This window comes from Coregonus lavaretus, assembly GCF_964263955.1.
Source record: "Coregonus lavaretus genome assembly, chromosome: 23".
Lineage (NCBI taxonomy): Eukaryota > Metazoa > Chordata > Actinopteri > Salmoniformes > Salmonidae > Coregonus > Coregonus lavaretus.
The window spans coordinates 2,441,939-2,514,027 of NC_140010.1; the positions used below are offsets into that span (position 1 = coordinate 2,441,939).

The window sequence follows — 72,089 nt, forward strand, 5'->3', positions numbered from 1 at the left end:
TTTTTTATTTTTAGAATAAAAAATTTTATTGAATTTTTTAATATTCATATTTTTGTTGATTGATTTAAAAAAATCAGGTTGTTTGGTTTATATTAATAATTAAAGGGGGGAAGCCATAGGCTATATAGTCTAAAATAAAATAATTCACAATAAAGGAATATAAAAGGGTTGCTACAATGGGGAGAAAGGACAGCAAGGCTATGAAGGTAATTACACCTGTTGATATAGTACAAAATAGTAATCCTTTAACTAAAGTATTGCTAGGTTATCTGGCAAATGAAACAAAAGTTGCCCTTCATTCTCAAACAAAAACTGATAAAAGATTCCAGCGATAAGATAAACAAAGGTATAGAGAAAAGGCTAAAGGAAGAGAAGGCGACAGAAAAACTAATGGCAGAAGTTAGTACACCTTTCTCACACACGGATTCAGCAAAAAGACACCCACCTTATGAGAAGGAAGTAGAGCTTAGGGATGTTTATCCTCAGCTTCCAGTGATCATCCAGGAGGGTGATTATTGCATCAGAGATGAAGATGAACGAATAATAGATAGAGGACAAGCAGAAATGACAATAAAAATGAATCCAAAACTCCAGAAGTAAGAAAAAACCGAGATGTCTGGAAACTAAGAGAAGAATGAGGTTCGGAAAGATGAGGATGAAGATACAGAAGAGAAGAAAAACTGCTGAGAAAAGAATCCCAAGAATTGGAGGAGAAGAATACAGTGAGGCCAAGGAAAAAGGCCACTACATTTACATTTACATTTTAGTCATTTAGCAGACGCTCTTATCCAGAGCGACTTACAGGAGCAATTAGGGTTAAGTGCCTTGCTCAAGGGCACATTTACGTCATTTAGCAGACGCTCTTATCCAGAGCGACTACAAATTGGTGCATTCACCCTATAGCCAGTGGGATAACCACTTTACAATTATACTTTTTTTTTTTTTTTTTTTTGGGGGGGGGTAGAAGGATTACTTTATCCTATCCCAGGTGTTCCTTAAAGAGGTGGGGTTTCAAATGTCTCCGGAAGGTGGTGAGTGACTCCGCTGTCCTGGCGTCGTGAGGGAGCTTGTTCCACCATTGGGGTGCCAGAGCAGCGAACAGCTTTGACTGGGCTGAGCGGGAACTATGCTTCCGCAGAGGAAGGGGAGCCAGCAGGCCAGAGGTGGATGAACGCAATGCCCTCGCCTGGGTGTAGGGACTGATCAGAGCCTGAAGGTACGGAGGTGCCGTTCCCCTCACTGCTCCATAGGCAAGCACCATGGTCTTGTAACGGATGCGAGCTTCAACTGGAAGCCAGTGGAGTGTGCGGAGGAGGGGGGTGACGTGAGAGAACTTGGGAAGGTTGAACACCAGACGGGCTGCGGCATTCTGGATGAGTTGTAGGGGTTTAATGGCACAGGCAGGGAGCCCAGCCAACAGCGAGTTGCAGTAATCCAGACGGGAGATGACAAGTGCCTGGATTAGGACCTGTGCCGCTTCCTGTGTAAGGCAGGGTCGTACTCTCCGAATGTTGTAGAGCATGAACCTGCAGGATCGGGTCACCGCCTTGATGTTGGCGGAGAACGACAGGGTGTTGTCCAGGGTCACGCCAAGGCTCTTCGCACTCCGGGAGGAGGACACAACGGAGTTGTCAACCGTGATGGCGAGATCATGGAACGGGCAGTCCTTCCCCGGGAGGAAGAGCAGCTCCGTCTTGCCAGGGTTCAGCTTGAGGTGGTGATCCGTCATCCATACTGATATGTCGGCCAGACATGCAGAGATGCGATTCGCCACCTGGTTATCAGAAGGGGGAAAGGAGAAGATTAGTTGTGTATCGTCAGCGTAGCAATGATAGGAGAGGCCATGTGAGGATATGACAGAGCCAAGTGACTTGGTGTATAGGGAGAAAAGGAGAGGGCCTAGAACTGAGCCCTGGGGGACACCAGTGGTGAGAGCACGTGGTGCGGAGACAGCTTCTCGCCACGCCACTTGGTAGGAGCGACCGGTCAGGTAGGACGCAATCCAGGAGTGAGCCGCGCCGGAGATGCCCAGCTCGGAGAGGGTGGAGAGGAGGATCTGATGGTTCACTGTATCAAAGGCAGCAGACAGGTCTAGAAGGACAAGAGCAGAGGAGAGAGAGTTGGCTTTAGCAGTGCGGAGAGCCTCCGTGACACAGAGAAGAGCAGTCTCAGTTGAATGACCAGTCCTGAAACCTGACTGGTTTGGATCAAGAAGGTCAGCCACCACTAGTAAGAAGATGATGGAAGATGATATTTCGAGGACAGAATTTAGGATATAAGCTGTTGAAGAATACTGATATGTTAACAACAAGAAGGAACAGGACCAAGAAACTCTCAGAAAACTCAATCATACAACTGGTGGAGAAGAGAAGCTTTGGTTATGAAGAATCAGAGTGAACCAAATCAACAATCACTGTTACAGCTTCAACAGGACCAGTTCCAACCGCAATTGTACCAGCCACCATTGGGGGTACCAGTTATCCATATCCACAGCCAGTTTCTGGGCAGACACAGAATTGGAGAGGAAGAGGACGAGAAGGCTTAGAAGGAGGAGGAAGATTTCAGCTACACTTCCAGCAACTTCCAGAAGACGGTTATAATTGTGGACAGGTTGGTTACTTTACCTGTGATTGCAATGGGCCAGGAGGAAACAACAGAGGAAATTTCTGAGGAAGATAAAGGAGCAAGTGAAGATCACCTGTTCTCTAGGTGAACCCTTCAAGGATTCTAGAGGTGCCTAGAAGATCCGAAAGGGGGGTGTCAGCTGATAGCACCGATTAGAGAAGAAGAGAAAATATCTAACAATTGAAGTAAAAACAAAGGACTAGGAGAGGTGAATAGTGGAAAAGCTTTTATCTGTGTTGAGCCTAAAGAGGTTAAACATCTCACTATGTAAAAATTAACTAATTGGGATAGGATTTGAGGGAGTAAAACAGCTAATTACTCTTAAGGAACCAATTGAGCTCTTCTATAAAAATCAAAGAGAAATTAAAATAGACATACTAATATTAGAACATATACCTATTGCATTGTTGGAAAGAGATGCATTGTGTAAATTGAACTGTACAATAAGATGTACACTAGACGACTGTCTGGTGGAGGATTTTTAAAAAAGTAGGGTTTTTGGGAATCATATTTGCTTAAAAAGATAATATCATAGGAAGGATGATAATCTATTAGACTGCCTATTAGACAATCTGTCTGAAAATAAAGTTAAAAGGGGTGACTGTTATTCTGGGTTACATTCCTACACCAAGAGATTTCAGGCTAGGCTAAAAGGTGTTTAGTCGTTTGCCAAGTCTGTGTGTAAAGAAGTCAGAAGCAGGTGGGGACTTCCCAATCACATATTCAAAAAATTTGGTGGTAAAGGATTTTGTGAATAAATCAGTGGAAAAGGTTTTTAAAAGTTAGGAGAAAAGATTAGATTTAAAAAAAGTTAGGAGAACTAGGGTTGAAGGAACTCTAAGACAGTAAGCTAAGTTTCAATGTTAGTTAGTAGTAAAAGAGAGAGAACAGTGGTGAAGGGCATTTTAGAGTTCAGTGGGAAGATAGATATGGTAGAAGTTTAGATCTGTTAGGAGCAGATGCATTGAGAAAGTATGCGTTGCTGAATGATAAGAGAAGATTGAAGGTGATTGAGTATCTATATTTACAATTCCCAGCAGGAAGATCAAGGTAATTGTAGGTGTATTTTTTATAATCAAAAGTTTGAAAGTGAGGGTTTAGAGTAGGAAGAGAGAGTGAATGTAAGTTACATTTACGTCATTTGACACTAGTGGTGATAGATGGAAGTACAAGCAAAGAGTTCAAAGCTTTGGGGAAACTAGATGAAGTAACAATAAGGACATTAACACGTCAGTCTATTAAAACAACAGTGAGAAGCAATTTAACTCTTTCAACATTGATAGTTATTAAAGCCATAAATATATCGCATTTGATTATAAGGGAACCAATAGCTCCAGCACCAATTTTAGAGGAAAAGACTGTTATTAGGGTTAGGATGAGTGATCCAGCTCATCTTCATTGTAGATGTGAGAGATGGAGTGGAGAGGGGACGTTCCTCCCACATGGAGAGATAATTATGGAGAAGAAGTATTGTTATCAGGACCAGAAGTAGAAGCTGTTGCACCTAGTCAAAGGAGGTATAGTTTGTACAACGATATGAAGTGGAAGAGGGTTATGAGTGATTGTTCATTTATTTTGCGTAATGTTACAGAGAAAGATCAGGGAGAATATATGTGTACTTATCTAGTGCAAGCATTAAAATTTGTTCCGGTTAAGAATTATTGGTTAAAAGGCTATGTAATTCGTAAAGTGACGCTTATAATGGAAGATTTGAAATCTGTTGAAGCTTCCACAGTCACCGAAGGAGTTCAGGAGAAGTAGATTACAGTAGTCACTCCAACAGTAAATAATACACAGAGGATATCGGTAGCTTTCCCACTAGAAGTAGTTAAAGGTGTTAATACATCAACTAAATCAACTACTTTAATGGTAACTTTGGAAGGGATTAATGATGCGACGGCAATAACAAATGTGGGAAGTATGACACCGACACCGACAACAACTTTTCTGAAATTAAAGGGGGTAGCAAGAAGGACTCAGGGGTTCATGGTACGGATAGAGAGTGCTGTCAATGATAGTAAGGATAGGGTTAAAATAGGAGAGCAGATAGTGGTAGAGAACAATATAGATTCATCTGAAATAGTGAAGGATACTATCATGGAGGTACAGGATGAGGTCTTTGATTTTAATGACAGACAAGGAGAGGTATCTGATCAGTACCGCTCGTTAGGGAAGAGAGAAACTAAATGGAAGGCATGTGGTTTGATTCTTCTGTTGTGAAAATTAAAGATGGATGGGCAGGTAGGAATCTTTGGTTCCTGTAAGATCAGTGAGGAATCTTGAGGGTCCATGTCTGTTGAGAATTCCAGCACCAAACATTTTAGACGGTCGCTCGACCTCTATCAAGTATGTGTCAATCTTATGCTTTGTCATGGCTGTTGTATCAGCAACAATCAGTAACAGATAAAATAATGTCGTTGTCAAAACATTTGTTTAAGCCTAGGTTTAAGTGTTCTTGGTTAAATGAATTACCCTATGGGAATTTGTTAGATGGGAAGGAAAATCAGGTAACAGCGAACCCTGAAGCATTGGAGGTGAAACCAGTGAGGGCTAAAAGTTGTTTTTGTTCTAATACAACATATGATGTAAGGGGTATGTTTATGGGAATATCAGATTGTGATGATTATATGATAACTTTGGGTATGCATGACCTTAAGGGTAGTAATGAGAAATATAATGTTACTTTTTATGTTCCAAATAGTAAGAACAGCAAGACTTTGATGGTGAAAGATTAGCTTTTGCCTGACAATGTGACTATGGGAATTTTAGAGATATTTGGAGGGTTTGTGGTGATGAAGCATATATATTCTTACCCTATGGATGGACAGGATGTTGTTAAATGTCAACGTTGAAGCTTCCATATGAGGTTTCTACCATTAAAAGAGGGGTAGCACCGGACACAGATAAATCTGAATCTAGGTTTGGAAGTAGGGTGGAAAGGGACATGGCGACATTTCATAGTCTGGGAAGCCTATCATTGGAGGATAAGGCTAAGAGAGAAGGGGGGACTTTTTTCCATGGTATGGTGTAACATTTTTGGCAGATCATATTGATAATATTAGCTATACTTTGATTCCAGATAGTTCAGATAGTATCACTATGCGTTGAAGAATATAAGGGATGCGTTTGGTAGATCTGAAGGAGCTGGATGGTCAGCAAAGACTTGGTTGCAAGATCAGTTAGGCCCAGTAGGAGCAGTGATGGATTAGATTTTAATGGCAGCTTTGATAGCACTGTGTGTGATGTTTGTGATTTGTTGCTGACCTTTGCGAAAGCTATGATATTGAGATAGGTTGGAGTTGTGATGCCTGGAGACAACGCTCAGATGCCGTTGTTGACTGTTCCTGATCTGGATGAAGAGGGACAAGTGGGACTGGATGGAGTATTGATGATAAATATCCTTTTTGATTTTTTGATCATTTTCCAAAAAAAATTCAATATTAGTGTGATTTTAGTATGATGTTATGAATCAAAGGGGGGAAGTGTATGAATGAATTGTATGAATGAATCGTATTATCCTAGTTCATTATTCTATCATTTATAGTGATTCATACATCATTTATATATAATTTTTATATTCTTAGTTGATATTGATGTTTAATTTGAAAGTGTTGTTTTGCAAAAGATACTGTTTGGTCTTTTCTTTTCTTCCAGAAGCATTTGGGGGAATATGTGGAGATTGAAATACTCAAACAAGGACAATATGAAGGGACAATATGAAAGGACAATGACTGGAGGAGATGGAACAAGGAAGGTGTGGAAAGATTCCGATTCCATCATCAACAATGCATTGGAAGAGGAGACTACGGAGGAGATGAAGTGTAGTGGACTACATTCCAGTGTCTGCAATGAAATATAGACATATTTGCATGTGTAATACATAATTTGTGTCATATTCTTAGGTATAAATTTTTGTAGAATGATATTTGATGTTATTGGATACATGTGGGGATCTTAGGTGTTTTTGTTTATTTCGTGAATGCTTAGGGACAGGGAGTCTAGGCAGGGATAGAGGTCCACTATAGGGTCCGATGGGTTGACCAGCCTTGGTGTGGACATTTTGGATAGTATTTTGTTTGCAGGGACTTACATGTGTATTTAATTGCATCATAGTTTCAAATGCATTGATAAGGATTTATGAATTCACCGGGATTACCTAGGTGGTTGCCTGGGGCAGAGGGACCGTGAGAGAATTTTACTGTCTTGATTGATGGATGGATTTGGAACGAAGGTTGCCAGACAGTTTTTCGCTCTCACACTCCATAAAGATTTGTTCATATTTCATAGTAATGTATTCACACTTCATAAACATTTATTCATATTTCATGGAAAGGTATTTACACTCTAGAGAAGAATGTTTTTTGGTTTAATGTTAAAGATACTCAATAAGATAAATTGTTACTTGTCATAATCCTATTCTGTTTGTTTTCGAGACTTTTAGTTCGTCTCGAAGGGGGGATATGTAGTGTATTAAGATTATGACTTTCTTAATGGAACCAGAGGGGATGTTTATCTTAGTTCAAAAGTAGCCATTTGTAGGGTGACGCCCCAGGGGAGACAGGTGATTGGACAGCAGAGGGAGCAACCCATATTTTTGCATTGTTTATAAGTATATGCTGGACGAAGAAGAGGTTAGAGCAGCCATTGCAATCTGGGACGTTGCTCTCCGGGTGATCTTGACACCTGTAACTCATGCTGAAAGCTTGTGATATGAATAAACTTATGATCAAGGTTCAGTATGAGCGGACTCCTTTGTTACAGCAATGACCAGCAACATTTGACTTCCGACACAACATTTCTAATACCAAAGGTAACTGAACTAAATGACTATCGCCCCGTAGCACTCACCTCTGTCATCATGAAGTGCTTTGAGAGGCTAGTTAAGGATCATATCACCTCTACCTTACCTGACACCCTAGACCCACTTCAATTTGCTTACCACCCCCAATAGATCCACAGACGATGCAATCGCCATCACACTGCACACTGCCCTATCCCATCTGGACAAGAGGAATACCTATGTAAGAATGCTGTTCATTGACTATAGCTCAGCATTCAACACCATAGTACCCTCCAAGCTCATCATTAAGCTCGAGGCCCTGGGTCTGAACCCCGCCCTGTGCAACTGGGTCCTGGACTTCCTGACGGGCCGCCCCCAGGTGGTGAAGGTAGGAAACAACATATCCACTTCGCTGATCCTCAACACTGGGGCCCCACAAGGGTGGGTGCTCAGCCCCCTTCTGTACTCCCTGTTCACCCGTGACTGCGTGGCCAAGCACGCCTCCAACTCAATCATCAAGTTTGCAGACAACACAACAGTAGTAGGCTTGATTACCAACAATGACTAGACAGCCTACAGGGAGGAGGTGAGGGCTCTGGGAGTGTGGTGCCAGGAAAATAACCTCTCACTCAATGTCAACAAAACAAAGGAGATGATCGTGGACTTCAGGAAACAGCAGAGGGAGCACGCCCCTATCCACATCGACGGGACCGCTGTGGAGAAGGTGGAAAGCTTCAAGTTCCTTGGCATACACATCCCTGACAAACTGAAATGGTCCACCCACGCAGACTGTGGTGAAGAAGGCACAACAGAGCCTTGGCTTGGCACCTAAAACCCTCAAACTTTTACAGATGCACAATTGAGAGCATCCTGTCGGGCTGTATCACCGCCTGGTACGGCAACTGCACCGCTTGCAACCGCAGGGCTCTCCAGAGGGTGGTGCGGTCTGCCGAACGCATTACCGGGGGCAAACTACCCGCCCTCCAGGACACCTACAGCACCCGATGTCACAGGAAGGCCAAAAAGATCATCATTGACATCAACCACCCGATCCACTGCCTGTTCACCCCGCTATCATCCAGAAGGCGAGGTCAGTACAGGTGCATCAAAGCTGGGACCGAGAGAATGAAAAACAGCTTCTATCTCAAGGCCATCAGACTGTTAAATAGCCATCACTAGCACATTAGAGGCTGCTGCTGCCTATTAAAATCACTGGCCACTTTAAGAAATGGAACACTAGTCACTTTAATAATGTTTACATATCTTGCACTACTCATCTCATATGTACAGTGGGGCAAAAAAGTATTTAGTCAGCCACCAATTGTGCAAGTTCTCCCACTTAAAAAGATGAGAGAGGCCTGTAATTTTCATCATAGGTACACGTCAACTATGACAGACAAATTGAGAAAAAAAAATCCAGAAAATCCCATTGTAGGATTTTTAATGAATTTATTTGCAAATTATGGTGGAAAATAAGTATTTGGTCACCTACAAACAAGCAAGATTTCTGGCTCTCACAGACCTGTAACTTCTTCTTTAAGAGGCTCCTCTGTCCTCCACTCGTTACCTGTATTAATGGCACCTGTTTGAACTTGTTATCAGTATAAAAGACACCTGTCCACAACCTCAAACAGTCACACTCCAAACTTCACAATGGCCAAGACCAAAGAGCTGTCAAAGGACACCAAAAACAAAATTGTAGACCTGCACCAGGCTGGGAAGACTGAATCTGCAACAGGTAAGCAGCTTGGTTTGAAGAAATCAACTGTGGGAGCAATTATTAGGAAATGGAAGACATACAAGACCACTGATAATCTCCCTCGATCTGGGGCTCCATGCAAGATCTCACCCCGTGGGGTCAAAATGATCACAAGAACGGTGAGCAAAAATCCCAGAACCACACGGGGGGACCTAGTGAATGACCTGCTGAGAGCTGGGACCAAAGTAACAAAGCCAACCATCAGTAACACAGTACGCCGCCAGGGACTCAAATCCTGCAGTGCGAGACGTGTCCCCCTGCTTAAGCCAGTACATGTCCAGGCCCGTCTGAAGTGCATTTGGATGATCCAGAAGAGGATTGGGAGAATGTCATATGGTCAGATGAAACCAAAATAGAACTTTTTGGTAAAAACTCAACTCGTCATGTTTGGAGGACAAAGAATGCTGAGTTGCATCCAAAGAACACCATACCTACTTGGGGTTGGAAACATCATGCTTTGGGGCTGTTTTTCTGCAAAGGGACCAGGACGACTGATCCGTGTAAAGGAAAGAATGAATGGGGCCATGTATCGTGAAATTTTGAGTGAAACCCTCCTTCCATCAGCAAGGGCATTGAAGATGAAACGTGGCTGGGTCTTTCAGCATGACAATGATCCCAAACACACCGCCCGGGCAACGAAGGAGTGGCTTCGTAAGAAGCATTTCAAGGTCCTGGAGTGGCCTAGCCAGTCTCCAGATCTCAACCCCATAGAAAATATTTGGAGGGAGTTGAAAGTCTGTGTTGCCCAGCGACAGCCCCAAAACATCACTGCTCTAGAGGAGATCTGCATGGAGGAATGGGCCAAAATACCAGCAACAGTGTGTGAAAACCTTGTGAAGACTTACAGAAAACGTTTGACCTGTGTCATTGCCAACAAAGGGTATATAACAAAGTATTGAGAAACTTTTGTTATTGACCAAATACTTATTTTCCACCATCATATGCCAATAAATTCATTAAAAATCCTACAATGTGATTTTCTGGAATTTTTTTTCTATTTTTGTCTGTCATAGTTGACGTGTACCTATGATGAAAATTACAGGCCTCTCTCATCTTTTTAAGTGGGAGAACTTGCACAATTGGTGGCTGACTAAATACTTTTTTTCCCCACTGTATATACTGCATTCTATTCTATAATATTCTACTGTATCTTAGTCCATGCCGCTCTGTCATTGCTTGTCCATATATGTATATATTCTTAAATTCCATTCCTTACTTACAGTTGTGTGTATTGGGTATATGTTGTGAAATTGTTAGATATTACTATTTTTTTAATTTATTTTTTAATGTAGGGGGTAGATCAGCTTTAATATTGCAGATAGATTGTAACTTCCATCAATGTAATTGTCTGCATCACTTCCAATCCCCCATATGTTTTTTTTCTCGCATATATACACATACATACATACATACATACATACATACATACATAAACTGTATATGTATGTAAGTCGGAAGTTTACATACACCTAAATACATTTAAATTCAGTTTTTCACAATTCCTGACATTTAATTCTAGTTCCCTGTCTTAGGTCAGTTAGGATCACCACTTTATTTTAAGGATGTGAAATGTCAGAATAATAGTAGAGAGAATTATATATTTCAGCTTTTATTTCTTTCATCACATTCCCAGTGGGTCAGAAGTTTACATACACTCAATTAGTATTTGGTAGCATTGCCTTTAAATTGTTTAAGTTGGGTCAAACGTTTCGGGTAGCCTTCCACAAGCTTCCCACAATAAGTTGGGTGAATTTTCCTTCCTCATAATGCCATCTATTTTGTGAAGTGCACCAGTCCCTCCTGCAGCAAAGCACCCCCACAGCATGATGCTGCCACCCCCGTGCTTCACGGTTGGGATGGTGTTCTTCGGCTTGCAAGCACCCCCTTTTTCCTCCAAACATAACGATGGTCATTATGGCCAAACAGTTCTATTTTTGTTTCATCAGACCAGAGGACATTTCTCCAAAAAGTACGATCTTTGTCTCCATGTGCAGTTGCAAACCGTAGTCTGGCTTTTTTATGGCGGTTTTGGAGCAGTGGCTTCTTCCTTGCCGAGCGGCCTTTCAGGTTGTGTCGATTTATATGACTTGTTTTACTGTGGATATATATACTTTTGTTTCTTCCAGCATCTTCACAAGGTCCTTTGCTGTTGTTCTGGAATTGATTTGCACTTTTCGCACCAAAGTACATTCATCTCTAGGAGACAGAAAGTGTCTCCATCCTGAGCGGTATGACGGCTGCGTGGTCCCATGGTGTTTATACTTGCGTACTATTGTTTGTACAGATGAACGTGGTACCTTCAGGTATTTGGAAATTGCTCCCAAGGATGAACCAGACTTGTGGAGGTCTGCCATTTTTTTCTGAGGTCTTGGCTGATTTCTTTTGATTTTCCCATGATGTCAAGCAAAGAGGCACTGAGTTTGAAGGTAGGCCTTGAAATACATCCACAGGTACACCTCCAACTGACTCAAATGATGTCAATTAGCCTATCAGAAGCTTCTAAAGCCATGACATCATTTTCTGGAATTTTCCAAGCTGTTTAAAGGCACAGTCAACTTAGTGTATGTAAACTTCTAACCCACTGGAATTGTGATACAGTGAATTATAAGTGAAATAATCTGTCTGTAAACAATTGTTGGAAAAATTACTTGTGTCATGCACAAAGTAGATGTCCTAATCGACTTGCCAAAACTATAGTTTGTTAACAAGAGATTTGTGGAGTGGTTGAAAAACAAGTTTTAATGACTCCAACCTAAGTGTATGTAAACTTCCGACTTCAACTGTATTTACATAACTTTAAAAAAATATATATTTCCCTTTATTACTTTCCAACCCCAACACCCCTTCCCTAATTGGAGTAAACTAGTGAACAACAACGCTTAGGCCTCATACTTCCAGCTTATACAGTGGGGAGAACAAGTATTTGATACACTGTCGATTTTGCAGGTTTTCCTACTTACAAAGCATGTAGAGGTCTGTAATTTTTATCATAGGTACACTTCAACTGTGAGCGACGGAATCTAAAACAGAAATCCAGAAAATCACATTGTATGATTTTTAAGTAATTAATTTGCATTTTATTGCATGACATAAGTATTTGATACATCAGAAAAGCAGAACTTAATATTTGGTACAGAAACCTTTGTTTGCAATTACAGAGATCATTCGTTTCCTGTATGTCTTGACCAGGTTTGCACACACTAAAGCAGGGATTTTGGCCCACTCCTCCATACAGACCTTCTCCAGATCCTTCAGGTTTCGGGGCTGTCGCTGGGCAATACAGACTTTCAGCTCCCTCCAAAGATGTTCTATTGGGTTCAGGTCTGGAGACTGGCTAGGCCACTCCAGGACCTTGAGATGCTTCTTACGGAGCCACTCCTTAGTTGCCCTGGCTGTGTGTTTCGGGTCGTTGTCATGCTGGAAGACCCAGCCATGACCCATCTTCAATGCTCTTACTGAGGGAAGGAGGTTGTTGGCCAAGATCTCGCGATACATGGCCCCATCCATCCTCCCCTCAATACGGTGCAGTCGTCCTGTCCCCTTTGCAGAAAAGCATCCCCAAAGAATGATGTTTCCACCTCCATGCTTCACGGTTGGGATGGTGTTCTTGGGGTTGTACTCATCTTTCTTCTTCCTCCAAACACGGCGAGTGGAGTTTAGACCAAAAAGCTCTATTTTTGTCTCATCAGACCACATGACCTTCTCCCATTCCTCCTCTGGATCATCCAGAAGGTCATTGGCAAACTTCAGACGGGCCTGGACATGCGCTGGCTTGAGCAGGGGGACCTTGCGTGCGCTGCAGGATTTTAATCCATGACGGCGTAGTGTGTTACTAATGGTTTTCTTTGAGACTGTGGTCCCAGCTCTCTTCAGGTCATTGACCAGGTCCTGCCGTGTAGTTCTTGGCTGATCCCTCACCTTCCTCATGATCATTGATGCCCCACGAGGTGAGATCTTGCATGGAGCCCCAGACCGAGGGTGATTTGACCGTCATCTTGAACTTCTTCCATTTTCTAATAATTGCGCCAACAGTTGTTGCCTTCTCACCAAGCTGCTTGCCTATTGTCCTGTAGCCCATCCCAGCCTTGTGCAGGTCTACAATTGTATCCCTGATGTCCTTAAACAGCTCTCTGGTCTCGGCCATTGTGGAGAGGTTGGAGTCTGTTTGATTGAGTGTGTGGACAGGTGTCTTTTATACAGGTAACGAGTTCAAACAGGTGCAGTTAATACAGGTAATGAGTGGAGAACAGGAGGGCTTCTTAAAGAAAAACTAACAGGTCTGTGAGAGCTGGAATTCTTACTGGTTGGTAGGTAATCAAATACTTATGTCATGCAATAAAATGCAAATTAATTACTTAAAAGTCATACAATGTGATTTTCTGGATTTTTGTTTTAGATTCCGTCTCTCACAGTTGAAGTGTACCTATGATCAAAATTACAGACCTCTACATGCTTTGTAAGTAGGAAAACCTGCAAAATTGGCAGTGTATCAAATACTTGTTCTCCCCACTGTACATACTATATACATTTTATGGACACAGTCAATTTTACAAAAATTCAGTTTTGTTGGTTTTTACTCATGAACTTCCTCTACCCTCAACCTCTCCGATCATTTTCATGATGTTCATGATGTTTGCTTCTATATGCTATATCTTTCTAACTGTGCTCTTTCACAAAAGCTCTCAACCTATAACCTATATACAGTGAGGGAAAAAAGTATTTGATCCCCTGCTGATTTTGTACGTTTTCCCACTGACAAAGACATGATCAGTCTATAATTTTAATGGTAGGTTTATTTGAACAGTGACAGACAGAATAACAACAACAAAATCCAGAAAAACAAATGTCAAAAATGTTATAAATTGATTTGCATTTTAATGAGGGAAATAAGTATTTGACCCCTTCTCAATCAGAAAGATTTCTGGCTCCCAGGTGTCTTTTATACAGGTAACGAGCTGAGATTAGGAGTACACTCTTAAAAGGGAGTGCTCCTAATCTCAGCTTGTTACCTGTATAAAAGACACCTGTCCACAAAAGAAATCAATCAATCAGATTCCAAACTCTCCACCATGGCCAAGACCAAAGAGCTCTCCAAGGATGTCAGGGACAAGATTGTAGACCTACACAAGGCTGGAATGGGCTACAAGACCATCGCCAAGCAGCTTGGTGAGAAGGTGACAACAGTTGGTGCGATTATTCGCAAATGGAAGAAACACAAAAGAACTTGTGTTTTTTAGTGATCCAATACGTAATATAGTACATTTGTCATAATTTGGTTTTAATCCAGAGAGGTTAGAAAATGTATCTAGATCCTCTATGAGGCTGTGGAGGGATTCTAGTTGTGGATCTAAAAGAAAACATGAATCATCTGTGTACAATGACACCTTTGTTTTTAAGCCCTGTATTTCTAATCCTCTGATATTATTATTGGATCTGATTTTAATAGCTAACATCTCGATGGCCACAATAAATAGATATGCCGATAGTGGACAACCTTGTTTCACTCCTCTTGACAGTTTAAAACTTTCTGAGAAATAGCCATTATTTACTATTTTACACCTAGGGTTACTATACATGATTTTGACCCATTTTATAAGAGAATCTCCAACATTTGTATATAAACCCCAGTCCTACTTTATCAAATTCCTTTTCAAAGTCTGCTATGAATAGCAGGCCTGGTTTCCCAGATTTTTCATAGTGTTCTATTGTTTCCAGTACTTGCCTTATATTATCTCCAATGTATTGTCCATGTACAAAACCTGTCTGATTAGAAAGAATAATGTCCGACAATACCTTTTTTAATTATATGCACTATACATTTTGCTAGAATTTTTGCATCACAACACTGAAGTGTAAGGGGCCTCCAATTTTTGTAATGGACTGGATCTTTATATTTTCCACTTGTATCCTGTTTCAGTAATAATGAAATCAGACCTTCTTCTTGAGTGTCTGATAATCTACCATTTACATAGGAGTGGTTAAAACATGCTAATAGCGGTCCTCTTAGTATATCAAAAAAGGTTTGGTATACCTCGACGGGTATGCCATCCAACCCTGGAGTTTTCCCGGACTTAATATCTTTAATTGCATCCAGAAGTTTCTCCTCTGTAATTTCACCTTCACATGAGTCTTTCTGTATGGCTGTTAATTTTACATTATCAATATACATTTTTTTCTAAAATTAGCTTCAGTTAGAGAAGATGGAGGCGACTGAAACGAAAACATATGCTTAAAGTACTTTGTTTCCTCCTTCAAAATATAATTTGGTGAATCATGGGTGACTCTGTCATTTGTAACCAGTTTCAGTCAATTCTTTTTGGTACCTTTTCTATGTAGAAGATAAAAAAATTATTCAAAAAAATCATATTCCATCCAGTTTGCTTTATTTTTATAATATATTACACTTGATCTTTCTTGAATAAGTTTCTCAATTTCTTTTTGTTTTTCCTCTAATTTATTCTGAGCCTCTATGTTACAGTTTTTATTGCTGTCTATCTGTTCTGTTAGACCTATTTCCTTTGTTAGGATGGACTATTTTGACCTAAATTGCTTTTGTTTTCGAGATGAGTACTGAATTGCATGGCCTCTAAAGGCACATTTAAAAGTGTCCCATACAATAAGGGGATTTGCTGTACCTATGTTATGTCGGAAAATATCAGTTATAAATTCCTCTGTCCTAGTTTAAAAAAAGTTATCATCCAATAGGCTTTGATTACATTTCCAATATCCTCGCCCACGTGGAAATTCAGTAAGAGTAATGTACAGTGGCTTCCATTTTTCCTATTTTGTTGCCTTACAACCTGGAATTAAAACAGATTTTTTTTAGATTTGTATCATTTGATTTACACAACATGCCTACCACTTTGAAGATGCAAAATATTTTTTGGGGTGAAAAAAACAAGAAATAAGACAAGAAAACCGAAAACTTGAGCGTGCATAACTATTCAGCCCCCCAATGTCAATGCTTTGTAGAGCCACCATTTGCAGCAATTACAGCTGCAAGTCTCTTGAGGTACAGTGGGGAAAAAAAGTATTTAGTCAGCCACCAATTGTACAAGTTCTCCCACTTAAAAAGATGAGAGAGGCCTGTAATTTTCATCATAGGTACACGTCAACTATGACAGCCAAATTTAGAAAAAAAATCCAGAAAATCACATTGTAGGATTTTTAATGAATTTATTTGCAAATTATGGTGGAAAATAAGTATTTGGTCACCTACAAACAAGCAAGATTTATGGCTTTCACAGACCTGTAACTTCTTCTTTAAGAGGCTCCTCTGTCCTCCACTCGTTACCTGTATTAATGGCACCTGTTTGAACTTGTTATCAGTATAAAAGACACCTGTCCACAACCTCAAACAGTCACACTCCAAACTCCACTATGGCCAAGACCAAAGAGCTGTCAAAGGACACCAGAAACAAAATTGTAGACCTGCACCAGGCTGGGAAGACTGAATCTGCAATATGTAAGCAGCTTGGTTTGAAGAAATCAACTGTGGGAGCAATTATTAGGAAATGGAAGACATACAAGACCACTGATAATCTCCCTCGATCTGGGGCTCCACGCAAGATCTCACCCCGTGGGGTCAAAATGATCACAAGAACGGTGAGCAAAAATCCCAGAACCACACGGGGGGACCTAGTGAATGACCTGCAGAGAGCTGGGACCAAAGTAACAAAGCCGACCATCAGTAACACACTACGCCGCCAGGGACTCAAATCCTGCAGTGCCAGACGTGTCCCCCTGCTTAAGCCAGTACATGTCCAGGCCCGTCTGAAGTTTGCTAGAGTGCATTTGGATGATCCAGAAGAGGATTGGGAGAATGTCATATGGTCAGATGAAACCAAAATATAACTTTTTGGTAAAAACTCAACTCGTCGTGTTTGGAGGACAAAGAATGCTGAGTTGCATCCAAAGAACACCATACCTACTGTGAAGCATGGGGGTGGAAACATCATGCTTTGGGGCTGTTTTTCTGCAAAGGGACCAGGACGACTGATCCGTGTAAAGGAAAGAATGAATGGGGCCATGTATCGTGAGATTTTGAGTGAAAACCTCCTTCCATCAGCAAGGGCATTGAAGATGAAACGTGGCTGGGTCTTTCAGCATGACAATGATCCCAAACACACCGCCCGGGCAACGAAGGAGTGGCTTCGTAAGAAGCATTTCAAGGTCCTGGAGTGGCCTAGCCAGTCTCCAGATCTCAACCCCATAGAAAATCTTTGGAGGGAGTTGAAAGTCCGTGTTGCCCAGCGACAGCCCCAAAACATCACTGCTCTAGAGGAGATCTGCATGGAGGAATGGGCCAAAATACCAGCAACAGTGTGTGAAAACCTTGTGAAGACTTACAGAAAACGTTTGACCTGTGTCATTGCCAACAAAGGGTATATAACAAAGTATTGAGAAACTTTTGTTATTGACCAAATACTTATTTTCCACCATAATTTGCAAATAAATTCATTAAAAATCCTACAATGTGATTTTCTGGATTTTTTCTTCTCATTTTGTCTGTCATAGTTGACGTGTACCTATGATGAAAATTACAGGCCTCTCTCATCTTTTTAAGTGGGAGAACTTGCACAATTGGTGGCTGACTAAATACTTTTCCCCCCACTGTATATGTTTGTATATTTACCAATAAAAAATACCATAGTGATTGAGTGTCCATATAGCTGTACCATGATATTTGCATTGCTACTAAGTAACCCTCCAATTGTTCTCCCCACCCCAAGTTGGGCCGTCATCCCAGTGATCAACATACTCCACCCCGTCCCCCCGGATCACCACCCCCGTAGAGGCCAGGACCCATCCATCGAAAACAGCACATAGTGCCACCCACAAAACAGAAGCAGGTCAACCGCCAAAAGCATTTCCAATACTCTCACCTGAATGAATATATATATATATATATATATATATATATATATATATATATATTCAAATATCTTGCATATCTTAATTTGCATCATTATCAATTAATATGCGTAATAATGTTGTCAGTTCATGCGTTAGATTGTTACCTATAACCCGGATTGCCATTGTATTACATGACATTTTTGTCAAGCAATTATTATTTTAGCAAACAATTATTGTGGTTCATCCTATATTCTCCCTAACATCCTTACAACCCCTTGCAACAGATGTGGGATAAACACACACACACACACACAGACACACACAGACACACGCACATACTCTAACACACTCAACCCCTTTCCTCCACAATCAACCATAAGATCAGATGCTCAACGGTTATTACATCCCAGAGCCCAACTCAAGAAAGGACCTGATTTACGAATGCATATACAGTTACAGCTAAAAAAAAAATTTATTTTCTTTTTGGGATCCTTATCCACTTGTACAGTAGGTGGCGGAATGCACATATAATTGTTGCGAACACCATTATACCAAAGAAGAAGAACACATGGAATGATCATATTCTTTCCGAAGTTTTCTGAGAGGGGTTTGCTGGTTTCATTTGATGTTATTCTGCCCAGGTCATCAACACAGCGCTGGTTAATAGTTTATGCTGCTCATGGTTTGCGTGGACTGTCTTGTCGTTTAGGAAGAACTATCCTCGTAAGTAGCCCGCTGTTATCATCTCTGAGTGAAACATTGTGAAATATGTTAGGTTTTAGGTCAAGACTGTCATGAAATGCGTGAATCCAGAAATATGAATTACAATAAAGAAAGCGGTATGTTTATACATGAATACATATGTCAAGTATGCACAGAGTGACTGTAAAGAAGGCACTCGTTGATCTTGTTGATCGACCACTTTTGATCTCAGGTGATCTCCCTCTTATTTTGGCGCCATCTTCTAGGTGTAGGATACAGGAGCCTGATATGCTATTTTCTTCTCACAGTGACAGAATACTGGATGGAAATGTAGCCTATTTCTTAAACTTTGGTATCCTAAAACATATGATACGATTTTTTTATGAGGTAAGAAATGTATTAATGTTGATTGATTCATGCAAAGCGTAGTTTAACCAAATGTTCAACAACAAAAAAATCCGGATTGTGGCCTAGTTTTTTTAAGGGTGTCGTCACATAATTTGGCGCTATAGTTCCAATCAGAGTTCGACTATTTGTTACACTGTATTTTTTTTTAAAAATTTGGTCCAGTTGGTTTCACATTGGTAAATGTCAAACGAACTCAATTTTCTAAACTAAACATTTACATTTACATTTTAGTCATTTAGCAGACGCTCTTATCCAGAGCGATTTACAGGTAGTGAGTGCATACATTTTAGTTTTTAATTTTTTCATACTGGCCCAAATGTCCATGAAAGTAATTTCTTTATTGGACAAAAATGCTCTAGTTAAATCCGTTTATGATGACCATGCAGCATCACTTGTGTGTCCCAATCTTCATATTACATTCGCTTTGGTCTTCCAACAACACCGGGAGGAAACAGCGCAATGGCCGCTCTAAATGCGACGTGAATAGGCTATATTCCGGTAGCCGACGGTATATCCCAGGTTTAGCCCTCGTCTCCCCTCATCTGGATCGGATGCGCTCATAAATGCGCTTCTACTCACAGAATGCTTCAGAGCTCTGAAGTTATGATGCTGCGTCAGTCCAACTACCAATAATAATGCGAGAGTCTGATTTATTTTCCCGTGTTTGGTCCGGATCAGACTGAGACCACGGCGGGTTGTTTAGTGCGGATAGTAGGCTGCGGTCCAAATGAACCGAACAGGCCAGTCCAAATGAACCGAACAGGTCGAACTAAGGCGGTCAACGCACCAGAGTTCGGAAAACCCCCACCAAACGAATTTGATGTGAAAGCCCCCTAAGATTCAAGAAGGGAATAACTTTCATGAATCATCACATTTTGTGTCATGTAGAATAATGTCAACCAGTGCTGTTGTTCGATTTATTTATTTATGTTTTACTGAAGAGTATTAGGGCCAAGTGAAGATTTTAAAAAATACAAAAAAACATTGCATGGAGAGTGCTTTAAAAACTCGAAATACTTAGCGATTAAATTCGAAATTTCGACAATAGTTGCAATTAATTTGAGAAAAAAGTTAGAAGGATTACTTTATCCTATCCCAGGTATTCCTTAAAGAGGTGGGGTTTCAAATGTCTCCGGAAGGTGGTGAGTGACTCCGCTGTCCTGGCGTCGTGAGGGAGCTTGTTCCACCATTGGGGTGCCAGAGCAGCGAACAGTTTTGACTGGGCTGAGCGGGAACTATGCTTCCGCAGAGGAAGGGGAGCCAGCAGGCCAGAGGTGGATGAACGCAATGCCCTCGTTTGGGTGTAGGGACTGATCAGAGCCTGAAGGTACAGAGGTGCCGATCCCCTCACAGCTCCATAGGCAAGCACCATGGTCTTGTAACAGATGCGAGCTTCAACTGGAAGCCAGTGGAGTGTGCGGAGGAGCGGGGTGACGTGAGAGAACTTGGGAAGGTTGAACACCAGACGGGCTGCGGCATTCTGGATGAGTTGTAGGGGTTTAATGGCACAGGCAGGGAGCCCAGCCAACAGCGAGTTGCAGTAATCCAGACGGGAGATGACAAGTGCCTGGATTAGGACCTGTGCCGCTTCCTGTGTAAGGCAGGGTCGTACTCTCCGAATGTTGTAGAGCATGAACCTGCAGGATCGGGTCACCGCCTTGATGTTAGCGGAGAACGACAGGGTGTTGTCCAGGGTCACACCAAGGCTCTTCGCACTCTGGGAGGAGGACACAACGGAGTTGTCAACCGTGATGGCGAGATCATGGAACGGGCAGTCCTTCCCCGGGAGGAAGAGCAGCTCCGTCTTGCCAAGGTTCAGCTTGAGGTGGTGATCCGTCATCCATACTGATATGTCTGCCAGACATGCAGAGATGCGATTCGCCACCTGGTTATCAGAAGGGGGAAAGGAGAAGATTAGTTGTGTATCGTCAGCGTAGCAATGATAGGAGAGGCCATGTGAGGATATGACAGAGCCAAGTGACTTGGTGTATAGGGAGAATAGGAGAGGGCCTAGAACTGAGCCCTCGGGGACACCAGTGGTGAGAGCACGTGGTGCGGAGACAGCTTCTCGCCACGCCACTTGGTAGGAGCGACCGGTCAGGTAGGACGCAATCCAGGAGTGAGCCGCGCCGGAGATGCCCAGCTCGGAGAGGGTGGAGTGGAGGATCTGATGGTTCACAGTATCAAAGGCAGCAGACAGGTCTAGAAGGACAAGAGCAGAGGAGAGAGAGTTAGCTTTAGCAGTGCGGAGAGCCTCCGTGACACAGAGAAGAGCAGTCTCAGTTGAATGACCAGTCCTGAAACCTGACTGGTTTGGATCAAGAAGGTCATTCTGAGAGAGATAGCAAGAGAGTTGGCTAAAGACGGCACGCTCAATAGTTTTGGAAAGAAAAGAAAGAAGGGATACTGGTCTGTAGTTGTTGACATCAGTGGGATCGAGTGTTGGTTTTTTGAGAAGGGGTGCAACTCTCGCTCTCTTGAAGACGGAAGGGACATAGCCAGCGGTCAAGGATGAGTTGATCAGCGAGCTGAGGTAGGGGAGAAGGTCACCGGAGATGGTCTGGAGAAGAGAGGAGGGGATGGGGTCAAGCGGGCAGGTTGTTGGGCGGCCCGCTTGACCCCATCCCCTCCTCTCTTCTCCAGACCATCTCCGGTGACCTTCTCCCCTACCTCAGAGAGAGGGGAGAAAGAAGTCAAAGCATAGGGTAGGGCAGTGTGAGCAGGACCAGCAGTGTCATTAGACTTAACAAACGAGGATCGGATGTCGTCAACCTTCTTTTCAAAGTGGTTGACGAAGTCATCCACAGAGAGAGAGGAGGGGGGGGGGGGAGGATTCAGCAGGGAGGAGAATGTGGCAAAGAGCTTCCTAGGGTTAGAGGCAGATGCTTGGAATTTAGAGTGGTAGAAAGTGGCCTTAGCAGCAGAAACAGATGAAGAAAATGTAGAGAGGAGGGAGTGAAAAGATGCCAGGTCGGCAGGGAGTTTAGTTTTCTTCCATTTCCGCTCCGCTGCCCGGAGCTCTGTTCTGTGAGCTCGCAATGAGTCATCAAGCCACGGAGCTGGAGGGGAGGACCGAGCCGGCCGGGAGGATAGGGGACACAGAGAGTCAATGGATGCAGAAAGGGAGGAGAGGAGGGTTGAGGAGGCAGAATCAGGAGATTGGAGGGAGAAGGATTGAGCAGAGGGAAGAGATGATAGGATGGAAGAGGAGAGAGTAGCGGGAGAGAGAGAGCGAAGGTTGCGTCGGCGCATTACCATCTGTGTAGGGGCAAAGTGAGTAGTGTTGGAGGAGAGCGAGAGAGAAAAGGATACAAAGTAGTGGTCGGAGACATGGAGGGGAGTTGCAGTGAGATTAGTAGAAGAGCAGCATCTAGTAAAGATGAGGTCAAGCGTATTGCCTGCCTTGTGAGTAGGGGGGGACGGTGAGAGGGTGAGGTCAAAAGAGGAGAGGAGTGGAAAGAAGGAGGCAGAGAGAAATGAGTCAAATGTAGACGTAGGGAGGTTGAAATCCCCCAAAACTGTGAGGGGTGAGCCAGCCTCAGGAAAGGAACTTATCAAGGCGTCAAGCTCATTGATGAACTCTCCAAGGGAACCTGGAGGGCGATAGATGACAAGGATATTAAGCTTAAATGGGCTAGTGACTGTGACAGCATGGAATTCAAATGAGGAGATAGACAGATGGGTTAGGGGAAAAATTGAGAATGTCCACTTGGGAGAGATGAGGATTCCTGTGCCACCACCCCTCTGACCAGATGCTCTTGGGGTATGCGAGAACACATGGTCAGACGAGGAGAGAGCAGTAGGAGTAGCAGTGTTTTCAGTGGTAATCCATGTTTCCGTCAGCGCCAGGAATTCGAGGGACTGGAGGTTAGCATAGGCTGGGATGAAGTCAGCCTTGTTGGCAGCAGAACGGCAGTTCCAGAGGCTGCCTGAGACCTGGAACTCCAGGTGTGGGGTGCGTGCAGGGACCACCAGGTTAGAGAGGCAGCAGCCACGCGGTGTGAGGCGTTTGTTTAGCCTGTGCGGAGAGGAGAGAACAGGGATAGGCAGAGGCATAGTTGACAGGCTGTAGCAAATGGCTACAATAATGCAGAGGAGATCGGAATGAAATGAACTAAACATCTGGGAAAGGAGAGAGTAGGGCCTCCCTCACCAAAACTCCCAAATATAACTCACCCAACTTCCACCTCAGAAACTATAATTGTTTCACTGAACCACCCTAATAAAAACTCTCCCAACTTCCACTTTAGAAATTAGAATTGTTGTGAACTACAGCGGTTCAATGTTTCAAGGAATAGACTCAACTTACTTTATTCAGCTAGCTAACTATGACGCCATAGCTAACTAGCATGCTAGCATCCAATAACACACAGTTTAGCACCAATACTTGGTTACAACAAACTACCAATAGTGTGTTAACACACTAAACAGATAATTTGTGTCCGTGTCTAGTTCCTTTCATAACGCAGCAATAATTAAACGTTGGCTAGCTAGCACAAATATATTGTATTTAGCTGCTACAGTACAGCTAGCTGGTCGTGTTGGCTAGCTAGCAATGGCTGCTGTGTTGACTTTGTTTGAAAAACGGCGGCGCTGCGAACAGGGAACTTGACTTGACTAGGGAAGGGGGGTAAGGTCTGAGGAGGAATGATGAAGTTCCTAATATGTATATCATACATTACAGTTGCTTTCACTTTAATATAATAATAATATAATATGCCATTTAGCAGACGCTTTTATCCAAAGCGACTTACAGTCATGCGTGCATACATTTTTGTGTATGGGTGGTCCCGGGGATCGAACCCACTACCTTGGCGTTACAAGCGCCGTGCTCTACCAGCTGAGCTACAGAGGACCACACTTTGCACCAAGGCCAATAGGCTACCTCCTCCTCCTGAAAAGACCCAATCTGCGGCACAACCTCTTCAAGGTCCTAATACTTATTGTAATATGGTTATTATGTGCTAAAAGAGCAACAATTTCCTTCTTACTAAAGCCAATTCTAAAGTATAGTTTCACCAGGTCATCGAACTAGGGCATTTCAATGGTGTCGCACAGCAACAGGGAGCCAGGGAGGCATGTCATTAATCAAATCCTCTACTTTCATCTTGAAATATAACTTCGACTATGTTATTGAAATGTACTATTCTTCAAATAAAATGTAGAGTTTATTCTTGAAATATTTCGACTTTATTCTCTAAGTTTAATTTAGAATATTCTCGAAATAATGCAACTTCATTCTCAACATTTCGAGATTTTGAAGTGTTATTCATGCACTATTTTTATTTTTTTAAGGTCAACTTTGGGCACAAAAAACGGCCTCCTACTCTGGTATCAAATACATGGCATTCCATTCGCTACGTTCTAGCAATTATTATGAGCCGTCCTCCCGTCAGCAGCCTCCACTGTCCTCCAGTATGTGTTGACCTCATTTCACAGGATTTGTTTTTGGACAGAAGCTGTAGAGATCGGTAAGAAAGGGCACTTCTGTATTCAAATATCTTATTCATCCATTTTTTTACATTTACATTTACGTCATTTAGCAGATGCTCTTATCCAAAGCGATTTACAAATTGGTGCATTCACCTTATAGCCAGTGGGACAACCACTTTACACTTTTTTTTTGGGGGGGGGGGGGTAAGGGGGGTTAGAAGGTTTACTTTATCCCACAAACACAAAGGGAAAACCAGACAGTTTAAATATGGCTCCCAATCAGAGACAACCAGCCACAGCTGACACTCGTTGCCTCTGATTGGGAGTCACTCAGGCCAACATAGAAATAAACAAACTAGAATTCCCAACATAGAAACAGAACACATAGAATGAACACACCCTGGCTCAACATATAGAGTCCCAGAGCCAGGGTGTGACACTGTAAGTGGCTCTGGATAAGAGCGTCTGCTAAATGACTAAAATGTAAATGTAAATGTTTATACATATCTCCGCTGTTGAAACCTAAATGTTAGTCTAAAAGAAATGGGAGATAATGTCTAGATGCTTTTTATAGTGGAGATCAAGTTTATAAACAGTCAGATGGAACAATGTAAATAAGCATTTTAACATCATAGATTTAGCCGGTGGTAACTTGTGGAATAGACACCGGCTGGAATGCAGATTTAACCATTCAGCGTTCAGGGTTAGACCCACCCGTTGTATATTTGCATATAGGCCTACTGCAGCTCTGATTGGTTATGCCGCACCGGTCTGTGCGGGCTGAGTCGTGCTCAGTAGAATCCTACTCAGAGCAAAAACCTCTTACATAGTTCGTTTTGTTTCAGTATGTTGCATTGAAAGTGGCTAATATTGCATTGATTCGATCACAATTGCCACAGTAAAGGGAAACGTTGATAGTGTTAACTAAAGGGGAAAACTCTGGAAAGTTGAGTGAAGTTCAATCTCGTGCTTCTCTCTGTGGGCTGATATTTCTTCTGCGAGGCAGGTGCAGGCGCACAGCTTAGAGGGAACATTGATTACTGAGTATTTTGTGTCGGTTGTTGACAAAAAATTACAATTAAATCCATTTCAATCCCACTTTGTAACACAATAAAATGTGAAGAAATCCAAGGGGTATGAACACTTTTGCAAGGCACTGTATTTGGTTAGTATCACATTTAATTTGTCACATGCTTTGTAAACAACAGGTGTAGACTAACAGTGAAATGCTTACTAACGGGTCCTTCCCAACAATGCACAGAGAAATAATAACACAATAAATAAATCCACAATGAGTAACGATAACTAGGCTATATACACGGGGTACCAGTACTGAGCCCATGTGCAGGGGTACGAGGTGATAACTAGGCTATATACACAGGGTACCAGTACTGAGCCGATGTGCAGGGGTACGAGGTGATAACTAGGCTATATACACAGGGTACCAGTACTGAGCCGATGTGCAGGGGTACGAGGTGATAACTAGGCTATATACACAGGGTACCAGTACTGAGCTGATGTGGTCGATGGGTATGAGGTAATTGAAGTAGATATGTGCATATAGGTAGAGATAAATTAATTATAAATTACTAGACTACAGGATAGATAAAAACATTGTATAATAAACATAGTATTTTTTCATTATTGGTCAAAAAAATTTTTTAAGCATATATATATATATTTTTCTCATAAATAACTTAGTGCCTTTTCTTGTTGGCACAATATCATTTTAATCAATGGCCAATTTTATCTTATTATTCAACTAATGATATTACAATGTGTTGAAATGCTGGCTTTTATTTTGAAGGTTTCCTCATTACCATACGAAAGTGGCATCATTGTTTGTGCTGGTGGCAGAATAGTACTGTGCTGTTGCCATGGGAGATAGAGCAAAGAAACAACATCTACTGGACCAATTTTTGAAGGTATTTTGAAAGGAGTTCTACCAAACCAACTGTCTACAACTTGAGTCACCGTTCATAACCTACAATATGTGATGGTGTTTTTCTATATTACAGAAGACTTCTCGTCCAAGTAACACTTCAAACAACCAACAAGAAACTCCTGGCCAATCTCCAGGAGCTGATGCCAAGGTGACACACACACTCTGTCATATTACTTTTAATCTTAGTTTTCTTTTATTAACGTGACTTGCTTCAGCAGTCACACTTTAAATATTGTACAACTTATTTCTGACTCTTTATTCTTTGGAACGCTATTTTCCGTACACTGTTCTGTTTACGCTAGATACGTGATTCAAACTTTAAAATGTGCAGACTAGTCTGGAATAATTGTATATTTACAACTTTTTGATATCATTTATACTTTTTCAATTATTCAGCTTTTGTCTTCCCTCCATCCACTTTCAATGTTCTAAAGCTCCCCTTGTTAACTCCCATTCTAAAGCTCCCCTTGTTAACTCCCATTCTAAAGCTCCCCTTGTTAACTCCCATTCTAAAGCTCCCCTTGTTAACTCCCATTCTAAAGCTCCCCTTGTTAACTCCCATTCTAAAGCTCCTCTTGTTAACTCCCATTCTAAAGCTCCCCTTGTTAACTCCCATTCTAAAGCTCCCATTCTAAAGCTCCTCTTGTTAACTCCAATTCTAAAGCTCCCATTCTAAAGCTCCTCTTGTTAACTCCCATTCTAAAGCTCCCCTTGTTAACTCCCATTCTAAAGCTCCTATTCTAAAGCTCCCCTTGTTAACTCCCATTCTAAAGCTCCTCTTGTTAACTCCCATTCTAAAGCTCCCATTCTAAAGCTCCTCTTGTTAACTCCCATTCTGAAGCTCCCATTCTAAAGCTCCTCTTGTTAACTCCCATTCTAAAGCTCCCATTCTAAAGCTTCCCTTGTTAACTCTCATTCTAAAGCTCCTCTTGTTAACTCCCATTCTAAAGCTCCCATTCTAAAGCTCCTCTTGTTATCTCCCATTCTAAAGCTCCTCTTGTTAACTCCCATTCTAAAGCTCCCCTTGTTAACTCCCATTCTAAAGCTCCCATTCTAAAGCTCCCCTTGTTAACTCACATTCTAAAGCTTCCCTTGTTAACTCCCATTCTAAAGCTCCCATTCTAAAGCTCCTCTTGTTAATTCCCATTCTAAAGCTCCCCTTGTTAACTCCCATTCTAAAGCTCCTATTCTAAAGCTCCCCTTGTTAACTCCCATTCTAAAGCTCCTCTTGTTAACTCCCATTCTAAAGCTCATCTTGTTAACTCCCATTCTAAAGCTCCCCTTGTTAACTCCCATTCTAAAGATCCCATTCTAAAGCTCCTCTTGTTAACTCCCATTCTAAAGCTCCCCTTGTTAACTCCCATTCTAAAGCTCCCCTTGTTAACTCCCATTCTAAAGCTCCTCTTGTTAACTCCCATTCTAAAGCTCCCATTCTAAAGCTCCTCTTGTTAACTCCCATTCTAAAGCTCCCCTTGTTAACTCCCATTCTAAAGCAACTATTCTAAAGCTCCCCTTGTTAACTCCCATTATAAAGCTCCCATTCTAAAGCTCCTCTTGTTAACTCCCATTCTAAAGCTCCCATTCTAAAGCTCCCCTTGTTAACTCCCATTCTAAAGCTCCTCTTGTTAACTCCCATTCTAAAGCTCCCATTCTAAAGCTCCTCTTGTTAACTCCCATTCTAAAGCTCCCCTTGTTAACTCCCATTCTAAAGCTCCTATTCTAAAGCTCCCCTTGTTAACTCCCATTCTAAAGCTCCTCTTGTTAACTCCCATTCTAAAGCTCCCATTCTAAAGCTCCTCTTGTTAACTCCCATTCTAAAGCTCCCATTCTAAAGCTCCTCTTGTTAACTCCCATTCTAAAGCTCCCCGTGTTAACTCCCATTCTAAAGCTCATCTTGTTAACTCCCATTCTAAAGCTCCCATTCTAAAGCTCCTCTTGTTAACTCCCATTCTAAAGCTCCTCTTGTTAACTCCCATTCTAAAGCTCCCATTCTAAAGCTCCTCTTGTTAACTCCCATTCTAAAGCTCCCATTCTAAAGCTCCTCTTGTTAACTCCCATTCTAAAGATCCCATTCTAAAGCTCCTCTTGTTAACTCCCATTCTAAAGATCCCATTCTAAAGCTCCTCTTGTTAACTCCCATTCTAAAGCTCCCCTTGTTAACTCCCATTCTAAAGCTCCCCTTGTTAACTCCCATTCTAAAGCTCCCATTCTAAAGCTCCTCTTGTTAACTCCCATTCTAAAGCTCCTCTTGTTAACTCCCATTCTAAAGCTCCTATTTTAAAGCTCCTCTTGTTAACTCCCATTCTAAAGCTCCTCTTGTTAACTCCCATTTTAAAGCTCCCATTCTAAAGCTCCTCTTGTTAACTCCCATTCTAAAGCTCCCATTCTAAAGCTCCCCTTGTTAACTCCCATTCTAAATCTCCTCTTGTTAACTCCCATTCTAAAGCTCCTATTTTAAAGCTCCTCTTGTTAACTCCCATTCTAAAGCTCCTCTTGTTAACTCCCATTTTAAAGCTCCCATTCTAAAGCTCCTCTTGTTAACTCCCATTCTAAAGCTCCCATTCTAAAGCTCCCCTTGTTAACTCCCATTCTAAAGCTCCTATTTTAAAGCTCCTCTTGTTAACTCCCATTCTAAAGCTCCTCTTGTTAACTCCCATTCTAAAGCTCATATTCTAAAGCTCCCCTTGTTAACTCCCATTCTAAAGCTCCCCTTGTTAACTCCCATTCTAAAGCTCCCCTTGTTAACTCCCATTCTAAAGCTCCCCTTGTTAACTCCCATTCTAAAGCTCCTCTTGTTTACTCCCATTCTAAAGCTCCCATTCTAAAGCTCCTCTTGTTAACTCCCATTCTAAAGCTCCCATTCTAAAGCTCCCCTTGTTAACTCCCATTCTAAAGCTCTCCTTGTTAACTCCCTTTCTAAAGCTCCCATTCTAAAGCTCCTCTTGTTAACTCCCATTCTAAAGCTCCCATTGTTAACTCCCATTCTAAAGCTCCCATTCTAAAGCTCCTCTTGTTAACTCCCATTTGAATGCTATGAAATCCAAAATGTACTGTACAAATCAGCTATTTTGACCACTTTCCCAACAAGTTAGATTAAAACTTGCAGCGTAGGAAATCTTTGTCTGTTTCTCTGCAAATCTCAGGGTGTGGGCACGCCAATCAGAGTGCTGAATTTGCCATCATGGTGAAAGAGCCTGCGTACTGGCCGCTCTGATGAACTCTCATTCATTACTAAGAAGTGTTATTTGCATGTGAAAATGTCATGGGATGCATTTGCTCCATTGTCAACATTTATGTTGGTGGCTCAGTCTTTGAGGGTATTCACAAATGTAAGGAGTGCGCCTTTTTTAAAGTATCCTCATCCAAGCTCCCAAAACCCCGCTAGTTTACCAACTTCAACGCTGGTTTACCAACTTCAACGCTGGTTTACCAACTTCAACGCTGGTTTACCAACTTCAACGCTGGTTTACCAACTTCAACGCTGGTTTACCAACTTCAACGCTGGTTTACCAACTTCAACGCTGGTTTACCAACTTCAACGCTGGTTTACCAACTTCAACGCTGGTTTACCAACTTCAACGCTGGTTTACCAACTCCAACGCTGGTTTACCAACTCCAACGCTGGTTTACCAACTTCAACGCTGGTTTACCAACTTCAACGCTGGTTTACCAACTTCAACGCTGGTTTACCAACTTCAACGCTGGTTTACCAACTTCAACGCTGGTTTCAACCACATTGAATGCAGCCTAGCAGATGTTGGTGTGGGAATCTCCCTCTCTCTTGTTATTAACCCTTTTGTTTCCTCGTGTCTCTCAGAACAAAGTCTTTAAAGACTAAACTGAAACATTGTGGGGCTCTGGACCCCGGAATGCTGATGCAGCTTTAATTAGGGGTCTTAGCACCGGTCCTACCACACTTTACATAACGGTATGTTGTAAATAGTCTGTTGTATGCTTACTACACAGTATGTAGTTTTAATAAGGAGTAGGAATTACAGATTTCGGACAAGGCCTCTGTACTACCCACTGGGCACAAGCTGGTTGAATCAACGTTGTTAAAACATAATTTGTCAATGTATTGTGATGTGGAATCTACGTGGTAAATACATTGGATTTGGAAAAAAAGTCATCAACATAAACTGTTTTGAGGGTGAAATTTCAACCACAAGATTATGTCATCATGGTAACCAAATTTCAACAGACAAAACTTGTATAAAATATGTTGAAATTATACCTACGGAGGAGCGGCTTCTATGGAGTAACTTTGAATGTCTTTGAACTTCCGAGTTGGTTTAACGTTGGACCAGAGTAAACGTTAGCTAGCTAGCTAACAAGCTTACGTGTGCAGAGCAGCACTATAATGAAAAACCCTTTTTACCTTTTTGTAGTTAATAAATCCAATGTGAAACGTCATAACTATAGTATCCTTAACTAGCATTGAAAAAGTCAATCCATTCTTCTCTAATAAACATCGCTCCCTAATTTCTGAATTACGCTTGTAACGTCATCAGTAGGCTACAGTAACCTAGGCAACAGTAACCTAGGCTACAGTAACCTAGGCAACAGTAACCTAGGCAGCGGTAACCTAGGCAACAGTAACCTGGGCAACAGTAACCTAGGCTACAGTAACCTAGGCTACAGTAACCTATGCTTCAGAGGGGAGTGGCAGGTAGCCTAAACGCACACCCACTGGCAGAGATTTCCAGCTGGCAGGCAGATGCTTGAATACGTTTGAGTGACAGAGTGAGGAATTTGCATAGGCGCTTTGTTGTGATTTTTGTGGGACGGGAAAAAAAATGTCTGGGACGTAAAAGAGCGTTATTAACCAGTTCCCATGCTTTTAAAAGAACGGTTGTGTTCCAGAAGAGTATAGATCACTTTGTTTTCGGTTCAGGTTCTGTTCCTCAAATAATTTCGTTATTTTCCGGTTTTCGGTTTTGTTCCCTGAACAGGTTCCAACCCTGGTTATAGACCCTTAAAATAAAGTGTTACCCTAAGATGTTGCTGGACCCAGTACAGGCAGTGTGGTCCCCTGGTCTTCTGGTCCCAGTGATGCGAGGCCTAGCAGCAAAGACAGCTCAGACGCTGCAGCAGAGTCCAGTGGAGTGGCGGTAGGAAGACCACCACCCAGAGAGACAGACTGGCCAACAGATATAACAATATATATAGAATAGAGTGACAGACAGAGGAGAACAAGGAGAAGCACAGACCGAGCCAGAGTGACAGCAGAGAAGATGCAGAGACAGACTAGGCAACAGAGGCCCAGTTATAGTGGTGAGTTGTGTCACCAGACAGAGGAACAGTTATAGTGGTGAGTTGTATCTCCAGACAGAGGAACAGTTATAGTGGTGAGTTGTGTCTCCAGACAGAGGAACAGTTATAGTGGTGAGTTGTATCTCCAGACAGAGGAACAGTTATAGTGGTGAGTTGTATCTCCAGACAGAGGAACAGTTATAGTGGTGAGTTGTATCTCCAGACAGAGGAACAGTTATAGTGGTGAGTTGTATCTCCAGACAGAGGTACAGTTATAGTGGTGAGTTGTATCTCCAGACAGAGGAACAGTTATAGTGGTGAGTTGTATCTCCAGACAGAGGAACAATTATATTGGTGAGTTGTATCTCCAGACAGAGGAACAGTTATAGTGGTGAGTTGTATCTCCAGACAGAGGAACAGTTATAGTGGTGAGTTGTGTCTCCAGGCAGAGGAACAGTTATAGTGGTGAGTTGTATCTCCAGACAGAGGAACAGTTATAGTGGTGAGTTGTATCTCCAGACAGAGGAACAGTTATAGTGGTGAGTTGTATCTCCAGACAGAGGAACAGTTATGTTGTGTACAGGGTACTAGTTATCGTCTGTGACACCAGACTATCACCTAGTGGCCATCTGACCACTTCCGTATTGAGCGAGTCACTGGTAGTTCCCGAGACAGAAGAGTCATTTTCCTGTGCGTTTTTGCTGCCAACTTTTACTTTATTTTCCTTTTTTCCATCGCAACTTTTTTCCCTCATTCAACTTTTTCACTCCGGACGCTTTATCTGGACATGGTTCGTCAACATCTTCAACAGCCGAAGCTAAGTAGTAACATTAACATGATGTCTTCTAATTGCAGTCGCTGTACTCATAATATACAGGAGAACGATCGCCTTACGGCGAAAATAGCTGTGCTACAAGCCCAGCTCCAGACGCAATCGTTAGGCAAGGGTAATCTCAGTGTAGGAAAGGAAGAAACAGCGTCTGTGCCACCAGTAAGTACAGATAGTAACGTTAGTATAAATCCCCCCGCACAGTCCCCGCAGCCGGACAACTTTCTCATGGCTTCTGGAGGGAAATACTGTTGGAATGCTCAACCGGTGTCGCTCATTCAGCCGACAGAAACTTTCAACCGGTTTTCCCCATTATGTAGCGAGTCGGAGTCTGAGTCTGAGTCTTCTCTTGTCTCTACTCCTCCCGTTACGGGGTCTGAGACGCCGAAGGCTCCCACCATTAGCTCTGACAAATTGAAAACCCTAGTCATTGGCGACTCCATTACCCGCAGTATTAGACTTAAAACGAATCACCCAGCGATCATACACTGTTTACCAGGGGGCAGGGCTACCGACGTTAAGGCTAATCTAAAGATGGTGCTGGCTAAAGCTAAAACTGGCGAGTGTAGAGAGTATAGAGATATTGTTATCCACGTCGGCACCAACGATGTTAGGATGAAACAGTCAGAGGTCACCAAGTGCAACATAGCTTCAGCGTGTAAATCAGCTAGAAAGATGTGTCGGCATCGAGTAATTGTCTCTGGCCCCCTCCCAGTTAGGGGGAGTGACGAGCTCTACAGCAGAGTCTCAGCACTCAATCGCTGGTTGAAAACTGTTTTCTGCCCCTCCCAAAAGATAGAATTTGTAGATAATTGGCCCTCTTTCTGGGACTCACCCACAAACAGGACCAAGCCTGACCTGCTGAGGAGTGACGGACTCCATCCTAGCTGGAGGGGTGCTCTCATCTTATCTACCAACATAGATAGGGCTCTAACTCCTCTAGCCCCACAGTGAAATAGGGTGCAGGCCAGGCAGCAGGCTGTTAGCCAACCTGCCAGCTTAGTGGAGTCTGCCAATAGCACAGTCAGTGTAGTCAGCTCAGCCATACCCATTGAGACTGTGTCTGTGCCTCGACCTAGGTTGGGCAAAACTAAACATGGCGGTGTTCGCCTTAGCAATCTTATTAGGATAAAGACCTCCTCCATTCCTGCCATTATTGAAAGAGATCGTGATACCTCACATCTCAAAATAGGGTTACTTAATGTTAGATCCCTCACTTCAAAGGCAGTCATAGTCAATGAACTAATCACTGATCATAATCTTGATGTGATTGGCCTGACTGAAACATGGCTTAAGCCTGATGAATTTGCTGTGTTAAATGAGGCCTCACCTCCTGGTTACACTAGTGACCATATTCCCCGTGCATCCCGCAAAGGCGGAGGTGTTGCTAACATTTACGATAGCAAATTTCAATTTACAAAAAAAAAAATGGCGTTTTCGTCTTTTGAGCTTCTAGTCATGAAATCTATGCAGCCTACTCAATCACTTTTTATAGCTACTGTTTACAGGCCTCCTGGGCCATATACAGCGTTCCTCTCTGAGTTTCCTGAATTCCTATCAGACCTTGTAGTCATAGCAGATCATATTCTAATTTTTGGTGATTTTAATATTCACATGGAGAAGTCCACAGACCCACTCCAAAAGTCTTTCGGAGCCATCATCGACTCAGTGGGTTTTGTCCAACATGTCTCTGGACCTACTCACTGCCACAGTCATACTCTGGACCTAGTTTTGTCCCATGGAATAAATGTTGTAGATCTTAATGTTTTTCCACAAAATCCTGGACTATCGGACCACCATTTTATTACGTTTGCAATCGCAACAAATAATCTGCTCAGACCCCAACCAAGGAGCATCAAAAGTCGTGCTATAAATTCTCAGACAACACAAAAATTCCTTGATGCCCTTCCAGACTCCTTCTGCCTACCCAAGGACGTCAGAGGACAAAAATCAGTTAACCACTTAACTGAGGAACTCAATTTAACCTTGCGCAATACCCTAGATGCAGTTGCACCCCTAAAAACGAAAAACATTTGTCATAAGAAACTAGCTCCCTGGTATACAGAAAATACCCGAGCTTTGAAGCAAGCTTCCAGGAAATTGGAACGGAAATGGCGCCACACCAAACTGGAAGTCTTCCGACTAGCTTGGAAAGACAGTACCGTGCAGTACCGAAGAGCCCTCACTGCTGCTCGATCATCCTACTTTTCCAACTTAATCGAGGAAAATAAGAACAATCCAAAATTTCTTTTTGTCATAAGAAACTAGCTCCCTGGTATACAGAAAATACCCGAGCTTTGAAGCAAGCTTCCAGGAAATTGGAACGGAAATGGCGCCACACCAAACTGGAAGTCTTCCGACTAGCTTGGAAAGACAGTACCGTGCAGTACCGAAGAGCCCTCACTGCTGCTCGATCATCCTACTTTTCCAACTTAATCGAGGAAAATAAGAACAATCCAAAATTTCTTTTTGATACTGTTGCAAAGCTAACTAAAAAGCAGCATTCCCCAAGAGAGGATGGCTTTCACTTCAGCAGTAATAAATTCATGAACTTCTTTGAGGAAAAGATCATGACCATTAGAAAGCAAATTACGGACTCCTCTTTGAATCTGCGTATTCCTCCAGGGCTTAGCTGTCCTGGATCTGCACAGCTCTGCGAGGGCCTGGGATCGGGAGAGACACTTAAGTGTTTTAGTACTATATCTCTTGACACAATGATGAAAATAATCATGGCCTCTAAACCTTCAAGCTGCATACTGGATCCTATTCCTACTAAACTGCTGAAGGAGCTGCTTCCTGTGCTTGGCCCTCCTATGTTGAACATAATAAACAGCTCTCTATCCACCGGATGTGTACCAAACTCACTAAAAGTGGCAGTGATAAAGCCTCTCTTGAAAAAGCCAAACCTTGACCCGGAAAATATAAAAAACTATCGGCCTATATCGAATCTTCCATTCCTCTCAAAAATTTTAGAAAAAGCTGTTGCGCAGCAACTCACTGCCTTTCTGAAGACAAACAATGTATACGAAATGCTTCAGTCTGGTTTTAGACCCCATCATAGCACTGAGACTGCACTTGTGAAGGTGGTAAATGACCTTTTAATGGCGTCAGACCGAGGCTCTGCATCTGTCCTCGTGCTACTAGACCTTAGTGCTGCCTTTGACACCATCGATCACCACATTCTTTTGGAGAGACTGGAAACCCAAATTGGTCTACACGGACAAGTTCTGGCCTGGTTTAGATCTTACCTGTCGGAAAGATATCAGTTTGTCTCTGTGAATGGTCTGTCCTCCGACAAATCAACTGTACATTTCGGTGTTCCTCAAGGTTCCGTTTTAGGACCACTATTGTTTTCACTATATATTTTACCTCTTGGGGATGTTATTCGAAAACATAATGTTAACTTTCACTGCTATGCGGATGACACACAGCTGTACATTTCAATGAAACATGGTGAAGCCCCAAAATTGCCCTCGCTAGAAGCCTGTGTTTCAGACATAAGGAAGTGGATGGCTGAAAACTTTCTACTTTTAAACTCGGACAAAACAGAGATGCTTGTTCTAGGTCCCAAGAAACAAAGAGATCTTCTGTTAAATCTGACAATTCATCTTGATGGTTGTAAAGTCGTCTCAAATAAAACTGTGAAGGACCTCGGCGTTACTCTTGACCCTGATCTCTCTTTTGACGAACATATCAAGACTGTTTCAAGGACAGCTTTTTTCCATCTACGTAACATTGCAAAAATCAGAAATTTTCTGTCCAAAAATGATGCAGAAAAATTAATCCATGCATTTGTTACTTCTAGGTTAGACTACTGCAATGCTCTACTTTCCGGCTACCCGGATAAAGCACTAAATAAACTTCAGTTAGTGCTAAATACGGCTGCTAGAATCCTGACTAGAACCAAGAAATTTGATCATATTACTCCAGTGCTAGCTTCCCTACACTGGCTTCCTGTTAAGGCAAGGGCTGATTTCAAGGTTTTACTGTTAACCTATAAAGCGTTACATGGGCTTGCTCCTACCTATCTTTCCGAGTTGGTCCTGCCGTACATACCAATACGTACGCTACGGTCACAAGACGCAGGCCTCCTAATTGTCCCTAGAATTTCTAAGCAAACAGCGGGAGGCAGGGCTTTCTCCTATAGATCTCCATTTTTATGGAACAGTCTGCCTACCCATGTGAGAGACGCAGACTCGGTCTCAACCTTTAAGTCTTTACTGAAGACTTATCTCTTCAGTAGGTCATATGATTGAGTGTAGTCTGGCCCAGGAGTGTGAAGGTGAACGGAAAGGCTCTGGAGCAACGAACAGCCCTTGCTGTCTCTGCCAGGCCGGTTCCCCTCTCTCCACTGGGGTTCTCTGCCTCTAACCCTGTTACAGGGGCTGAGTCACTGGCTTGCTGGTGCTCTTTCATGCCGTCCCTGGGAGGGGTGCGTCACTTGAGTGGGTTGAGTTACTGACGTGATCTTCCTGTCTGGGTTGGCGCCCCCCCTTGGTTTGTGCTGTGGTGGAGACCTCTGTGGGCTATACTCGGCCTTGTCTCAGGATTGTAAGTTGGTGGTTGAGGATATCCCTCTAGTGGTGCGGGGGCTGTGCTTTGGCAGAGTGGGTGGGGTTATATCCTTCCTGTTTGGCCCTGTCCGGGGGTTTCTTCGGATGGGGCCACAGTGTCTCCGGACCGCTCCTGTCTCAGCCTCCAGTATTTATGCTGCAGTAGTTTATGTGTCGGGGGCTGGGGTTAGTTGGTTATACCTGGAGTACTTCTCCTGTCTTATCCAGTGTCCTGTGTGAATTTAAGTATGCTCTCTCTAATTCTCTCGTTCTCTCTTTCTCTCTGAGAACCTGAGCCCTAGGATCATACGTCAGGACTACCGGGCATGCTGACACCTTGCTGTCCCCAGTCCGCCTGGCCTTGCTGCTATTCCAGTTTCAACTGTTCTGCCTGCGGTTACGAAACCCCTACCTGTCCCAGACCTGCTGTTTTCAACTCTTAATGATCGGCTATGAAAAGCCAACTGAGATTTATTCCTGATTATTATTTGACCATGCTTGTCACTTATGAACATTGAACATCTTGGCATGGTTCTGTTATAATCTCCACCCAGCACAGCCAGAAGAGGACTGGCCACCCCTCATAGCCTGGTTCCTCTCTAGGTTTCTTCCTAGGTTTTGGCCTTTCTAGGGAGTTTTTCCTAGCCACCGTGCTTCTACACCTGCATTACTAGCTGTTTGGGGTTTTAGGCTGGGTTTCTGTACAGCACTTCGAGATATTAGCTGATGTACGAAGGGCTATATAAAATAAAATTGATTGATTGATTGAACAGTTATAGTGGTGAGTTGTATCTCCAGACAGAGGAACAGTTATAGTGGTGAGTTGTATCTCCAGACAGAGGAACAGTTATAGTGGTGAGTTGTATCTCCAGACAGAGGCCCAGTTATAGTGGTGAGTTGTGTCTCCAGACAGAGGAACAGTTATAGTGGTGAGTCGTATCTCCAGACAGAGGAACAGTTATAGTGGTGAGTTGTGTCTCCAGACAGAGGAACAGTTATAGTGGTGAGTTGTATAGAGACCCAGTTATAGTGGTGAGTTGTATCTCCAGACAGAGGAACAGTTATAGTGGTGAGTTGTGTCTCCAGACAGAGGAACAGTTATAGTGGTGAGTTGTATCTCCAGACAGAGGAACAGTTATAGTGGTGAGTTGTATCTCCAGACAGAGGAACAGTTATAGTGGTGAGTTGTATCTCCAGACAGAGGAACAGTTATAGTGGTGAGTTGTGTCTCCAGGCAGAGGAACAGTTATAGTGGTGAGTTGTATCTCCAGACAGAGGAACAGTTATAGTGGTGAGTTGTATCTCCAGACAGAGGAACAGTTATAGTGGTGAGTTGTGTCTCCAGACAGAGGAACAGTTATAGTGGTGAGTTGTATCTCCAGACAGAGGAACAGTTATAGTGGTGAGTTGTATCTCCAGACAGAGGAACAGTTATAGTGGTGAGTTGTATCTCCAGACAGAGGAACAGTTATAGTGGTGAGTTGTATCTCCAGACAGAGGAACAGTTATAGTGGTGAGTTGTGTCTCCAGGCAGAGGAACAGTTATAGTGGTGAGTTGTATCTCCAGACAGAGGAACAGTTATAGTGGTGAGTTGTATCTCCAGACAGAGGAACAGTTATAGTGGTGAGTTGTATCTCCAGACAGAGGAACAGTTATAGTGGTGAGTTGTATCTCCAGGCAGAGGAACAGTTATAGTGGTGAGTTGTGTCTCCAGACAGAGGAACAGTTATAGTGATGAGTTGTATCTCCAGACAGAGGAACAGTTATAGTGGTGAGTTGTGTCTCCAGGCAGAGGAACAGTTATAGTGGTGAGTTGTATCTCCAGACAGAGGAACAGTTATAGTGGTGAGTTGTATCTCCAGACAGAGGAACAGTTATAGTGGTGAGTTGTGTCTCCAGACAGAGGAACAGTTATAGTGGTGAGTTGTATCTCCAGACAGAGGAACAGTTATAGTGGTGAGTTGTATCTCCAGACAGAGGAACAGTTATAGTGGTGAGTTGTATCTCCAGACAGAGGCCCAGTTATAGTGGTGAGTTGTATCTCCAGACAGAGGAACAGTTATAGTGGTGAGTTGTATCTCCAGACAGAGGCCCAGTTATAGTGGTGAGTTGTATCTCCAGACAGAGGAACAATTATATTGGTGAGTTGTATCTCCAGACAGAGGAACAGTTATAGTGGTGAGTTGTATCTCCAGACAGAGGAACAGTTATAGTGGTGAGTTGTATCTCCAGACAGAGGAACAGTTATAGTGGTGAGTTGTGTCTCCAGACAGAGGAACAGTTATAGTGGTGAGTTGTATCTCCAGACAGAGGAACAGTTATAGTGGTGAGTTGTATCTCCAGACAGAGGAACAGTTATAGTGGTGAGTTGTATCTCCAGACAGAGGAACAGTTATAGTGGTGAGTTGTATCTCCAGACAGAGGAACAGTTATAGTGGTGAGTTGTGTCTCCAGACAGAGGAACAGTTATAGTGGTGAGTTGTATAGAGACCCAGTTATAGTGGTGAGTTGTATCTCCAGACAGAGGAACAGTTATAGTGGTGAGTTGTATCTCCAGACAGAGGAACAGTTATAGGGGTGAGTTGTATCTCCAGACAGAGGGACAGTTATAGTGGTGAGTTGTGTCTCCAGACAGAGGAACAGTTATAGTGGTGAGTTGTATCTCCAGACAGAGGAACAGTTATAGTGGTGAGTTGTATCTCCAGACAGAGGAACAGTTATAGTGGTGAGTTGTATCTCCAGACAGAGGAACAGTTATAGTGGTGAGTTGTGTCTCCAGGCAGAGGAACAGTTATAGTGGTGAGTTGTATCTCCAGACAGAGGAACAGTTATAGTGGTGAGTTGTATCTCCAGACAGAGGAACAGTTATAGTGGTGAGTTGTATCTCCAGACAGAGGAACAGTTATAGTGGTGAGTTGTATCTCCAGACAGAGGAACAGTTATAGTGGTGAGTTGTATCTCCAGACAGAGGAACAGTTATAGTGGTGAGTTGTATCTCCAGACAGAGGAACAGTTATAGTGGTGAGTTGTATCTCCAGACAGAGGAACAGTTATAGTGGTGAGTTGTGTCTCCAGACAGAGGAACAGTTATAGTGATGAGTTGTATCTCCAGACAGAGGAACAGTTATAGTGGTGAGTTGTATCTCCAGACAGAGGAACAGTTATAGTGGTGAGTTGTGTCTCCAGGCAGAGGAACAGTTATAGTGGTGAGTTGTATCTCCAGACAGAGGAACAGTTATAGTGGTGAGTTGTATCTCCAGACAGAGGAACAGTTATAGTGGTGAGTTGTATCTCCAGACAGAGGAACAGTTATAGTGGTGAGTTGTATCTCCAGACAGAGGAACAGTTATAGTGGTGAGTTGTATCTCCAGACAGAGGAACAGTTATAGTGGTGAGTTGTATCTCCAGACAGAGGAACAGTTATAGTGGTGAGTTGTGTCTCCAGACAGAGGAACAGTTATAGTGGTGAGTTGTATCTCCAGACAGAGGAACAGTTATAGTGGTGAGTTGTATCTCCAGACAGAGGAACAGTTATAGTGGTGAGTTGTATCTCCAGACAGAGGAACAGTTATAGTGGTGAGTTGTATCTCCAGGCAGAGGAACAGTTATAGTGGTGAGTTGTGTCTCCAGACAGAGGAACAGTTATAGTGATGAGTTGTATCTCCAGACAGAGGAACAGTTATAGTGGTGAGTTGTATCTCCAGACAGAGGAACAGTTATAGTGGTGAGTTGTATCTCCAGACAGAGGAACAGTTATAGTGGTGAGTTGTGTCTCCAGACAGAGGAACAGTTATAGTGATGAGTTGTATCTCCAGACAGAGGAACAGTTATAGTGGTGAGTTGTGTCTCCAGACAGAGGAACAGTTATAGTGATGAGTTGTATCTCCAGACAGAGGAACAGTTATAGTGGTGAGTTGTATCTCCAGACAGAGGAACAGTTATAGTGGTGAGTTGTGTCTCCAGGCAGAGGAACAGTTATAGTGGTGAGTTGTATCTCCAGACAGAGGAACAGTTATAGTGGTGAGTTGTATCTCCAGACAGAGGAACAGTTATAGTGGTGAGTTGTATCTCCAGACAGAGGAACAGTTATAGTGGTGAGTTGTATCTCCAGACAGAGGAACAGTTATAGTGGTGAGTTGTATCTCCAGACAGAGGAACAGTTATAGTGGTGAGTTGTATCTCCAGACAGAGGAACAGTTATAGTGGTGAGTTGTATCTCCAGACAGAGGAACAGTTATAGTGGTGAGTTGTATCTCCAGACAGAGGCCCAGTTATAGTGGTGAGTTGTATCTCCAGACAGAGGAACAGTTATAGTGGTGAGTTGTATCTCCAGACAGAGGCCCAGTTATAGTGGTGAGTTGTATCTCCAGACAGAGGAACAATTATATTGGTGAGTTGTATCTCCAGACAGAGGAACAGTTATAGTGGTGAGTTGTATCTCCAGACAGAGGAACAGTTATAGTGGTGAGTTGTGTCTCCAGACAGAGGAACAGTTATAGTGGTGAGTTGTATCTCCAGACAGAGGAACAGTTATAGTGGTGAGTTGTATCTCCAGACAGAGGAACAGTTATAGTGGTGAGTTGTATCTCCAGACAGAGGAACAGTTATAGTGGTGAGTTGTATCTCCAGGCAGAGGAACAGTTATAGTGGTGAGTTGTGTCTCCAGACAGAGGAACAGTTATAGTGATGAGTTGTATCTCCAGACAGAGGAACAGTTATAGTGGTGAGTTGTATCTCCAGACAGAGGAACAGTTATAGTGGTGAGTTGTATCTCCAGACAGAGGAACAGTTATAGTGGTGAGTTGTGTCTCCAGACAGAGGAACAGTTATAGTGATGAGTTGTATCTCCAGACAGAGGAACAGTTATAGTGGTGAGTTGTGTCTCCAGACAGAGGAACAGTTATAGTGATGAGTTGTATCTCCAGACAGAGGAACAGTTATAGTGGTGAGTTGTATCTCCAGACAGAGGAACAGTTATAGTGGTGAGTTGTGTCTCCAGGCAGAGGAACAGTTATAGTGGTGAGTTGTATCTCCAGACAGAGGAACAGTTATAGTGGTGAGTTGTATCTCCAGACAGAGGAACAGTTATAGTGGTGAGTTGTATCTCCAGACAGAGGAACAGTTATAGTGGTGAGTTGTATCTCCAGACAGAGGAACAGTTATAGTGGTGAGTTGTATCTCCAGACAGAGGCCCAGTTATAGTGGTGAGTTGTATCTCCAGACAGAGGAACAGTTATAGTGGTGAGTTGTGTCACCAGACAGAGGAACAGTTATAGTGGTGGTTATGGGACAAGGACATCCCATCCGGCCAAACCCTCCCCTAACCCGGACGACGCTGGGGCAATTGTGCGCCGTCTCATGGGTCTCCCGGTCGTGGCCGGCAGCGAAACAGCCCGGGATCGAACCAAAAAATCAAAGTTGAAATAAATATAGTGCATTTAAAGTTTGCTTTGATTTAGTCCTATTTTTTTACTTAAATTTTTGGTTTAGATGGAGACCTGAATCCAACATATACATTATTAATTTGTAGACAAACTGGAATTAAAGCCAGATTGTCAGAGGCACAAATGGAACTATTCAAGCAGGAGATGAATCTCCTTCAAATGTTGATATTTGGTTGCGGTGAAAACTATACGCAATTCAATGTTACTTTTGAAATACAATAAATATCCCTATTAACTTGTCGACTTCTACCAATACCACTAATATTGCCACCACTACTACTACTACTACTACTACCACTACTACTACTACCACCACTACCACTACTACTATTACTACTTCTACCACTACTACTACTACCACCACTACCACTACTACTATTACTACTACTACCACTACTACTACTACCACCACTACTACTACTACTACTACCATTACTACTACCACTGCTACCACCACCACTAATACTACACCATACTACTACTACTACTGCTACTACTACTAGTACCATTACTACTACCACTGCTACTACTACTACTACGACTACTTCTACTACTACTACTACTATTACCATTACTACCATTACCATTACTACCACTGCTACTACTACGACTACTACTACTACTACCACTACTACAACTGCTACTACTACTACCACTACTACTTCTGCTACTACCACTACTACCACTACTACTACTTCTGCTGCTACTACGACTACTACGACTACTACTACCACTACCACTACTACTACTACCACTGCTACTACTACGACAACGACTACTACTACGACTACTACCACTACCACCACTACTACTACTGCTACTACTACGATTACTACGACTACTATTACCACTACGACTACTACTACTACTGCTACTACTACTACTACTACTACTGCTACTACTACTACCACTACTACTACTACTACTACTACCACCAATACTACCACTACTACTATTACTACTACCACTACCACCACCATTGCCACCATTATTACAAAACTACTACTACTACTACTACTAGTACCAATACCACCACCGCTTTTACTACTACTACTACTACTACTAAAGGCTACTATCACACTAGTATTTATAATACAGTCACTAAAGGCTACTATCACACTAGTATTTATAATACAGTCACTAAAGGCTACTATCACACTAGTATTTATAATACAGTCACTAAAGGCTACTATCACACTAGTATTTATAATACAGTCACTAAAGGCTACTATCACACTAGTATTTATAATACAGTCACTAAAGGCTACTATCACACTAGTATTTATAATACAGTCACTACTATACTAGCCTCTAACAATTTAAACGTAAAAAAGTATTCCACTAACATAACAATACATCTGGACAGCTGAAGTAAGTCACACAAAATGACCCTTTCTTATTATTGTAGTTGATGTAAGCTATATGTTGTAACTCATGCATTACAGACTTGTCATCGGAGGAACTCCTCGGACAACCAGCCAGGAACATCTTGCCAATCTCAGGATCCTGATATCAAGGTTAGATATGCATTCATCTTCCTATGTTTGCTTCAGTTGATACTGTTTAGCTTTTCCAATGTATTTGTCTGTTCATTAATAACAGTCAATTATGAGTCTTCTTTTTAATTTAGGCTTCTGTGAGGCGGACTCACGCTCTCGTGATGAGTTAGCTCTGCCTGCGACTTAAAATCAGCGTCACCCTCGGGCCAAGAGGAAATTCCCCCTTGGCCCAACGGTTGACGTTGGTTTCCTGAGAGGGAGACTGTGGTTGTAATCCCCTGAGCCTTTACACTTCCATCTCTTCTGTCACAGAAAGAAGCACATGATGGAAGCCATTCCTTCCGATACCGCTTCGGATACAAACAATTCAGGGTTACATGCCATAAACATGGAACGGTCCTGGATGCACTGCAAACAATCAAGGCGTTCAAGAACATGACAAAGGAAAAACAAGGGATGGAAGTTGTCATCCAAAGAGAAAAAGAGCCAAGGGCAGCTGTCAGTACACATTTCCCCTGCCATTTAATTGATAACAATGAGCTAGTGACAGTCACCTTCATCAAAGATCCAGGTAGTGGCAGTTCTTCATATACCCAGGGCCATTCCAAACAGAGGAACAAAAATAAAATGCAACCTGGCAAGTTGATGACTTTCAATGTTAAAACTAGGGGTGGAAAAACTATTATAAGGAAAGTAATAAGAAACCCAGAGCTAAGGAAGAAAGTGACATATGTTTGTGTGTACGCATACGAAGGGGAAAAGGTGAAGCAAGCCTTGAGGAGAGATGGGCGATTTGCTGAAACCGTCTTCAGAAAACGCTGTCTTCTTTCTGAGTCAGAGATGGATGTCATCACAGAGATGTCCCAGCCAGTTGATGGTCTTGATGGGAAAATGTTGGTTGTGACTGCAGATCTTGTCGGTGGTGTATCTGAGTCACAAGATAGTCTTGAGGATTTTGGCAACACGCCAACTGAAGAGCTGTCCGAACCCCATGGTGTAACATCAGAAGCAGGGCTCTCTCCTCAGCATCCTACTACACCAGACACAGCTAAAACAAAGTTGCAGTCAACGGAGGCGGGAAAAGATGGTAGATCTCTGATGGAGAAGCAAAAATGGCGTGAGATTCCAAACTCTCAAGAGATCCTAAACACCCTGCGTTCCCAGTATGCAGGTTTGGTCAATCACATGAAAGACAGAGAGAAGTTGAAAAAGCCTTCAGACGTGCAACAATTCTTAAGAGTAGAGTTTGGAAAGAAAACACAGAGCTTCCAAGAGATTAAAAAACTGAAGAGGCTAATAGAGCTGAGTGCTTCTGTTTGTCTGGTGATCATTGAAGGGAAAGCAACAGGAACTGGCTTCCTTCTGTTTGACAAGTTCATCCTTACAAACGCCCATGTTGTCCAGGAAATCTATGAGCAAATCACAAACAAGCTGCAACAATCAGTAACAGTCACGTTTGACTTTGAAGACCTGGATGAGAGAACACCAAATATACCAGTGAAAAGTGAGGTTGTAGCCTATGAAAAAGATGATTCAGGGTATATTGACTTCGCCTTGCTGGAGCTTAGCGCAGATCCTGACATCACCTTGCCTTCAGGCTTGCTTGACACCTTCAGCTTTCCATCTCCAGAAGGTGGAATCTGCATCATCGGCCACCCCGAGGGTGGGGTGAAAAAGAAAGACCCCTGCTTTATCATTCCATATGGAGATCGTAAACAAGCTGTAGAAAAACATGTCAAAGAAAATGAGGAATTCTTGCATGTCATAACTAACAGATATTTGGTGGAGAACGGGGACATCAAGACACGTCTACCGACGGACACAGAAAGGATTACCTATGACACTTGTTTCTTCCACGGTGCCTCTGGCTCTCCAGTCTTCAATGTGTACTGCCAGCTGATAGCTATGCATACAGCAGGCTACTCCTACGAGGGTAAAAGCAAGAAAACACAGAGTATCATAGAGTATGCCATTCCCCTGTCACGCACATTTCAGAGGATCATCATCCAAGCGGTGCGTAGGAAAAGAGTTGATGTGCTACAGGGATTCCTGAACCAGGGGAGTTGGCAATTAGACGTAGTGCTGGAAAGAGTCAAGACAGAGTCTGTTAATGACAGTCTGTTCACAGCATTTCAGGAGAAGCTGCAGTTCAACAGTAACACTTCAGCTACAGATCAGGGAGAGCAGAGAACCTTCTACCAGTTTCTCTTTGATAGAGTGGAAGCCACAGGAGTGGAAGCCACAGGAGTGGAAGCCACAGGAGTGGAAGCCACAGGAGTGGAAGCCACAGGAGTGGAAGCCACAGGAGTGGAAGCCACAGGAGTGGAAGCCACAGGAGTGGAAGCCACAGGAGTGGAAGCCATGGAGGTGGAAGATAATGAGTAATGACAGTAGTGACATTTATACTATTCTTACAATCCATGCTTTTAATCTAAACTATATTATTTTTATGTTTTCATATGTTAATTAGTATGCATTTCTATCAGTATTACATTCCTCATTACAGACCTGTTCTTAGTCAGATCATGATTACTTTTGATGCATCATTCATGTAACCTACTATTATTGAATCAAATAAACCTGAGATCTCCATGGAAATTATAGTTTCACCTACGCTAGTCTTACATGATTGGATTGTTCTCTGCCAGGAAGACTTGTACTGTAACCATTGTTCTCTGCCAGGAAGACTTGTACTGTAACCATTGTTCTCTGCCAGGAAGACTTGTACTGTAACCATTGTTCTCTGCCAGGAAGACTTGTACTGTAACCATTGTTTTCTGCCAGGAAGACTTGTACTGTAACCATTGTTTTCTGCCAGGAAGACTTGTACTGTAACCATTGTTCTCTGACAGGAAGACTTGTACTGTAACCATTGTTTTCTGCCAGGAAGACTTGTACTGTAACCATTGTTTTCTGCCAGGAAGACTTGTACTGTAACCATTGTTTTCTGCCAGGAAGACTTGTACTGTAACCATTGTTTTCTGCCAGGAAGACTTGTACTGTAACCATTGTTTTCTGCCAGGAAGACTTGTACTGTAACCATTGTTCTCTGCCAGGAAGACTTGTACTGTAACCATTGTTTTCTGCCAGGAAGACTTGTACTGTAACCATTGTTTTCTGCCAGGAAGACTTGTACTGTAACCATTGTTCTCTGCCAGGAAGACTTGTACTGTAACCATTGTTCTCTGCCAGGAAGACTTGTACTGTAACCATTGTTCTCTGCCAGGAAGACTTGTACTGTAACCATTGTTTTCTGCCAGGAAGACTTGTACTGTAACCATTGTTCTCTGCCAGGAAGACTTTTACGGTAACCATTGTTTTCTGCCAGGAAGACTTGTACTGTAACCATTGTTCTCTGCCAGGAAGACTTGTACTGTAACCATTGTTTTCTGCCAGGAAGACTTGTACTGTAACCATTGTTCTCTGCCAGGAAGACTTGTACTGTAACCATTGTTTTCTGCCAGGAAGACTTGTACTGTAACCATTGTTTTCTGCCAGGAAGACTTGTACTGTAACCATTGTTCTCTGACAGGAAGACTTGTACTGTAACCATTGGTTGTTTTAATCTTCAAAATAAAAGTACAGAAGAAGCTAAGATGGTATACTTGTAAACATGTTTTATTTTCTTCAAGCAATTGGGAAATGCCCCCCCACTTGACATATGGCCCCCGTAACCATAACAAAGTAATAATATGTTTAAAACAATTCATAACAGTACCATACTGTCAATATAATGTTAAACGATCAGGTTCCTATCATAGCTCATACTTTTTTTTCTAACAAAAATAAAATGGATTGTCAAAATGCTTTAATAATGTTCTTAACAGCCCTCTGGTTTGTGAAAGACTAAGGACCAGTTTAGAATATTTAGGACAGAAAGGTGAGCTGTTAGCAGAGAGAGACAACACTTTAATATGTCCAAAATCCTGGTCCTGGACCAACTGTACTGTAATCTCTAATATAATAGTTTAGTGTGAATGATGCAGGATTTTCTATGCGGTAGTAATTGAGCCTGGGAACGAGGGTAAGGATTAGATGGAGGAGGACACAACCTCATAACAACATGGGGTCTAAAACAAACTAAGGACACTACAATGATCTCCAGATCAGAATCAACCTTTAACATGAAAGATGATTCTAGATGATTGAATTGTTGTATGAGATTCTGACTAGGCCCCAAATGGCACCCTATTCCCTATATAGTGCACTACTAGCCCTATGGGCCCTGGTCAAAAGCAGTGCACTACATAGGGAATAGGGTGCCATTTGGGGTGCGTAGATCTCCACACTACAGGTCCCTGTTGTTGCTGCTGAGTAGTTTGGGGTAGGAGGTTCCGATGGAGCGCCCGTGGCGATACACCACCACCTCTAGCAGGTACTCATCCACCTTCACCACGGCCGTGGTCACCTGGACATAAACCACAAGGCTAACGTTAGCCAATACATTTAGATACTGCCTAGGATTGTCCTCATCAACACCAGCTTTGGGCTGCATTCCAATTCTCAACCCTTTTCCAGAAGTGTGCACACTTTGGGAGAAGGGTGAATGGGGATGCAGTCTCAGTGGCTGGTAAGAACAGTAGTTTATTCATCCTGGAGGTGTGATGTTATGGCTGGTAAGAACAGTAGTTTATTCATCCTGGAGGTGTGATGTTATGGCTGGTAAGAACAGTAGTTTATTCAGCCTGGAGGTGTGATGTTATGGCTGGTAAGAACAGTAGTTTATTCATCCTGGAGGTGTGATGTTATGGCTGGTAAGAACAGTAGTTTATTCATCCTGGAGGTGTGATGTTATGGCTGGTAAGAACAGTCGTTTATTCATCCTGGAGGTGTGATGTTATGGCTGGTAAGAACAGTCGTTTATTCATCCTGGAGGTGTGATGTTATGGCTGGTAAGAACAGTAGTTTATTCAGCCTGGAGGTGTGATGTTATGGCTGGTAAGAACAGTAGTTTATTCATCCTGGAGATGTGATGTTATGGCTGGTAAGAACAGTCGTTTATTCATCCTGGAGGTGTGATGTTATGGCTGGTAAGAACAGTAGTTTATTCATCCTGGAGATGTGATGTTATGGCTGGTAAGAACAGTCGTTTATTCATCCTGGAGGTGTGATGTTATGGCTGGTAAGAACAGTAGTTTATTCAGCCTGGAGGTGTGATGTTATGGCTGGTAAGAACAGTAGTTTATTCATCCTGGAGGTGTGATGTTATGGCTGGTAAGAACAGTAGTTTATTCAGCCTGGAGGTGTGATGTTATGGCTGGTAAGAACAGTCGTTTATTCATCCTGGAGGTGTGATGTTATGGCTGGTAAGAACAGTCGTTTATTCATCCTGGAGGTGTGATGTTATGGCTGGTAAGAACAGTCGTTTATTCATCCTGGAGGTGTGATGTTATGGCTGGTAAGAACAGTCGTTTATTCATCCTGGAGGTGTGATGTTATCGCTGGTAAGAACAGTCGTTTATTCATCCTGGAGGTGTGATGTTATGGCTGGTAAGAACAGTCGTTTATTCATCCTGGAGGTGTGATGTTATGGCTGGTAAGAACAGTAGTTTATTCATCCTGGAGGTGTGATGTTATGGCTGGTAAGAACAGTAGTTTATTCATCCTGGAGGTGTGATGTTATGGCTGGTAAGAACAGTCGTTTATTCATCCTGGAGGTGTGATGTTATGGCTGGTAAGAACAGTAGTTTATTCAGCCTGGAGGTGTGATGTTATGGCTGGTAAGAACAGTCGTTTATTCATCCTGGAGGTGTGATGTTATGGCTGGTAAGAACAGTCGTTTATTCATCCTGGAGGTGTGATGTTATGGCTGGTATGAACAGTAGTTTATTCAGCCTGGAGGTGTGATGTTATGGCTGGTAAGAACAGTAGTTTATTCATCCTGGAGGTGTGATGTTATGGCTGGTAAGAACAGTAGTTTATTCATCCTGGAGGTGTGATGTTATGGCTGGTAAGAACAGTCGTTTATTCATCCTGGAGGTGTGATGTTATGGCTGGTAAGAACAGTAGTTTATTCATCCTGGAGGTGTGATGTTATGGCTGGTAAGAACAGTCGTTTATTCATCCTGGAGGTGTGATGTTATGGCTGGTAAGAACAGTAGTTTATTCATCCTGGAGGTGTGATGTTATGGCTGGTAAGAACAGTCGTTTATTCAGCCTGGAGGTGTGATGTTATGGCTGGTAAGAACAGTAGTTTATTCAGCCTGGAGGTGTGATGTTATGGCTGGTAAGAACAGTAGTTTATTCATCCTGGAGATGTGATGTTATGGCTGGTAAGAACAGTAGTTTATTCATCCTGGAGGTGTGATGTTATGGCTGGTAAGAACAGTAGTTTATTCATCCTGGAGGTGTGATGTTATGGCTGGTAAGAACAGTCGTTTATTCAGCCTGGAGGTGTGATGTTATGGCTGGTAAGAACAGTCGTTTATTCAGCCTGGAGGTGTGATGTTATGGCTGGTAAGAACAGTAGTTTATTCAGCCTGGAGGTGTGATGTTATGGCTGGTAAGAACAGTACTTTATTCATCCTGGAGGTGTGATGTTATGGCTGGTAAGAACAGTCGTTTATTCATCCTGGAGGTGTGATGTTATGGCTGGTAAGAACAGTAGTTTATTCATCCTGGAGGTGTGATGTTATGGCTGGTAAGAACAGTAGTTTATTCATCCTGGAGGTGTGATGTTATGGCTGGTAAGAACAGTAGTTTATTCATCCTGGAGGTGTGATGTTATGGCTGGTAAGAACAGTAGTTTATTCATCCTGGAGGTGTGATGTTATGGCTGGTAAGAACAGTAGTTTATTCAGCCTGGAGGTGTGATGTTATGGCTGGTAAGAACAGTAGTTTATTCATCCTGGAGGTGTGATGTTATGGCTGGTAAGAACAATAGTTTATTAATCCTGGAGGTGTGATGTTATGGCTGGTAAGAACAGTAGTTTATTCATCCTGGAGGTGTGATGTTATGGCTGGTAAGAACAGTAGTTTATTCATCCTGGAGGTGTGATGTTATGGCTGGTAAGAACATTAGTTTATTCAGCCTGGAGGTGTGATGTTATGGCTGGTAAGAACAGTAGTTTATTCATCCTGGAGGTGTGATGTTATGGCTGGTAAGAACAGTAGTTTATTCATCCTGGAGGTGTGATGTTATGGCTGGTAAGAACAGTAGTTTATTCATCCTGGAGGTGTGATGTTATGGCTGGTAAGAACAGTAGTTTATTCAGCCTGGAGGTGTGATGTTATGGCTGGTAAGAACAGTCGTTTATTCATCCTGGAGGTGTGATGTTATGGCTGGTAAGAACAGTAGTTTATTCAGCCTGGAGGTGTGATGTTAGCTATGATGTCTTCCGGTTGATAAGACGTGTAATCAGGGTGGTTCAGGGAACCATGAGTAACCTAGCCTGAGACCTGAGAACTAGCATTAGCTTCAGATTATTTTGTTTACAAATAATGTATTGTCACTTTTATTTTTAAGTAAGAAAATGATATGTTTAAGTGACTCCAAAATGACAATACATTATTTACCATTCATTTCTATTGGGCACAACATCATCTCAAACACAACCAAAACAAACGGTAAATCCATCCAACAGGTTTGTAGTCAATATGGGACCAAATACTAAACTTTTAACGAAATGTAATCCACTATAAGTGACTTTGTCCAAATACTTATGACATCTTCAAATGGGGGACCTAGATACATAAAGTGCATTCATTTCTACACGGTAAAACAGATATGTATGAAAATACCCTCAAATAAATGGTAACATTATGTACTGTCGCCTCATATAAAACATTTGATCTCAAATCCAATATTCTGGAGTATAGCGCCAAATTAAAAGTTTTAGCTTCACTGTCCAAATAAATTAGCAAAATAATGGTGGGTCAAAATTATTCCCAAGATGTTTAAATAAAACAACATGGCCATGAAGAAGTTTCAGTAGATTAGGAACTGATTCCTATAAAGCTACGTTGTGTATAATGTAGCTGGACATTGTAAAGTCTGATTCCTATAAAGCTACGTGGTGTATAATGTAGCTGGACATTGTAACGTCTGATTCCTATAAAGCTACGTGGTGTATAATGTAGCTGGACATTGTAAAGTCTGATTCCTATAAAGCTACGTGGTGTATAATGTAGCTGGACATTGTAAAGTCTGATTCCTATAAAGCTACATGGTGTATAATGTAGCTGGACATTGTAAAGTCTGATTCCTATAAAGCTACGTGGTGTATAATGTAGCTGGACATTGTAACGTCTGATTCCTATAAAGCTACGGGGTGTATAATGTAGCTGGACATTGTAAAGTCTGATTCCTATAAAGCTACGTGGTGTATAATGTAGCTGGACATTGTAAAGTCTGATTCCTATAAAGCTACGTGGTGTATAATGTAGCAGGACATTGTAAAATCTGATTCCTATAAAGCTACGTGGTGTATAATTTAGCTGGACATTGTAAAGTCTGATTCCTATAAAGCTACGTGGTGTATAATGTAGCTGGACATTGTAAAGTCTGATTCCTATAAAGCTATGTGGTGTATAATGTAGCTGGACATTGTAAAGTCTGCTTCCTATAAAGCTATGTGGTGTATAATGTAGCTGGACATTGTAAAGTCTGCTTCCTATAAAGCTACGTGGAGTATAATGTACAGTGCCTTGCAAAAGTATTCATCTCCCTTGTCGTTTTTCCTATTTTGTTGCATTACAACCTGTAATTTAAATTTAATTTTATTTGGATTTCATGTAATGGACATACACAAAATAGTCCAAATTGATGAAGTGGAATGAAGAAAATTACTTGTTTCAAAAAAATAAAAATAAAAAAATAACGGAAAAGTGGTGCATGCATATGTATTCACCCCCTTTGCTATGAAGCCCCTAAATAGGACCTGGTGCAACCAATTACCTTCAGAAGTCACATAATTTGTTAAATAAAGTCCACCTGTGTGCAATCTAAGTGTCACGTGATCTGTCACATGATCTCAGTATATATACACCTGTTCTGAAAGGCCCCAGAGTCTGCAACACCACTAAGCAAGGGCCACCACCAAGCAAGCAGCACCATGAAGACCAAGGAACTCTCCAAACAGGTCAGGGACAAAGTTGTGGAGTACAGATCACGGTTGGGTTATAAAAAAATATCCGAAACTTTGAACATCCCACAGAGCACCATTAAATCCATTATTGAAAAATGGAAAGAATATGGCACCACAACAAACCTGCCAAAAGAGGGCCGCCCACCAAAACTCACGGACCAGGCAAGGAGGGCATTAATCAGAGAGGCAACAAAGAGACCAAAGATAACCCTGAAGGAGCTGCAAAGCTCCATAGCGGAGATTGGAGTATCTGTCCATAGGACCACTTTAAGCCGTACACTCCACAGAGCTGGGCTTTACGGAAGAGTGGCCAGAAAAAAGCCATTACTTAAAGAAAAAATATAAGCAAACACGTTTGGTGTTCGCCAAAAGCCATGTGGGAGACTCCCCAAACATATGGAAGAAGGTAATCTGGTCAGATGAGACTGAAATTGAGCTTTTTGGCCATCAAGGAAAACACTATGTCTGGCGCAAACCCAACACCTCTCATCACCCCGAGAACACCATCCCCACAGTGAAGCATGGGGGTGGCAGCATCATGCTGTGGGGATGTTTTTCATCGGCAGGGACTGGGAAACTGGTCAGATGGAAGGAATGATGGATGCCGCTAAATACAGGGAATTCTTGAGGGAAACCTGTTTCAGTCTTCCAGAGATTTGAGACTGGGACAGAGGTTCACCTTCCAGCAGGACAATGACCCTAAGCATACTGCTAAAGCAACACTCGAGTGGTTTGAGGGGAAACGTTTAAATGTATTGGAATGGCCTAGTCAAAGCCTAGACCTCAATCCCTCTGTAGCTCAGCTGGTAGAGCACGGCGCGTGTAACGCCAAGGTAGTGGGTTCGATCCCCGGGACCACCCATACACAAAAAATGTATGCACACATGACTGTAAGTCGCTTTGGATAAAAGCGTCTGCTAAATGGCATATTATTATTATTATTAATCCATTTGAGAATCTGTGGTATGACTTAAAGATTGCTGTACACCAGCGGAACCCATCCAACTTGAAGGAGTTGGAGCAGTTTTGCCTTGAAGAATGGGCAAAAATCCCAATGGCTAGATGTGCCAAGCTTATAGAGACATACCCCAAGAGACTTGCAGCTGTAATTGCTGCAAAAGGTGGCTCTGCAAAGTATTGACTTTGGGGGGGTGAATAGTTATGCACGCTCAAGTTTTCTGTTTTTATGTCTTATTTCTTGTTTGTTTCACAATAAAAAATATTTTGCATCTTCAAAATGGTAGGCATGTTGTGTAAATCAAATGATACAAACCCCCCAAAAAAATCCATTTTAATTCCAGGTTGTAAGGCAACAAAATAGGAAAAATGTCAAGGGGGGGTGAATACTTTCGCAAGCCACTGTAGCTGGACATTGTAAAGTCTGATTCCTATAAAGCTACATGGAATATAATGTAGCTGGACATTGTAAAGTCTGATTCCTATAAAGCTACATGGAATATAATGTAGCTGGACATTGTAAAGTCTGATTCCTATAAAGCTACATGGAATATAATGTAGCTGGACACTGTAAATTCTGATTCCTATAAAGCTACATGGAATATAATGTAGCTGGACATTGTAAAGTCTGATTCCTATAAAGCTACATGGAATATAATGTAGCTGGACATTGTAAATTCTGATTCCTATAAAGCTACATGGAATATAATGTAGCTGGACACTGTAAATTCTGATTCCTATAAAGCTACATGGAATATAATGTAGCTGGACATTGTAAATTCTGATTCCTATAAAGCTACATGGAATAGAATGTAGCTGGACATTGTAAAGTGTGATTCCTATAAAGCTATATGGAATATAATGTAGCTGGACATTGTAAAATGTGCTTCCTATAAAGCTATGTGGTGTATAATGTAGCTGGACATTGTAAAGTCTGCTTCCTATAAAGCTACGTGGTGTATAACGTAGCTGGACATTGTAAAGTCTGATTCCTATAAAGCTACGTGGTGTATAATGTAGCTGGACATTGTAAAGTCTGATTCCTATAAAGCTACGTGGTGTATAATGTAGCTGGACATTGTAAAGTCTGATTCCTATAAAGCTACGTGGTGTATAATGTAGCTGGACATTGTAACGTCTGATTCCTATAAAGCTATGGGGTGTATAATGTAGCTGGACATTGTAAAGTCTGATTCCTATAAAGCTACGTGGTGTATAATGTAGCTGGACATTGTAAAGTCTGATTCCTATAAAGCTACGTGGTGTATAATGTAGCTGGACATTGTAAAGTGTGATTCCTATAAAGCTATATGGAATATAATGTAGCTGGACATTGTAAAATGTGCTTCCTATAAAGCTATGTGGTGTATAATGTAGCTGGACATTGTAAAGTCTGCTTCCTATAAAGCTACGTGGTGTATAATGCAGCTGGACATTGTAAAGTCATACCAGACAATTATATTACTTCTTATTGACATTCAAGACTAACCCCCAATACTGACTATGTTCAGACAGTTAATCAGCATTATTTTAATTACATTTACATTTTAGTCATTTAGCAGACGCTCTTATCCAGAGCGACTTACAGTTAGTGATTACATGTCTTTTTTTCTATACTGGCCCCCCGTGGGAATCGAACCCACAACCCTGGCGTTGCAAACGCCATGCTCTATCAACTGAGCTACATCCATGCCGGCCATTCCCTCGACGACGCTGGGCCAATTGTGCGCCGCCCATGAGTCTCCCGGTCGCGGCCGGCTGCGACAGAGCCTGGATTCGAACCAGGATCTCTAGTGGCACAGTCAGCACTGCGATGCAGTGCCTTAGACCACTGCGCCACTCAGGAGACAGGAAATAATAATAGGAAATTATTAATAATAGGAAATAAGAAAACAAACATGTTCTGTATGCTGTAAATAACCTAAACTCTAGCTGTAAATAACCTAAACTCTTGCCGTAAATAACCTAAACTCTAACTGTAAATAACCTAAACTCTAACTGTAAATAACCTAACCTCTAACTGTAAATAACCTAAACTCTAGCCGTAAATAACCTAAACTCTAACCGTAAATAACCTAAACTCTAACTGTAAATAACCTAAACTCTAACTGTAAATAACCTAACCTCTAACTGTAAATAACCTAAACTCTAGCTGTAAATAACCTAAACTCTAACTTTAAATAACCTAACCTCTAACTGTAAATAACCTAAACTCTAGCCGTAAATAACCTAAACTCTAGCTGTAAATAACCTAAACTCTAGCTGTAAATAACCTAAACTCTAGCTGTAAATAACCTAAACTCTAACTGTAAATAACCTAAACTCTAACTGTAAATAACCTAACCTCTAACTGTAAATAACCTAAACTCTAGCCGTAAATAACCTAAACTCTAACTGTAAATAACCTAAACTCTAACTGTAAATAACCTAAACTCTAGCTGTAAATAACCTAAACTCTAGCTGTAAATAACCTAAACTCTAGCTGTAAATAACCTAAACTCTAGCTGTAAATAACCTCAACTCTAGCTGTAAATAACCTCAACTCTAGCTGTAAATAACCTCAACTCTAGCTGTAAATAACCTAAACTCTAGCTGTAAATAACCTAAACTCTAGCTGTAAATAACCTAAACTCCAGCTGTAAATAACCTAAACTCTAGCTGTAAATAACCTAAACTCCAGCTGTAAATAACCTAAACTCCAGCTGTAAATAATGTAGCTGAACATTGTAATGCAATACTTTATAATGTTATCTTACATTTTTATTTTGATAGTACATCCCATTTGTGTAAATAAGAATGTTCATGAATAAGGATAAATATACCCTGTATAACTCATAATGGCAACATCTGACACCTAAACAGATGATGATAAACAAGGTAACGGGCCTTGTTGCAGACATGGTTAGTGTCACGGATTCAGCCGAGGCTGCTCCTCCTCCTTGATAAACAAGGTAACGGGCCTTGTTGCAGACATTGTTAGTGTCACGGATTCAGCCGAGGCTGCTCCTCCTCCTTGCTCGGGCAGGCTTCGGCGTTCGTCGTCACCGGAGTACTAGCTGCTGCCGATCGATGTTTCGGTGTTTGTCTTGTTTGGTCTTTATTGTTTACTCCTGTTCCCCATTATGTTGGATTGTATTCCCTATATTAACCCCTGTCTCTCATTTGGTTATTTTGTGTGTGATTGTTCGTTTGTCATTCCGGCAGTTTCTCGTATGTACGGGTCTTTGTGTTTTCCTCCCTGTTTTGGAGGTTTGTTGTTTTGTACGTTTATTTTACCGTGTTCAGTAAAGAACGTTGCCAGCCGCTCTGTGTCCTGCATTTGACTTCACTAACCGCATACATTACATTTACATTTACATTTTAGTCATTTAGCAGACGCTCTTATCCAGAGCGACTTACAGGAGCAATTAGGGTTAAGTGCCTTGCTCAAGGGCACATTAACGTCATTTAGCAGACGCTCTTAGCCAGAGCGACTCACAAATTGGTGCGTTCACCCTATAGCCAGTGGGATAACCACTTTACAATTTGGGGGGGGGGGTTAGAAGGAATACTTTATCCTATCCCAGGTATTCCTTAAAGAGGTGGGGTTTCAAATGTCTCCGGAAGGTGGTGAGTGACTCCGCTGTCCTGGCGTCGTGAGGGAGCTTGTTCCACCATTGGGGTGCCAGAGCAGCGAACAGTTTTGACTGGGCTGAGCGGGAGCTATGCTTCCGCAGAGGAAGGGGAGCCAGCAGGCCAGAGGTGGATGAACGCAATGCCCTCGTTTGGGTGTAGGGACTGATCAGAGCCTGAAGGTACAGAGGTGCCGTTCCCCTCACTGCTCCATAGGCAAGCACCATGGTCTTGTAGCGGATGCGAGCTTCAACTGGAAGCCAGTGGAGTGTGCGGAGGAGGGGGGTGACGTGAGAGAACTTGGGAAGGTTGAACACCAGACGGGCTGCGGCATTCTGGATGAGTTGTAGGGGTTTAATGGCACAGGCAGGGAGGCCAGCCAACAGCGAGTTGCAGTAGTCCAGACGGGAGATGACAAGTGCCTGGACCAGGACCTGCGCCGCTTCCTGTGTAAGGCAGGGTCGCACTCTCCGAATGTTGTAGAGCATGAACCTGCAGGAGCGGGTCACCGCCTTGATGTTGGCGGAGAACGACAGGGTGTTGTCCAGGGTCACGCCTAGGCTCTTCGCACTCTGGGAGGAGGACACAGCGGAGTTGTCAACCGTGATGGCGAGATCATGGAACGGGCAGTCCTTCCCCGGGAGGAAGAGCAGCTCCGTCTTGCCAGGGTTCAGCTTGAGGTGGTGATCCGTCATCCATACTGATATGTCTGCCAGACATGCAGAGATGCGATTCGCCACCTGGTTATCAGAAGGGGGAAAGGAGAAGATTAGTTGTGTATCGTCAGCGTAGCAATGATAGGAAAGGCCATGTGAGGATATGACAGAGCCAAGTGACTTGGTGTATAGGGAGAAAAGGAGAGGGCCTAGAACCGAGCCCTGGGGGACACCAGTGGTGAGAGCACGTGGTGCGGAGACAGCTTCCCGCCACGCCACTTGGTAGGAGCGACCGATCAGGTAGGACGCAATCCAGGAGTGAGCCGCGCCGGAGATGCCCAGCTCGGAGAGGGTGGAGAGGAGGATCTGATGGTTCACAGTATCAAAGGCAGCAGACAGGTCTAGAAGGACAAGAGCAGAGGAGAGAGAGTTAGCTTTAGCAGTGCGGAGAGTCTCCGTGACACAGAGAAGAGCAGTCTCAGTTGAATGACCAGTCCTGAAACCTGATTGGTTTGGATCAAGAAGGTCATTCTGAGAGAGATAGCAAGAGAGTTGGCTAAAGACGGCACGCTCAATAGTTTTGGAAAGAAAAGAAAGAAGGGATACTGGTCTGTAGTTGTTGACATCAGTGGGGTCGAGTGTTGGTTTTTTGAGAAGGGGAGCAACTCTCGCTCTCTTGAAGACGGAAGGGACATGGCCAGCGGTCAAGGATGAGTTGATCAGCGAGGTGAGGTAGGGGAGAAGGTCACCGGAGATGGTCTGGAGAAGGGAGGAGGGGATGGGGTCAAGCGGGCAGGTTGTTGGGCGGCCTGCAGTCACAAGTCGCAGGATTTTATCTGGAGAGAGAGGGGAGAAAGAAGTCAAAGCATAGGGTAGGGCAGTGTGAGCAGGACCAGCAGTGTCATTAGACTTAACAAACGAGGATCGGATGTCGTCAACCTTCTTTTCAAAGTGGTTGACGAAGTCATCCGCAGAGAGAGAGGAGGGGGGGGGGGGGGGGGGGAGGATTCAGGAGGGAGGAAAATGTGGCAAAGAGCTTCCTAGGGTTAGAGGCAGATGCTTGGAATTTAGCATACACGTCGCTTGACAGTTAGGACTTCATTAAAACCTCTGTAGTGTATTAGGATTATGTCTTTGTTAATGGTTTTAAGTGGAACTGAAAGAATGTTGTTTATGTTAGGTCAAAAGTAGCCATTTTTAGGGTGACGCCCCAGGGGAGACCGGTGATTGGACCGCAGAGGGAGCAACCCATATTTTGGCATTGTTTATAAGTATGAGCTAGACAAAGAGGGGGTCAGAAACAGACAGATTATGTTTGGGACGCTGTTTCTCCAGACCCTGCAAGTCTGTAACTCATGCTGAAAGCTTGTGATATGAATAAAACTTATGATCCAGGTTCAGTATGAGCGGACTCCTTTGTTTGACAGCAATGAGCACCAGCATTCGTCGCGACACGATACCTCTAAAAGAGTTCATGAAACCATCCAACCATGGATGACTCTATACATATTTACAACGTATTGCTTATTACAGAAGGCTAGTACATTTTTTAACCCCATTCAAAGTTGTTTTAAACAACTGTTCCATTACGTCAGGGTTCTTCAATTCCGGTCCTGGAGGGCCGAAACATCTCTGTTTTTCATCCTCTCCTTCTAATCAAGGGCTAATTCAGACCTGGGACACCAGGTGAGTGCAATTAACTACCAGGTAGAAATAAAAAACAGAAGTGTTTCGGCCCTCCAGGACCGGAATTGAAGAACCCTGCATTACGTGGTATTAGGAATGATGTTCGTCCATCTAGGTTTTGTTGGATTTGTAGGTAGGTCCAGATGTTATCCATTTTTAAATGATAAACTCGTTGTGTTGGAGTTTGTGATGCATGCAATTGTCAATGGACTGTATAGTGGGGGGTCTGAAGGTGTTGGTGATGGAGTTTACCACTGTAGTTTGTGAAAGAGAAGTGGTGGTGTGTGTGTGTGAACTGTTTTGGACTTACCCTATTCTACTTTAGTATTAGATTCATATGTTTTTAAACAACTCTGATAACATTTGAAAACATGTCTACGACTCACAAGTATTATTTAACAATCAGATTAACTTGAGAGACAAGTATATGAACCAATTCTCAATATTCACCAGAGACAGTGATTCTAAACTTGTAAAAAATAATTAGAAATAGCATTGTTTACATGTACTTATGCTACTATAATAAACATTTTCCCCCTCATCAATCTACACACAATACAGCATAACGACAAAGTGTAAACAGGTTTTTAGAAATGCTTGCAAATGTTTTAAAATGTCAAAAACAGAAATACCTTTGTGATGGAAATGTTTATGTTTGTGCTTTTCTATAAACCAATTTCTGTGTTCTGTGACTGACTGAACAAATCCTCACTATCAGTAGCTGCAATGTGGCAGTACGCCCAGACCTTATTTTGAGAACAAAATATATCTATTTTTTCAAGGTCTCAGCTTAGAGAGAAGAAGCCTCGTGAGGTATTGGTCTGTCACATGTTATGGACTGGTATTGGTCGGTCACATGAATGAAACAAAACGGTAATGATTAATGAATTATGCTAAATCATGAAATGTAACTTGTCTGTGTATAGCCGTGTATAAGATAACTGCTGGGACTGCCCCGGCAGAGCTCCTGATTGACATGTGTACTATGGTGCATTGGGTTGGTTGGAACCTCTCCAACACGCTGACAATAAACAAGGATTGATTTAAGATTGACTTTGAGTGTCCCTGTGTAAGAATTTCCACGACACCTTATGTAGGGCATTGGTGTCTAGATGGAATTTGTATTTGTGGTCCTGGCAACTGGACCTTTTTTGGAACGCCATAATTTTTGTCTAACTGAGATTAACTGTCATGGCCCAGGTCTGACAGAATCTGTGCAGAAGATCTATGTGCTGCTGTAGGCCTTCCTTGGTTGGGGACAGAAGCACCAGATCATCAGCAAACAGTAGACATTTGACTTCAGATTCTAGTAAGGTGAGGCCGGGTGCTGCAGACTGTTCTAGTGCCCTCGCTAATTTGTTGATATACAGTGCCTTTGGAAAGTATTCAGACCCCTTTACTTTTTCTACATTTTGTTACATTACAGCCTTATTCTAAAATGAATTTAAAACAAAAATGTTCTCAGCAATCTACACACAGTACCCCATAATGACAAAGCGAAAACAGTTTTTATTTTTATTTTAGCTAATTTATCAAAAATAAAAACAGAAATACTTTATTTACATAAGTATTCAGACCCTTTGCTATGAGACTCAAAATTGAGCTCAGGTGCATCCTGTTTCCATTGATCATCCTTGAGATGTTTCTACAACTTGATTGGAGTCCACCTGTGGTAAATTCAATTGATTGGACATGATTTGGAAAGGCACACACCTGTCTATATAAGGTCCCACAGTTGACAGAGCATATCAAAGCAAAAACCAAGCCGTGAGGTCGAAGGAATTGTCCTTAGAGCTCCGAGACAGGATTGTGTCGAGGCACAGATCTGGGGAAGGGTGCCAAAACATTTCTGCAACATTAAAGTTTCCCAAGAACACAGTGGCCTCCATCATTCTTAAATGGAAGAAGTTTGGAACCACCAAGACTATTCATAGAGCAGGCCGCCCGGCCAAACTGAGCAATCCGGGACCCTGATGGTCACTCTGACAGAGCTCCAGAGTTCCTCTGTGGAGATGGGAGAACCTTCCAGAAGGACAACTATCTCTGCAGCACTCCACCAATCAGGCCTTTATGGTAGAGTGGCCAGACGGAAACCACTCCTCAGTAAAAGGCACATGACAGCCCGCTTGGAGTTAGCCAAAAGGCACCTAAAGGACTCTCAGACCATGAGAAACAAGATTCTCTGGTCTGATGAAACCAAGATTGCACTCATTGGCCTGAAAGCCAAGCGTCACGTCTGGAGGAAACCTGGCACCATCCCTACGGTGAAGCATGGTGGTGGCAGCATCATCCTGTGGGGATGTTTTTCAGCGGCAGGGACTGGGAGACTAGTCAGGATCGAGGGAAAGATGAACGGAGCAAAGTACAGAGAGATCCTTGATGAAAACCTGCTCCAGAGCGCTCAGGACCTCAGACTGGGGCGAAGGTTCACCTTCCAACAGGACGACAACCCTAAGCACACAGCCAAGACAACGCAGGAGTGGCTTCGGGACAAGTCTCTGAATGTCCTTGAGTGGCTCAGCCAGAGCCCGGACTTGAACCCGATCTAACATCTCCGGAGAGACCTGAAAATAGCTGTGAAGCGACACTCCCCATCCAACCTGACAGAGCTTGAGAGGATCTGCAGAGAAGAATGGGAGAAACTCCCCAAATACAGGTGTGCCAAGCTTGTAGCGTCATACCCAAGAAGACTCGAGGCTGTAATTGCTGCCAAAGGTGCTTCAACAAAGTACTGAGTAAAGGGTCTGAATAATTATGTAAATGTGATATTTCCATTTTTTTTCTTCTAAAAAACAGTTTTTGCTTTGTCATTATGGTGTATTGTGTGTAGATTGATGAGGGGGGGAAAACAATTTAATCAATTTTAGAATAAGGCTTTAACGTTGCCTGTCTCTCTGCTTACAGTGTATCAATGAAATTCAGATAATGAATGGAACATATTGTTATATACAACCCAGGTATTTCAGCAGTGCATTGTACACTACACTATCATTCCAAATGGTAGCACATAGAGTGACTCTTTCCACTTTGTCCTATTGAAGCACACTGGCTGATGGAGAATGAGGATATAGCATTTACAGCCACATCCATAGATGACTTGGTGCCCTTGAGCAAGACACTTAACCCTAATTGCTTCCATATGTCGCTCTGGATAAGAGCGTCTTCTAAATGACTGAAATGTCAAATATAGACATTTACAGTGTTCAGCAGTTATCAAACTATATATATACGTTAACTAGCCACTATATATTTTCGATTCAGCAGTTATCAGTTTTGAGCAGTTTGATTAGTGAGAGTTCATTGTATTGTTAACAAATTACAAGAAAATCGTATAAAAATTAAAGTGAATATTGCGTTTTGAAAAGCAAATAATTAGATTGAATATGTATCCTAAATGAAAGAGTGATTTGGTTCAGTGAACAAGTGACTTAGTGAATGTGTTTGTTGTACTCAGTCAATTTAAAATGTGCTTAGAGTTTTGAAACTTGAGCTATTTTTGATGATCTGATTTGATCGTTATGCTTGTTGTGAAAACGAACCACATACTTGTGAAAATTGTACCAAAGTGATTGAAAAAGAAAACGGTAACTTCCAAGGCTCTGTGAAGTACAGACTGCTTGTTGATTCCCCACTGGGCCAGGTATGATGCTCTGGGGGCCTACCCCTAACCAGTTGAATACAATGAGGAGCTCATTAACCATCAGCAGACAATTCAGTATGCTATGTTGAGAGCCTTTGAGAAGGTCTGTGAGAGATGTGTGCCTAATGTTAGGATGGAGACTTTTCTCTTCCTCTAGCCAGTCGAATGGTTTCACGTGATCGTGACGTTGTCAAGTCATATAGGCCAATACATTGGGCGAGTTCGTTTTGCAGTGAGGGGATTAGATTAATCTGGCTCAGGCGCCCCTGTAGTGTGTTTTTCCCCAGGTGAATTTTTTTTATTTCTTTTTTAAATTATTTTTTAAGATTTTTAAAAAAAAATTATCGGCATTCGTTTTGGAAGCAGGCTGCCTCCTGGGTTTGAGGCAGGTGTCCCATTCAAAGCCCACAGTGAAGTTGGCTCAAAAAAATAAGTGACGTAATTAAGCACGTGGAGTAATGGGTAGGATTCTGTGTTGTCATGCTAAAGTGATTACTTTTGATTAAAAAAATACTTTATCTGTTTTCCCAAGGAAAACTAGTTAGAAAATACATTTTAAAATAAATGTTATGTAAAAGTGATGTTATATTTGTTTCTGAACAATGCACCATGCTGCCTTGCCTTGTTGATAACATGACCGAGCAGCGCAGATTACTGTTTGCTTTGAGAAGATGTTCCTCCCTCACCGTTTCGGGCCCCCCGGCTCAGCATAATCGAATCCGCCCACTGCCTGGTGCACAGGGTAGGTGGAGATTTCACTTTAAGGACCAATGGAATGGTATTAAATGTGCAAACCCCGCCCACACGCCCAGTCATTGAACCGCCCAGTCACTGGAAAACTCTGCAGGATCCGCCTTTCTGGGAGGAGTCGTTTTCATCTTTCTGTCATGTTATTGGTCAAACCCTCATGGCGACTTTTGGCCGACAGCTCAGATAACCGTCGTCATGCAAACCGTTGATTGCTGAAGGGATGCGAGGTCGGAAGTTATTTTGCTCACTGAAGAAGTAACTATGGCACGGAGGTGAGATACATTCTAGGCTAAATTCTCGCATAAATGCTGTAGAATTACAGTCATCCATTGCAAATATTGATAAATGTACTTTTTTGTTGTTGTTGTGGTGTTATATTTGTGCGTTTGATCTTTAAATCAAACATAGCCTGCTATAACTAATATGAATTATATAGTTGTAGATTAACTGCAACTTTTTAAATGCAACGTTTCTTATTTTAGTTGTAAAATGGATTCCTGATGAGTAACATCAGGATCAGATCTGAACACTATCTTGCCCCGACAGAATGACTGTGGTGGTACTGTTATTGAGGAAATCTTTATTTGAAATGATACGGTTTTGTTTGACCTGTTAGTGAAACTAACACCATAACTCTGCACATTTCACTTCCTTCTTTGCTCTAAAACTGTTTACGGACATTCAGCACAGTGCATGTGAGCTTTTTAACAGCAGGAACAACAGTCCTAATGGTGACCTTTGCATCTACATATGTAAACTTCATGTCATACAACTGCCACTACAGAAGTGGTTTTATCTGGATCTGTCTTTGGTTGCTGTTGATGCATGCTCCAGAACACTCAACAAAAGGGCTTGATTGTGTCAGGGTGTGTTTTGGTTAGGATAAACAGCCAAGCCCTCACCCTGGTAAGGGTTTAGTGGTGGCCCAAATGGCACCAGAATTAAAAACTCTTTGGCACTGGTATTTACTATGAGAATGAATGGTGACTGAATGGTGACTTTTAAGTGTCCCAGATGTCCTTATTTTAAGGTAAGTCAAGGCCACAGAGGTAACTGGATGGGGATTGGTTTATTTCCTGTTATTGGTTTATGAAACCTCCACGGTATTGTCTCTATTATAGTAGCCTCTGGCGAGTCCCCAACAACCGGATTTTCTGGTTTTGGACGTTAACAAGGCAACACTCCATCTTAACTCCTCCTCTAGTTTCAGCCTTTTCATTTTCACGCCTGCTACGTTAGGTTACTATTATAGCCATGCAGAGACACCAGCTAAGGATCGACAGAGATCTCTGTAGGTTACTTGAAAGAGATGAAAATAGATCTCCCTAGCAGCCTCTCTCTGCTTTTGTCCCCCCCCCACCCAAAAATTGTAGCATTTTATCAGCGAGGGCCTTTTTCTTGCATTGCAATGGGAAATATATACATTTGAGTTCATATCGATGTCTGTTGCCCGTCTGTGTACTAGTCAAGGTGTGAACCAGGAGCTCTCTGAGGTTCTGAACCAGCTGTGGAGTCGGGATGCAAACCGTCTCAGACCTGGGACCGACTACACCATCTCCCTACAGGTACGTCAGGGTTACCGTGTCATGGTTTTCAGTACTTTGATCTAAAGCCATCCCTTTAAATACAGTGTACCTTTTAATTATTATTTTCTCGACAGACTCTATAATATATCAAGAGAACGGGTTCAGAATATTAGGGATCAATGAAAGAAAGCCGTCGAAATACTGTATATGCATAACTCTGTTTCAGCACCAATTGGTAGATTAAAAAAAAAATCTGATCTTGTAGATTATTAAGGGGTAGGGACGTATTTAGGAATCTACCTACTTCATAAAAAACAGGTTTGGAGAGCCTTTATGCACAAAATATATTGGTGAATCAAAAATACATTTGTTTGATTCATCCTGAAAGTTGTCATATTCAAGTTCAATTAATTAAATATTGGAAGGTGAGAAAAGTGTACAATAGGAGTTGACCACTATAAATCAACCCTAATCAACCCTAATCATGGAACTGATTTGACAACGGTCCAGTCATTGTAAACCGTGCACCAGGTTTAAACGGCCAGGCTTGGTCTGTGTTCCATGATAATTCCGTGTAGTGGGCTACACGTCCCAAATTATTGCACAACTTGTAAAACATTAAATATTATCCACTATTGCTAGCGACCTTCATGATCAACCACACTGACGTGTTACGTTACAGCCTTATTCTAAAATGGATTAAATAGTTTTTTCCCCCCTCGTCAATCTACACACAATACCCCATAATGACAAAGCAAAAACAGTTTTTATGAAAAGATTTCAAATGTATTACAAATTAAAAATGTTTAATATTACATTTACATAAGTATTCAGACCCTTTACTCAGTACTTTGTTGAAGCACCTTTGGCAGCGATTACAGCCTCGAGTCTTCTTGGGTATGACGCTACAAGCTTGGCACACCTTTATTTGGGGATATTCTCCCATTCTTCTCTGCAGATACTCTCAAGCTCTGTCAGGTTGGATGGGGAGTGTCGCTGCACAGCTATTTTCAGGTCTCTCCAGAGATGTTCGATCGGGTTAAAGTCCGGGCTCTGGGTGGGCCACTCAAGGACATTCAGAGACTTGTCCCGAAGCCACTCCTGCGTTGTCTTGGCTGTGTGCTTAGGGTCGTTGTCCTGTTGGAAGGTGAACCTTCGCCCCAGTCTGAGGTCCTGAGCGCTCTGGAGCAGGTTTTCATCAAGGATCTCTCTGTATTTTGCTCCGTTCATATTTACCTTGATCCTGACTAGTCTTCCAGTCCCTGCCGCTGAAAAACATCCCCATAGCATGATGCTGCGACCACCATGCTTCACCGTAGGGATGGTGCCAGGTTTCCTCCAGACGTGATGCTTGGCATTCAGGAGTGCAATCTTGGTTTAATCAGACCAGAGAATCTTGTTTCTCATGGTCTGAGAGTCCTTTAGGTGCCTTTTGGCAAACTCCAAGCGGGCTGTCATGTGCCTTTTACTGAGGAGTGGCTTCCGTCTGGCCACTCTACCATAAAGGCCTGATTGGTGGAGTGCTGCAGAGATGGTTATCCTTCTGGAATGTTCTCCCATCTCCACAGAGGAACTCTGGAGCTCTGTCAGAGTGACCATCGGGTTATCGGTCACCTTCCTGACCAAGGCCCTTCTCCCCCGATTGCTCTGTTTGGCCGGGCGGCCAGCTCTAGGAAGAGTCTTGGTGGTTCCAAACATCTTCCATTTAAGAATGATGGAAGCCACTGTATTCTTGGGGACCTTCAATGTTGCAGAAATGTTTTGGTACCTTTCCCCAGATCTGTGCCTCGACACAATCCTGTCTCGGAATTCCTTCGACCTCATGGCTTGGTTTTTGCTCTGACATGCACTGTCAACTGTGGGACCTTATATAGACAAGTGTGTGCCTTTCCAAATCATGTCCAATCAATTGAATTTACCACAGGTGGACTCCAATCAAGTTGAAGAAACATCTCAAGGATGATCAATGGGAACAGGATGCACCTGAGCTCAATTTTGAGTCTCATAGCAAAGGGCCTGAATAATATTTCAGTTTTTTTTTTCTTTTTCTAATTTTGCACAAATTTCTAAAAACCTGTTTTCACTTTGTCATTATGCGGTATTGTGTGTAGATTGATGAGGAAAAAATGAATTTAATCCATTTTAGAATAAGGCTGTAACGTAACAAAATGTGGAAAAAGGGAAGGGGTCTGAATACTTTTCAGAATGCACTGTACTTCACTGTGGGGAAGGGGCACACATAGCCTACCTGTCATGTGACTGGTTTCACATTTGTCTCCAGTGATCATAAGGTAAAATCAGGGCTCTAAATAAACACATCTAATTGGTAGTACTGGTGCTCCCAATTAAAAAAAGTAAGGAGCAAGAGATGAAATTTAGGAGCACCAGAAAATATGTTTGTATTGATTGAGATACAGCTCTCCACCCTTTATGTAAATATGAGCAAAACGGGCTGTGAATTGTTTTTCTTTAGTCTTTATCCTCTTGGTATTTCATTCAAAATGTTTACAAAAATCTAACCTTTTAATTAAAGTAAAATAATTGAAAATGAATTGAAAATCTTATCATAAAACAAATATTTTTCTCAAATAAACGTGTGCCACTATTATTGGCACCCCTTCATTCAATACTTTGTGCAACCTCCCTTTGCCAAGATAAAAGCTCTGAGTTTTCTCCTATAATGCGTAATGAGGTTGGAGAACAAATTGCAAGGGATCTGAGACCATTCCTCCATACAGAATCTCTCCAGATCCTTCAGATTCCGAGGTCCACGCTTGTGGACTCTCCTCTTCAGCTCATCCCACAGGTTTTCTATGGGGATTAGGTCAGCGGGACTGGGATGGCCATGGCAAAACCTTGATTCTGTGGTCAGTGAACAATTTTTGTGTTGATTTTGAGGTGTGCTTTTGGATCATTGTCCTGCTGGAAGATCCAACCACGGCCCAGTTTAAGCTTCCTAGCAGAGGGAGTCAGGTTCTGATTGAATATCTGCTGGTACTTGATGGAGTCCATGATACCATGTATCCTTGTCCAGGGCCTTTGGAAGAAAAACAGCCCCACAACATCAAAGATCCACCACCGTACTTCACAGTGGGGATGAGGTACTTTTCTTCATGTCTGTCTTTCTGTCTACGTCAAACCCACCTCTGGTGTTAGTTTCCAAAAAGCTATATTTTGCTCTCATCTGACCAATAGAACCCGGTTCCATTGAAAGTTCCAGTAACGTTTGGCAAACTGTAGGCGCTTGAGTTTGTTGTTTGATGACAGCAAAGTATTTTTTTTATGGCAACCCTCCCAAACAACTTGTGGTTATGTAGGTGGCGTCTGATCGTCGTTTTGGAGACTTTCTGAACCCAAGACCCAACAACTAACGTCTGCAATTGTCCAGCTGTGATCCTTGGAGATTTTTTGGCCACTCGAACCATCCTCCTCACTGTGCGTGGGGTCAATATAGACACACGTCCTCTTCCAGGCCGATTGTTAACATCTACAGTTGCTTTAAACTTCTTAATTATTACCCTGATAGTGGGAATGGGCATTTTTCAACCGTTGAGCTATTTTCTTATAGCCATTTCTTGATTTGTGCAGCTCAACAACCTTTTGTCGCACATCATTACTGTATTCTCGGGTCTTTCCCATAGTGATGGATGACTATGGGAACTTGGCGCGTGTCACCTCATATTTATACCCCAGTGAAACAGGAAGTCATGGCTTACCACTTAAGTGTTCCTAATCACTATGGGAACTTAAAAACATAAAATATGAATGGGAATATACCGCAGTTAGATTTTACTCATAATAATTTCTAGGGGTGCCAACAATTGTGGCACACATGTTTCTGAGAAAAATAATTATTTCACGTTAATTTTTTTCTATCATTTTACTTCAATTAAAGGTTAGATTTTTGTGAATATTTTGAATGAAAGTCCAAGAGGATAAAAAGTCCAAGAGGATAAACAGCAAAGACAGTTTCTTCACAGCCCGTTTTGCTCATATTTACCAAGGGTGCCAATATTAGTGGAGGGCGTATATGAATTCTAGTTACCTTTTGAAGCACATGCTGTGCCCTAGAAACTTTTTTATGTATCCTTTATTTAGACAGGGAGTCAATGCTGAGACCAAGGTCTCTTTATTTAGACAGGGAGTCAATGCTGAGACCAAGGTCTATTTTCTAGATGAGCCATGTATAGCACCACAATACACATTAAAATACAATAAACATATTTAACTACACATTTATATACACAATAAAATACACATTATTATACACCACAATACACGAAAAGCAAAACACAATCATAAAAAACATTCTTCAGTAAAAAAGTCCCAGAACAACTGTCTGAAATGCCCTAGAGGCACCAATGTTAAAGTGTACTGTCGATCATTCCACACGTAAGGTGCAAGAAAACTAAGGCTGATCTACCTGACGCTCTAGAAACCAAAAGGAGTCTCCGGAGTTAACCAACCCTGTGAACGAGTGTGATAACTAGTCATTTTAAATCTTAACAGTGATGTTAGGTAAGTCGGAAGCTTATGGAGCAGGGATTTGTAAACAAAAAGAGCGTAATGATGTGATCTACGTGACTTTAAAGGTCCAGCCAATCTTTTGTAACACTGTAAATACATATGTTTATTATAAAATCTAAAATGTTGATACTGTACGAATACATGTCATTGAAATTATAAAGTCATTTGTGAAATATTAGGTTTCTACATTGTGTAAAAGCACTATTTTCCTTTTGAGATGCATTACATTGAAAATTGTACACTGTCTCTTTAAAAATGTCAGGATTGTGATGAGGACATGCAAGAAATCTGTCATTAATTCATTCCAAACGAATACCTGGCTGCCACATGCTTCAGTTCAAGGTCAGAACACGCATAGCGAGAACAGTGCATAAAAAGGGAATTAAGTTGCATCTACGTGTAACTCTGGTCCGAATCCCCCCCCCCCCCTAGAGAGGCAGTTGCAGTGACTGGGAGGTAGCTATCCAAATAAAGACGGGGAGGAATTGAGCTTATTCAGGATTGAGCTCAGGCCCACAGAGTAGTTGTCATGGTGTTGTTGGAGATGTGGTGGTCTTATTCATACGTGTGTCTATACAGGGAAAAGCAGGTTACGTGGCACAGCATAGTAACTATGCCAGAGACATGGCTAAGGCTCCTCTGTTCGCCTATGTCAACGAGGGCAAACTGAAAAGCATCAAGACCTACGCCCGTAAGTCCCTTCCTCCTCTCCTCTCTTCCTCCTCTCCTCTCTTCCTGTTATTCAAGACATACCCTCTCTACTTCCTCTCCTCTCTTCCTGTTATTCAAGACACAGCCTGTATTTCACAAAGCATTCTATAGAGTGATGTATGTCCCTCGTATGCAGTGTTCATGCGTCTCCTGGACAACTATGAGATGTCTACAGGCGTGTCGGAGACCGTCACCTCTGAGGAACTGATGGAGAACGATCTCTTCCTCAATGCCCTTCTGGAGACAGAGGTCATGAAGGTAGTGTGTGTGTGTGTGTGTGTGTGTGTGTGTGTGTGTGTGTGTTCTGTCTCTCAGTGCGCCCACAGGTAAAAGTGGGGGTTATAGCCTACTCTTTATTGCTTGGTTGAGCACATACAGCTATGTTCTGTCGTCATTTAGATCCATAGCCAGGAGTCCTGGAAACAGGCCCTTACCTACATGAGTTAGTCAGATATGTGGTGTTCTGTTCTTAGGGATTCCTGTCGTTGCGGACATGTGTTTTGTCTTGTTACTTTGTTTCAGGTACGGACGGACCCCACAACACACAGAGAAATGTGTACTGATGTATAGGTCTAATCCTGGTGTGTGTGTGTGTGTGTGTGTGTGTGTGTGTGTGTGTGTGTGTGTCAGTGTGCCCACAGGTACCTGGTGAGTAAGGGCCAGTCCCCGTCAGACCAGCAGCAGTTCAAGAAACAGCTGTATGACATCTGGTTCAGACTCTACCATCGGGACCAGAGTGGAGGGTGAGTGTGGTGTCAGATGATTTCAGAGTTATTATGCCTGCTTGCAGGTTTTTTTTGTTGGACCTGAATATATGAGAGAGAGAGAGAGAGAGAGAGATGACTTTATAT

At 42.4% G+C, this 72,089-nt stretch overlaps 2 protein-coding genes across 4 annotated transcripts in view; both read left to right on the forward strand.

Annotated features, from left to right (window-relative positions):
* The first annotated feature begins 18,612 nt into the window (after positions 1 to 18,612).
* On the forward strand, positions 18,613 to 47,724 carry LOC311099142 (serine protease FAM111A-like). Its single transcript, XM_084139804.1, has 5 exons — positions 18,613 to 18,743; positions 26,371 to 26,488; positions 26,582 to 26,656; positions 44,034 to 44,105; positions 44,400 to 47,724. Exons 2-5 carry the CDS (start codon positions 26,441 to 26,443, stop codon positions 46,470 to 46,472), a joined length of 2,268 nt encoding a protein of 755 aa, XP_083995930.1. The 5' UTR covers positions 18,613 to 18,743; positions 26,371 to 26,440; the 3' UTR covers positions 46,473 to 47,724.
* A 16,968-nt stretch (positions 47,725 to 64,692) lies between these two features.
* The window catches only part of LOC311099218 (uridylate-specific endoribonuclease C-like), an 11,271-nt gene continuing 3,874 nt past the window's right edge, over positions 64,693 to 72,089 (forward strand). For all 3 annotated transcript variants that reach the window (XM_084139899.1, XM_084139897.1, XM_084139898.1), the window contains exons 1-5: positions 64,693 to 64,746; positions 65,940 to 66,039; positions 71,107 to 71,218; positions 71,375 to 71,496; positions 71,869 to 71,981. In XM_084139899.1, coding sequence (XP_083996025.1) covers positions 64,736 to 64,746; positions 65,940 to 66,039; positions 71,107 to 71,218; positions 71,375 to 71,496; positions 71,869 to 71,981 — 458 coding nt within the window. In that variant the 5' untranslated portion in view covers positions 64,693 to 64,735. The remainder of the gene's footprint in view (positions 64,747 to 65,939; positions 66,040 to 71,106; positions 71,219 to 71,374; positions 71,497 to 71,868; positions 71,982 to 72,089) is intronic.

Coding starts and splice junctions, on each gene's coding strand:
- LOC311099142 (XM_084139804.1), top strand. CDS start 26,441: ATGGGAGATAGAGCAAAGAAACAACATCTACTGGACCAATTTTTGAAG. Junction 26,657..44,033: donor CTCCAGGAGCTGATGCCAAG/GTGACACACACA, acceptor CATGCATTACAG/ACTTGTCATCGGAGGAACTC. Junction 44,106..44,399: donor CTCAGGATCCTGATATCAAG/GTTAGATATGCA, acceptor CTTCTGTCACAG/AAAGAAGCACATGATGGAAG.